Source organism: Haliotis rubra, unplaced genomic scaffold, assembly GCF_003918875.1.
Source record: "Haliotis rubra isolate DU_JTF1 unplaced genomic scaffold, ASM391887v1 Scf13, whole genome shotgun sequence".
In the NCBI taxonomy this organism is placed as follows: Eukaryota; Metazoa; Mollusca; class Gastropoda; order Lepetellida; family Haliotidae; genus Haliotis; species Haliotis rubra.
The window spans coordinates 322,553-394,641 of NW_025765225.1; the positions used below are offsets into that span (position 1 = coordinate 322,553).

The 72,089-nt window shown below is 37.9% G+C and overlaps 1 protein-coding gene and 2 long non-coding RNA genes across 5 annotated transcripts; 2 read left to right on the forward strand and 1 right to left on the reverse strand.

Moving 5' to 3' along the window:
- Window positions 1–4,437: 4,437 nt before the first annotated feature.
- Window positions 4,438–29,502, reverse strand: LOC124267210 (TNF receptor-associated factor 3-like). The gene is made up of 10 exons (XM_046702127.1): window positions 29,236–29,502; window positions 27,567–27,671; window positions 26,250–26,420; window positions 25,676–25,756; window positions 17,319–17,393; window positions 14,841–14,960; window positions 10,959–11,072; window positions 9,928–10,278; window positions 8,087–8,109; window positions 4,438–5,455 (listed from the first exon to the last, which is right to left on the reverse strand). Exons 1-10 carry the CDS (start codon window positions 29,488–29,490, stop codon window positions 4,723–4,725), a joined length of 2,028 nt encoding a protein of 675 aa, XP_046558083.1. The 5' UTR covers window positions 29,491–29,502; the 3' UTR covers window positions 4,438–4,722.
- LOC124267066 lies at window positions 23,169–25,453 on the forward strand. The gene is made up of 2 exons (XR_006895938.1): window positions 23,169–24,154; window positions 25,146–25,453. It is a non-coding gene; the product is annotated as an uncharacterized LOC124267066 (long non-coding RNA).
- A 20,222-nt stretch (window positions 29,503–49,724) lies between the features above and the next one.
- LOC124267069 lies at window positions 49,725–69,465 on the forward strand. 3 transcript variants are annotated; one of them, XR_006895942.1, is made up of 5 exons: window positions 49,725–49,764; window positions 53,552–53,647; window positions 56,100–56,218; window positions 66,793–66,843; window positions 69,133–69,465. It is a non-coding gene; the product is annotated as an uncharacterized LOC124267069 (long non-coding RNA). The 3 variants fall into 3 exon arrangements; XR_006895943.1 differs by lacking the exon at window positions 49,725–49,764 and adding an exon at window positions 51,202–51,260 and having other exon boundaries at window positions 53,552–53,674; XR_006895941.1 differs by lacking the exon at window positions 49,725–49,764 and adding an exon at window positions 51,202–51,260.
- Window positions 69,466–72,089: the final 2,624 nt, after the last annotated feature.

Genomic DNA, 72,089 nt, shown 5'->3' on the forward strand with positions numbered 1-72,089 from the left:
GAGTATGGTTTTATGCTGCTTTTAGCAAGAGTCCGGCAATATCATGGCCGAGAACACCAGAAATGGGCTTCACTCAGTGTGCCCATGTGGGGAATCGAACCCCAGCCTTTAGCGTGACGAGCGGACACTTAAACCACAAGGCTACACCATCACCCCTACATCAAGGTAAAAGTGATTGATTTGCAAGTTGGTTGGAATTAATATGTTTTGTATAGAATCTGACCACAATAACATTTGGTCAATCAATCAATATTTCTTTAAGCTCTTTTGAGAAATGAGATGTTCTGCATTTCCATGTTAGTTCATCAAAATATACCAAATGTATATTACATAGCAGTATAATATATTTGCACAATTCCATTACAGTATATACACAATGCTGAAAATGTGGTGCCAGACTTGTCCTTGAACCAGTTATGAACCATAATAACAAAAATATGTTGCAGTAACACCACTTCCTTGATCATAAGAAATCTCCGCTTGCCATCAAGCAACCAGTTGTCAGGCCATGAGAAATTCTTTCACTGGGTGAATTAAATGAAATCTCAATTGTATCCACTGCATTATCATCTAACTTTCTACATTATAAGCATGTATATATAAATCGCTATCACTGTCAGACAGCGTTGATACCTGAGGTTTGTGAAAAGGTGAGTGCATCCTGTTCAACAAGTACCACTAATCACAAACAAATAGTATGACAACTCTATCTAAGGGGGGAAATATATGGTAAGTCAAAATGGAAATGTTCACACCAAACCTACCATAAATGTTTACTCAGGTCTTGAAAGTTGTAACCCTGATCAAACGACTTTTGAGCCGGTGTCAACGCGTGGTGTACGTGTCAACTGGGGAATTAGCTCATAATTAAGATGAAGTGTGTGTTGATGATACGAGGGAGTTGAGTTCAAACGTCTTTAGTACATGATAAACAAATACACAAGACATGAGCGAGGCGAGCGGTGTACCTGCTCAACCCCAGGGCGTTTCCTACAAGCGGCATTATCCTGCTCGTGGTCGTCCCAACGGACAGTCCAACTACCGAACTCGTACTCCCTTCCCCTGTCTAGATGTGAGCATACTAAGAATATATATACAGTTTTTGACAACAATGGTCAGGCGATGACTCATCAATGGACAGACAGAAAAACAATAGCACTTCCTTGACCAGTTGATGTGATGGCAGACACGGCCAAGGGGGATTACCAATAAAGGTTATAAATGTCTTATATACTACCCATCAAAAGTTTAGACTCACTTAAAGCACTCACTATATGTTATGTATATGTATGTGGTTACATCGAAGATGAATTTCTCCACCAACTTGGGGGAACCAACTGAAAACCTTATGCAGATGAATTGCACAAGGATGATGCTTCAAATTGCGAAAGGCATGAGCAAATGTCGTGCATGTGAACAGATTCGTTTTGGTGTAAAGTTTTGTTAAGAATTCACCAATTTTCACAGATTTTAATCATTTACTGAACTCATGACAATAATCTTTTCAATGTTACGAATATGTTTTACAATACACCAGTTCATAACTAAACAGTACCTTTAAACAGTATGGAATATTTTGCAAAAAGCTAGTTTAGAACAGTGGACAAGTAAGTGGCTACATTTACACTAGTGAGTCTAAACTTTTGATGGGTAGTATACAATAATGAATGGGCTGACAAGTCAATTTACAATGCGGTAGTGATAAGGATGTACAGTAGTGATTAAAAATACAGCTTAGCATCATATATATATTACAATGAAGTCCCACATGTCTTGATTACATAGTTTTGGACTTTTTAAATATTTGGACAATGGCTGTCCTGAATTAGTCTTAATGCTCAAGTGATCCTGTTAGTCCAATTCTAACCTGGATCTTCATGGGTTAATACATCAGTATCAACGATGATAATATATTTGATAATTGCAAAGGAACCCAAGGCTTTGCTTTTTTACGTAACGTCCAGAAAAACATCAGAAAGTACTCTATTTAAAATGACTGGAACAGCCTACAGAGTAGCAAGCTGATGCCTCTTTGGAAATCAGTGATTATATCTTAGTTACCAGTCATTCAAACATTCACACTATAAATTAGATGATGTATGTGCAAAATTCCATTCACCTGAACATTCTTCCAGGTTTTCACATCAAGCCAGTCCTGTCTTTATTTTTTAGTGGATATTTATATAGCACACATATACACGCACAAGTGCATGCTCAAGGCGCTGGTATTTTCCCCTCGATCATTGGATGTCAAGCTCAATGGCACATCTTTATATAAATCTCAACTCCCTGGGGACTATACAACTCCTGCTGCCAGAAGGTGCACCGAGTTATGGCGGCTTTCCCAAACTTACGGGGTACCCATTCACAGCTGGGTTGACTGGGACACATAGTCACAGTACTTTGTCCAAGTTTACTGCATGTTGCTGTACCCGCAACTAGGTGTTTGCACGCATTCATGTGGCCACCATCTGGTCATATACCAATGGATTTGTGGGTTCTTTTAAGTGCACAGAGTTGTGCACTGTTCACTAGGGATTGTGACAACACTGAAAGAGTCTGCACACAAAGTTGACTCGAAAGTTTTTTACACCCGGTCACAGGTGGGCTCGATCCCGCACCTCATGCTCGCTGGATCACTAGCCTGGACGCCTTTAGCCACCTCACCCACCATCTCCTGATTTGTTCAAATGAATGGAACTTTACATCATGGAATTCCTCTGATAACATGATGAAACTTTCTCTCCGAGGCCAAAAAAAATAGGTCCTGTTACATGCTTTTTAAACATAGAGGAGGCGGGTCGACTTTATCTTCTTTTTTTTTACATTTTACTTTTAGTAGCACTAGGTGGGCACCTGAGAATGTCTTAAAGGATACCATCTCATGTTGTGACAATGCCTTGTGATGAAACTTTGAAAGATTTCTACGTCAAATCATTATTTATGTTATTTATATGCAGGTTTTGTCAGTGAGAGCCCATAATGCCAATCCAATGCAATCCATTTTAGCCCTACATATACTGAAAAACATGAAAATATCATACTTGATTTGGACAAAAATGATGAGTTGAATTGCACTCAAGTCATGATTTTTTAATTGGTTAAAAAAAGATGGGGGGGGGAAGAGGAGAGAGAGAGAGAAGAGAAGAGAGAGAGAGAGAGAAATAGGATAGGGTCAGCCGGGTAACCAGAAACAGACATATATTTTTTTGGCCCAATCACTCAATGTATTCAATGGTGCATAATGTTGAATCTATTTTATAAGAGGTATACAAAGTATATTTTTCAAATGCAAACGGTGAGCTTACATTAAAAATACAATTGCCCTTGTCACTATTGCTAATAATGTGTATTCATTGTTTTAGAAGTTTTAGCATTTCATCAAGTCAGATAAAAACAATTTATAGTTACAGATTTAATGTTCTTAGCTTGTAGTTACAGATTCCAGAGTTTGGTACATGTTATTCTGATTGATACTCCTTGAATCAGAAATGTTATACATATTAGTGGTAGGAGGCATATCTGAATCAGACAAACCTATGACTTCTTCTTTGTTGACACAGCCACAATATGTTCACAACTTGAAGGAGTGACAGTAATATTTGAAACCTAAAAAGAGATATGCAGCCTATGAATACATCTTCCATTCTCAAACATTCAAACATGATTAAAATGGTCACTATTAACTGTCTTTCACATGCTTTTTTGACAAGAACCAGACAGGTCAAGTCTCAAAACGTTTGGTATGACAGTTCAGTGTCTGTGCTTATAGATACAGCTTCAGCACAGCTTTCACACACAAGTGATACATTATATTATCACCATAGCACGATACCCGTATTTCAAAATGCCATTTCCAGTCAGTCATTCATTCACACTTTCACACAGCCCATGGTCCCTTTGCATCCGTCCAGCAAAGAAAGTTCCAAGAGGAAAATTACATAACCATAGTTACTTCTTGTTCTTATGTACCAAAATAAGATTAAAATTTTTTCTTTACATAAAATATTACTTACAATGAAATATTTAAATTTTTCATATTACAATGATTTGAGAAAAAGGTACGAAAAATGCATAAATATCAGCAACGAAGTGAATTGCATTTACAGAATACAGCTCTATGCCAGTATTAAATCCTCCTGCTTCTTTCTTTGACGCCTCCTCCCAAAAAATAATACAGTACAAAAAAATTATTCACAAGCCTCTCACCAAAATCAATAAACAATATAGTGGATAATGCCCTTTGAGCGATTGGTATTTTCTCAATACTACCCCGGTAAGTGACACAATATACAATATTTCCTGTTGAGATTAGGTGGAATAAATATTATTATTATTATGATTATGATTATAGGATATTTATATAGCTCACATATCCACGCAACTAGTGCTTGCTCAAGGCGCTGGTATTTTTTTTTATATATATATTATATACATGGGTAGAATGGTTATGTAGATTTGATATATATTTGGATAAGGAATTTCAATGATTAACAAATATATGGGTGGATTTGATTTGGTAGCTCCTGTCTAAATGCCCTTTAGCTTCAGCTACATAATTTTTTAACATTTCTAAACTACAATCATCTTACAGAAAGGTTTCAGTAATTTTGACTCCTACACCTCATGCCTTTTTTTATGACATACATTGAAACACAAACTTTCTGCTCTCTGTTTGGATAATCATCCAGAGGCAATTTCTCTTGAGACATGTTGCTTGTTTCAAACAATACGTAAATTTGCTGTTTCAACTGCAATCTTGATAAAGATTGTGTCATCTTTCAAGTAGTTGTTTGTCGGGTTCTCCAGGACAGAATGGCTGACAAACAGAGGACACCCAGATGCGATGTTCATCTCGGTCTGGGGCTTGCGGAAGCTGCTGCTACTGGGATCAGGGTGGAAATGATCGCTCAGATGACGCCGCTCCACTCCTTGGTCCAGCAAGTAGAGGGTGACCTTCTGCTGGAACGGCCAGGGAAGGAGAGAGTCGTACTCGCCACGCATGATGACAAAGAACAATGACACGTGTGTTGTTTTGCCCATGCCATCGCCGTTCAGGTAGACCCTCGCACACATTTTGTATCCATACTTGCTGGTGTAGAATGGCTGGCTGTAGAGTGACAGGGTTCTCCCACTCACAGCCTCCTGCTTGCGGCGCGTGTAGTCTCGGATCTTCCACAGCAGGACCCCATCATAGCTGGCAGTTTCCAAAATCTGAAATCTCAGATCCATTTCTGCAATTCGCACATCATGGATACCAATTTGTCGGTCATGTGCTGCCAGTTGAGTTGTAAAGGCATCTGTAAAGAAATGACAAACATAAACTTTAAATTCATGGAAATTACAATTCCTACCAGCTTCCCACTTAGATATATCAGATAGAGCATTTTCCTGTAAACAATCATTACTGTTCTTACATGTTGCATATAATAAACACTTCATTTTCATGACAACCCTCAATGATCAACATATAAAATGTCTTTCTTTTTTAACCCCTTAGATCCCCTTATAACTTTATGCAGATGACCAGTTGAGCATTTTGGAATATTTGTTTTGTATCAAACTGAATAAGGAATTGACAGATTCACATTCATTAAATGGCATTGTTAAGTTATGTTTGTAATCTCATAGATTATCGATTCTATTACTAACCAAGATTAGCGTCAGTCAATGTGACCTGCATCTAAGATATTACATCAGTAAATCTCTGTACATCCCATGCATATAATGTAACCCAGAAGTGATTATATATTGCTGTAAGTATTGATATGTTTAGGTATATGAAAGTGAAGAAAACACTGCATCCTGGATGGTATTTAGGTCATTTCATACCTTAATAAAACAAGAGTCATCAGAAGATGACATATCCCCCCGGCCCCCACATCTTTCAAAGAACAAATCATCTGACAGTTACTTAAAGTCCAGCTTGATTTTAGACTAAGTGCAAATCGTTTCCATGGAAATCATGAAAAAAATAAATGACAAAAATCTGCAAATAGCAAAAGGCACCACTTCAAGATCTCACTCACATATCTGCCAAGTTTTGCTGAAAGATATTAAGAAGTTTTCGAGTTGTGCTCCGGAAACGAAACCTACCCCGCCCTTTTGAGACTAAGTCTGAATCGTTTCCATGGAAAACGAGAAAAATAAAAATGACAAAAATCTGCAAATAGCAAAAGGCACCACTTTGGGATCTGCCTCACATATCTGCCAAGTTTTGCTGAAAGGTATTAAGAAGTTTTCGCGTTGTGCTCCGGAAACCAAACCTACCCCTCACTTTTGAGACTAAGTCCGAATTGTTTCCATGGAAACCGGGAAAAATAAAAATGCCAAAAATCTGCAAATAGCAAATGGCACCACTTTAGGATCTGTTTGATATAACTACCAAGTTTTGTTGAAATATATTGAACGGTTCTTGAGTTATGCTCCGGAAACGAAGCCCACCCTTCTTTAAGACTAAGTCAAAAACGTTTCCATGGAAACCGAGAAAAATAAAAATGACAATAATCTGTAAATAGCAAAAGGCACCACCTTAGGTTATGTTTGACATATCTCCCAATTTTGTTTAAAAAATATCGAATGGTCTTTGAGTTATACTCCGGAAACAAAATGATTACGGACGGACGGACGGACAGACGGACAGACGGAGAGGCGACGACTATATCCCACCGCATTACATGCCGGTGGGATAAAAAAGCAGGTCAATACACACCTAATATTCCAAATGTTCATAAAAGATTATGTTTCACTTAATGTCAACAAACCTTCAGTTTTTAATTATATCAAAAGCATTTTTTTTTAAGGAAAAAGCAAATGGCCCACTGGAAACATCAGATATAAAAATGAAAACTTTGACTTGTATATTGGTATGAAAAACATCATTCATGTTGGAGTGGCTGACAAGCCTTTTTTCTTCCTTAAATTTCAAGTTTTTGATGTGGTTAGCCACACAAATATGGCTAAAAACAACTGGAAAAGGCACATATATCAAACTTGATCCTCTGACAAAGTTCATTTCCTAGGTAATGATTGTTAATGAAATGAGGTCCTGGCTTAGTGAAAAAGCTAGCATAGCACAATTAAATGATATCTACTATACCATAACACAGATTTATTAACTTTCTCTGAATGGATGCCATGTCTCTTTCATCAAGGTGTATTATAAATGTATACACAATTTGAAGTTAGAGCTACTCTGTTTTACATTTTGAGGTCCTTTATCGTTGATGTAATGTAATTTAAAAACTGAATGCGTTAGCAACATGTTATATTTGGGATTTCACTTTCCCTGCAAACTACAGATTTTAGTACATTTTTGGATTGAGTCTGATCCAGGATTCGAACCCACATTCTCAGCGTGATGCCTACAAAGTCAGCCATCTAACCCACTGACATGAAACTGGAAGTCTGACAACTTGTAGTCTAGATCATATATTTTGGGTAAACCTCTGACAAACGTGATTGGCACCGCTCCATTTGATGAAGGTACGAATATATCATTTTTAACATGTGGTCAAATGCAACATGCAAATGCAAGTTCAGTTTTTAGTATTTTTCTTATCGAAACCCATCTGGGATTCAAACCCACGCTCAGAGTGAACCACCTAATCACCAGCACAAAAAGTGCAATCAAATATATATATGTGGTGTTATGGCTCAGTGAATTAAGAATGCAAATGAATAACTTAAGTTTCCATTACATTTGGGCAGTAGATACTATTGACAGTTTAGCTTGGTATCAATGTTAACTATCATTTTCAATGTCATTAATGTAATGTCATCAGGCTATTGCCATTTGAAATGCACTGATAAGTTGATCATTACACACTGACTGTAGCATCATTCCCTACCACAAATTTATCTACATCCTTGTTTGATACCTTACAATCGAAGACATAACATTTGTCCTGCTTGGTACTGGGATGAATGAAAAAAATAAATTAAACAAATCAACAAATATTACCCATCCAATCACAAAATCATTTTAATTCTGAAAACATTGCTTGGACACTTGTTTTCAATGTATCTCAGATATATACTGTAAGCCATTAAAAACGCAATTGGTATTTGTTGTCCTGAAACTCACAAAAGTTCTATTGAAGTTTTTGCCTGTGATACAGAGGATGTAGGGATAAAAGGCTGTTATTCGGGCCATTGCGAGTTCGAGTCCCGAAGCATTCCTCTCACATGAACTTTGATACTTAAAACTGAACCTTTGACATTTCTCGTAAACACAACCACATTCATGAAACACGTTGTGCACATGCATTACCTGCACCCAGGCCCTGTAAAAGCACAAGGAATTGTGGAACTCAATCACTTTGAGAAAATGCCACAATTGAAACAAGACGAAAGGAATCAGGTTATCGGTATGGTCAGCCAAGGTGCTTCAGGTGTGATGATTGCTAGGCACTTTAATGTGCATCCATCCACTGTAAGTCGACTCAGACAACGTTTTCAGGCTACCCGAAGTGTTGCTGATCGTCCGCGACCTGGTGCACCACCTGTGATAACAGCTCGACAAAACCGCAATATCCGAGTTTCACACTTGCGAAATCGGTTCCAAACAGCTGATGATGAGGCAAGGAGGACAATTGGGACAAGTCAACGTCACTTCAGCGCCCAAAAGGTGCAAGGACGCCTTGCTGCCTTCAACATCCGGTGTCGTCACCCGTACCATGGTCCAACCTTATTGCATCGCCACAGACTTGCCAGACAGCGATGGGCAGCAAATGGGGCCAATCTTGGCAACAGGACATGGCCAGATGTCATTTTGTCAGATGAATCCAGGTTTAACTTATCCTTTGCAGATGGACGTCCACAGATTTATCGACGTAAAGGAGAAAGACTTGCGCCAAACTGTGTCCTTGAACATGATCGTTTTGGTGGGGGTGGTGTCATGATCAGACCACAGACCATCAGAGGCTGCAGACCATCCAACAGCTGTTCCTGAGAAATGTGCGTCTTTCAATGCCCCAAAGACTGCGAGCATGTCTTGCAGCGCACGGGTGGACACACGATATTGACTGCAAGTGACCCTCCTTTGTTTGATGTCGTTGTTGCGTCACTGATGTTGTTGTTGACTGGACATTTTCAGATGAAATTATTCACAGATGTTCACTTAAAACATATCTGCCAGTTAGGTGTATATCTGTTGAAATTGGTGTGAGTACAGAAAGTATGAATGTCAAATTGCGTTTTTAATGGCTTACAGTATATATGATAAATTATTACTTGTGGTTGGGGTGTCAGTACTTGATGTGACTCGATTGAGTAGTTAGAAAAGGTAGGTCTTTAAAGGCTCCAGGAATCATGGTAACAATGTTGATGGTCCCAAATCAGCGAAGCATGGCATTGCAAAGATCAATGGACAAGAGTCGGCAAAAGTTTTCTGACACAGGTCAACCCATTGCATAAAAATACTCACTTTAGTAATCTGTAACAAGCATTTTCTACAAGGGATCTTGTCGGTTCATATTTGTGATACTGCCATTTGTTTCATTGACTGCCACAGCATTTGGGATACTGTTGGTTGGGTTTTTTGTTTTGTAGTCATTCTGTTTAATTTTGACCTTGTTCATGAATTGTTCACTGCATTACCATATGTTTCCCGGTGTGATAGCTTTCACACCTGTCTTTTTCAAATATTCCAGCAACAGGTTTTTGAGATGATGAAAGCCATATTAATATTGATAACTCCATAACAGTGTGTACAATACCAAACTGGTATTATGCAAAAATGGCAGTACAAATAATTCAAAATCAGGTTCACTATACAGACACTTTTCTTTGGGTGATGGTCTTTATAGAGCTCGCACATAAGGTTAGCTCTGGAGCTGATCACTTCCAATTCATCAATTCAGAGGCACTGTTCAAGTATATCATCATAATAATTGCTTTCTGACCGCTCCTCTATGAGGCAATGACTATTGGCATTCCATGGTATATTTCTGAATGTTTCCACTGAGCAGAACAATGTGCAGCATTGTTGTTTGTTATGTGTGGGTGTTTATTATGTTTGCCCTGGGTATAGAAATCAGCTGTCAAAATCATCAAATTCAAAATCCAATGGCCATTACCAGCCATAGTCGAAAGGCTTCCATATCTTGCTATAGCTGAACCTCCCTCTGCATTCATAACCTGTCCTTGAAGCTCCTCTGTACGTTGTTTCAGTGCCTGTAGGTCTCTACTTTGCTGTTCAATCTGTTCTTTTCTTGGCAGCTCTTCCAACCTTCTCTCAAGAATGATAGTTCTTTCTGTCAAACCAACCATCTTAACCTAAAACCAAATACAAATCTGATGTCATCTCCTTGTCCTAATCTCTGTTTGGCCATTTCTACATCTTCTTGGGTCTGTGCATCTTCTTAACAGTACACAAGTAATGCTGAAGAAATACCAGTAGTTCCCATCAGCTATAATGTATTAATCCACAGCCATTCATGACAAGAAAGGCAGAATATTTTCATGATCACCTCTGCAATTGCTACTAAGCATGTAAAGCACCTGTGACCATCAAACACTATTTATTCACACTACATTTATTACATTCATGCTCTTACTACAAAGACATACATTGTTACATTGTTGATTTGTGCAACATGATCAATTACCCGTACTTTTACTGCAAAGAACATTCTTCCCATTAAACATAAATGAACTTTGTTTTTTGCTTCATTAATTCTTCCCATTTGTCTGTTCTTGCCATACAATATCACCTCCTGAAAAAGTATTGATCCATTTCCCTGTTTTGAAAGCAAGCAGCATCATTTATGAATACAGCATATATTTATCAAACATGTCAACAGTTTTTTGATGGTATTTGTATCAATCTGTCATTCTTCTGAAAAATTAAATCTGTAGGATTAAATCAACAGGAAAGGCAATATAGATAACACTGATAATATCCAAAACTTCATTTAAAGTGTCCACTGAAATCGGATGGCTATTAAAGTACATACCCTCAATTCCTTGAGTGTTTTCTCTAGAGATCCCACTTTCCCTTTCAGTTCCTCATTCTCCTGACTTCTAGCTGTCAGCTCTCCACGGAGGGCATCTCTCTGCTGGGTGATTTCCTGATCAAGTACAACATTATCATGTTGAGAGAAATTGCTGCTCACTTGGACTTGAATAGCAACAATATTCACTTCACATTTTATGCAGTCATTGATAGCTGTGTCAAGAACATAAAACTGTTGCTGTATATATATGACTCTTCTAAATTTAATATATTATTTTGCATGTGTATCCTTTTGAGATACATTTGATCAAATTGGGTAAAAATGTTGGTGTGTGAGTACGTGAATGAGTCCATGCCTTATAATGTCTTGTTCAGCACCTGTTCACTAACTGTCTCCAAACATTATAGTTCAGCGCTTCTTCTGTATCTGTCGTCAGACATTAAAGTCTGTAAAGTCATGTTGAGCACTTGTTCAAAATCTTTTTAGACATTTCAGTCTGTAGTGTCTTGCTCAGCACTTATTCTAAATCTGTCTCCAGACATTCAAGTCTGTAGCATCTTGTAGAACACTTGTTCTGGATCCGTCTCCAGACATTCAAGTCTGTAGCATCTTGTAGAACACTTGTTCTAAATCTGTCTCCAGACATTTCAGTCTGTAGTGTCTTGCTCAGCACTTATTCTGCTCTACTCCCATTTGTGAGAACTCCCAGTTGTGAGACAGTGGAGTAGGTAATTAGCAAAGAAAACACACCTTACTCCCCTATCTGATAGAATGGATTAACCCCAGCTAATTAGGGATTAACTATTTAACTGAATCTTGTGGAGGTAACTTAATGAAAGTAATTAACCTACTCAGGTAAATGGCTTTAAAAAAATAAACGCTTTGTGTAGGTAACTTCGTGATCATTTGAAAGAGAAAGTAATTCACCTATTCAGATTTACGTGTTTGAAAAATCTAGCAATAACTGTTGTAACTATAATTAATCCAAATGTATTTATTAAAATTTGACTGCTCTTTCCGATCACCATTATGGCAGGCCTTCAACAAGTAGAATATATCACCAGTTCACGAGGCAGTATTCAGGTGCTCTTTCAGGGTTACCTGTAGAAGGGTGACTATATAACGGGGAGAGTATCCCTGCCTGTATTACAAGAACAAGCAGCGCCAGACTTGTACCTATTGGAGATGTACAAAAACAACGTGCAACGGCAAATGCACTAAAGTCGGCGACTTTGTTTTGAATGTGACCGATCATGACCATCCTCCAGAAGATGTCCACTGCCTCCGAAAATAGAGAAGGCAGAGAAGACCAAGCTGTGCCAACTCGCCCTGGGAGGCCCTCGATCGAGGGAACGCGTGTATAGGGAAATAGACAATCGCCTACATAGACTCAAAGATCAACTCGCCGATGGAACGAAAAATCACATGCAGTATCTTGATGCAGTCGGCAAACAACTGGAAATATGAAAAGTGTCAAGATCTCCAAATATGGACCCATGTACAAAAGTGTTTTATAATGACACGCAAACATCATAACAGTTAATCAAATGTGTTAATCATCAAAATGTGTGAATCATAAATCATAATGAAATATTTAATGAACTATTTCTTCTGTGTAAATAAAATGATTAACTTTTTCAGTATTTCAGTATCTAACTTGTTCTTTATTGAAAACAATAAATGCTCTTCAACGAACAATGTCTTCTGTGTTAATTAACTCATTAATGGACTATCCTGCGGGTACTCTTCAGCAGCAGGGCTGTTCCCACTTTCATCGTAGGAATGGGGAAGCACAACCTGTGTGCACTGAACCATAAATAATGTGTCTCACAACTGGAAGTTCTCACAAATGGGAGAACACCCTTATTCTGAATCTGTCTCCAGACATTAAAGTCTGTAGTGTCTTGCTCAGCACTTGTTCTAAATCTGTCTCCAGACATTCAAGTCTGTAGCATCTTGTAGAACACTTGTTCTAAATCTGTCTACAGACATTCAAGTCAGTAGCATCTTGTAGAACACTTGTTCTAAATCTGTCTCCAGACATTCAAGTCTGTAGCATCTTGTAGAACACTTGTTCTAAATCTGTCTCCAGACATTCAAGTCTGTAGCATCTTGTAGAACACTTGTTCTGAATCGGTCTCCAGACATTCAAGTCTGTAGCATCTTGTAGAACACTTGTTCTAAATCGGTCTCCAGACATTCAAGTCTGTAGCATCTTGTAGAACACTTGTTCTAAATCGGTCTCCAGACATTCAAGTCTGTAGCATCTTGTAGAACACTTGTTCTAAATCTGTCTCCAGACATTCAAGTCTGTAGCATCTTGTAGAACACTTGTTCTAAATCGGTCTCCAGACATTCAAGTCTCAAGTAGCATCTTGTAGCATCTTGTCAAGTCTGTAACACTTGTAGAACACTTGTTCTCAATCTGTCTCCAGACATTCAAGTCTGTAGCATCTTGTAGAACACTTGTTCTAAATCTGTCTCCAGACATTCAAGTCTGTAGCATCTTGTAGAACACTTGTTCTAAATCGGTCTCCAGACATTCAAGTCTGTAGCATCTTGTAGAACACTTGTTCTAAATCGGGTTAGCATCTTGTAGAACTCCAGACATTCAAGTCTGTAGCATCTTGTAGAACACTTGTTCTAAATCTGTCTCCAGACATTCAAGTCTGTAGCATCTTGTAGAACACTTGTTCTAAATCGGTCTCCAGACATTCAAGTCTGTAGCATCTTGTAGAACACTTGTTCTCAATCGGTCTCCAGACATTCAAGTCTGTAGCATCTTGTAGAACACTTGTTCTAAATCGGTCTCCAGACATTCAAGTCTGTAGCATCTTGTAGAACACTTGTTCTGAATCGGTCTCCAGACATTCAAGTCTGTAGCATCTTGTAGAACACTTGTTCTAAATCTGTCTCCAGACATTCAAGTCTGTAGCATCTTGTAGAACACTTGTTCTAAATCTGTCTCCAGACATTAAAGTCTGTAGTGTCTTGATGAGCACGTTCTGAATCTGTCTCAAAACATTAAAGCACGTTCTGAATCTGTCTCCAGATATGAAGTCTGCAATGTCTTGATGAGCACACATTATTACTGATCTGCAGACACTGACAGCAATAGTGTCCTGTTGAGCACACATAATTGGCTATAACTAGGCACGGAAGAACTCTGCGACTTTAGCCTCTTGTCCAAAGGCACCTTCAAAATATGAGAACAATAAACTTACTGGTTCAATACATGCCAAACAAATAGCTTCATCTTTTTGCCCCGTACATCCTATTTCGATAATTTACAGCCCCAATTCTTCTTCGGAAAATAAGGATCTAATGATTAAATGTTTTGTTGAGATGTGACACACTGGTGGGTTGCCAGTGTTCTACTGAGGTAACAGCCTCATCAGATTCTTGAAATAACTTGTTGATTGGTGCATAATATTAACACTTACTGAAAAGCAAAGTCATGTTGATGGCTATGTCTTTTATGGGACTCAATGACTGTTGCAAACATATTTTATTATATTCATCCCCCCAATTCAAATACTGATTGTGAACGGCCTGTTTTTCTCTGTTTTATATCTCTGACTTTCTCAGCAGCTTTATAGTATCACTGGATTGTGTTTGTTCTGTGATTTCCACCAATTGTAACAACTTGAACTTATGCAAATGAACATTGCAATCAAATTACATCATAAATTTGATTCATTCTAATTATTTGGTCTATAGTTCAAGTTTACATGTTTTATTTACTGGAAGCACATACCGGTAGCAAATGTATTTCACTAGTTTTTCTGATGGTAATAACCATCCTCAAAACCTATTTACACTCATTTCTAATTTTCAAATTTAATCAGATACATGGTGTTTACACATATACAATTTGTTTACCTGTAACTGTGATCGAATTTCAAAACTCTGCAGCTCCATACTGCCTGTGTACATAGTAACTAGCTCAAGGTGTTCATTTACACTCTTCTTGATGTGCTCTTCAATATCAGCTTCTGTTCCCTGTGATAAACAAAACAGTGACACTGCACTGTAGATCATCTGGATATTTACCAAATGAAAACTACTTAGAAACATTTGCAATGATCATTGTTGTTCAAAAATACTGAGGACAAAGATATAACAAGATAAAAGAAGTAAAAGGACTCAAATGTTTCAAAAGCCTGCAATAAACTGTAGACCATTGTAACAGTTCAGTTTACTTTACACAAAATAGAAGCCAGGTAAGTTAAAACACATAAAATGATTATAGATGAAGCTGACTGACGCAACATACGTGGATGTGGATCCAAAGGATTTAAATTTGCTCATTCCAAACTGTAGAAGCATTATGTATGCAAAATCTCAAAATGATATACATGTATATTATTAAGAGACATATTTCAAAATAATTACCTTCAATGATCTAATTTTGGGCAAACAAACACATTTCTTTCTGCTGTTCATGATTGGTTAACATGCAACAACATAAGTTCAAATGGCTCTAAAGCGAGTTGAAATTAGTTAATTCTTATAACAAGAGGTACCAGTATTAGTAAAAGACATATGTTCATGATCCTGTGCAATCGAGACATGGAGTCTGGCTACTTCTGTCCCACTTCTGCAGTATTGCCATTAAGTTTAATGAAGGCAATATAACATGGTTCAGTATTCTAAAAATCACAAATCATCTAAAGTACTGTTGATAATAGAAAAAAAACTGTTTATAGGCTGTTACTCTGTATCCCTAAAATTTACACAATTGCAAACAGCAAATGTCCAAATAACCGACATCGGCCTAACTGGGCATTTAGTGCAATGCATAATAGGATATCCAGAAAAGCATGTTTACTTGTAAAATTGGGCAAAATAATAGATCAGACTATAGATGGCAATTAGGTCGCTCAGCCAGGTATGACGAGGGACTGTCAACTCACCTGGCATGAAATGCATGTGCTGCCAACAGGCACAAGGGGTCATCTCAAATATATTTATGCTTTATCATGTGTGTTGAATATGTCTCATCTATTGATTAACATCTAACGTGTCTTTCTTTCATAAAGTTTATATTGAGATATGTAAGAGAGTATGATACCCATAGAAAAGCTTAAATCAGCCATCGTATTAATTGTCTTAAAATATATAGGTGGCATGACCACCCAAAGATTAACAGGACTGGATATTATTTGTAAATTCTCCTAAAGGATTATCTTATCTGAGCTGATATGTATATCCCCCAGCCCAACCCTAACCACCGTCTGTGACACCCATCCTGGTTTTGCTTTGAGACGACCCCTCTCACTTGTTTGTTTTTTCGTGATGGTGAGACTCAGTGATAGCTACATCCTTACTAGTTTTGGTATTAAATCATTATATTTTATGTCAGCTATCGTTTGTAATGAAGCGAAGTCTAATTTCAAAATGGGCATTTAAAAAGTGTCCTTTGTAATGCAATATCATCGCACACTAATTTGTATAAAGACACGGTCCAAATAAGTCGCTTTGGACTTTAAAAAAGAGCATTGCTCATTTCTGCACTAATCTCTCCTTAATAAAGTCCTTTTTTCATATTTCCTACCTCCCTACCACTCAGACTGTAGTTACGCCGAACTTAGTTCAACAGATATTTCACACTTTCTCATATTAATCACATAAATTGTTAAAAAAGTTTTTCTATTTCCGACAGTACTTTAGAAGCAAAAGGTCACCCCAAGATTTATCTGTACAGCAAGTTTTATAAGGAATTATGTTCGTTTTGGAGTTCTGGGCCTCCTTTCACAAAGCACTAAGGTGATCGTAAGTCACTAACGTAACCTTAGTATGATAGTTAAGGTTAACCTTAGTAAGGTTGCTTCATGAAAGGAGCACCAGATCAGATTGAAAGTGATGGAAGTGCTTGCTGTAAAAGTCCAACTAGTCTTCATGAAAACATAAATCATCAAAGGGCATAGATTCACCATTAGACTGATCTGTATAGCAAGTTTCATCCAAAACATTTCAGTGGTTTAAATGTTCTGCACTCTGGAAACAGGAAATAGATGGCAGACAGAGAGACACACATTCTGACCTTTATAATCCACTCTGTGTTTCCTAACAGGAGATAATTAGCATAGCTTCCTGGAGCTCAAGATTCTTACCAGGAATCCCCCAAAGGTAAATGTTTATTGGAAATCTTGCTGCATCTTAAAAGTTTCACAATAATACATTCACCAGTCTTGCATTGCATGTAAACCCATTCAACCAAACACTAATCTTTCACAAAGGTTAAGGAAATACTTTATCATGATTTCTACACATTTGTTTTCCTTTATATATGGTCAAAGTGGACTATTCTTTTTCTGATTATCTCATAACAGCAGGAATCACAACAGCAAAACTCACCACAAACGTACAGCCTGCAGACTTGAAACGACATTCATGGGGCTTTTGGGGGCATGATTTGCTGTGTTCATTCAACTAAAACAAAAACAATTGTCTTCAGAAACTGAAAAAGATACCATTTGGGCAGCTGAAAGGTCCTTAGGAAGTAATGATGCAAATTAGTTTTCAAATACTCCCTCCAAGAATCCACACTGCTTCTGCCAACAATGCTGGAGTGCCTTGAGCCCACTGGTGTAGAAGGTTTCCTAATGATGGTGTAAATACTCCAAAATTGACATAGGCATAATGCTTGTCAGACAGTACTTTCTTCAAGTTTTGAAATTTCACAGTGTGAAGTCTAGGGAATACATGTATAGATGAGGTGAAATTGGGTTTTACATCGTGCTTGAGAATATTTCGCTCATATGACGACGTGCATGCGTGTGTATGTGTATGTGCGGCTGCTTGTACTAGCCCAACATGTATAGATGATGTTCAGTTAGTTCAGGGCCACAGCCATGGCATCAACATACTTTGGCACAACTGCTTTGTCCTGGTGGAACAACATAATTTGCATGAGTGTTCCACAAGGTTTTGGCCTTGTAATTTTGGTAGGTAATGTTTTTACCTTTTGAGAGATAGTCCATCAACCATAGTCGTATTGAAACATTTCATAGTAGTGGCAGTTGGAAGGTCATCCTGATAAGATTCTCTTTTCACCTTTGGAACTTCACAGTGGCAATAGTAGCAGGAGCACTATCCTCTCCATGTACAGATGGATAGCTATTTGCCATTTTAGTTTGAGATACTAAATGACAGAGCTAGAGCCGGCCAATTTGGGGCAATTTTATCATTAGAAAATGCCTAATCACTTTGATGCCTTCAGAAATAAACTGCCTGTAAGCAATGGCAATTATGTCCATCATACACACATCCTATATAGTAAGGGTAAGATATCATCAGGACCCCCTTTATGTCTTAAAATGGGAAATGATTTGGGAAAAAAACATCAATCATGGTAGAAAGTTTGATTCATGTTATGCATAACCACAACTTGGTTTATCAATTAATTAGTTGACCCAAAAATGAAATGACTATAAAAATATCTGAAACACAATATTGGCTTTAAGACAATTCTGAAAATATTATTGAGAACATCACTGACTGTGCAAACTCAACTGAACACCTAATAAACTTTATTTTCTTATTGGATACTTCATTTTCATATTCATTTTTAAAAAGAAATGTTTTTACTTGAATTGGGTTATTATTTATCAAAGTGAGATATGCAAAGTGGAATATGACCAATATATCCAGGACAATAGTCAACACCAATGTACAGTAAAGACAGTAATGTGGTCAGTGGTCGTTATCATGATATATTCACACTGGTCAAAACATGTCAAAGAATTTATTTTGTTAAAGTTTCACTAAGCATAATAAATACTTCAGTTGCTGGCTTGTTATTGTATCGGCTAGCCCATATTTGTATTTGATACCCAATATTCGTGATGTGTAACCTAACTAGCAGCCCAAGCCAGAATGTATTTCTTACCATCTTCCACAAGCAGATGCTTCATGTCAAGTCAGATATTGTACAGTTAGCAATTACAAAAACTAAAGCTATGACAAGCATATTGGCATAGAGACTGTAGTGTTTTAACAGACTTGTACTTAAACAAAATCTCTTATTCTGAAACAGAAACAAAGGTTCGAATGAAACCAAATTCAAGTACAATCTGAAAATATGGAGAATAAAAGTCGTATCATTTTTTTAAAGGTAACCTGCGTGGAGATCTGCCTGTTGAGCTGCGTCTGTAAGGCGATCTGCGCGGAGACCTGCGTGGAGGTGAGCGTCTCTTGGTTCGTGAATGCCTCGGTGAAGCCCTTGACGATCTGGAGATGCTGATGACGTCCTTGAGGCTGTGTCCGAAGGCTGTTCATCTGAGCTGTCATCTGAAGATGAGCGTGCCGTCCTGCGCAGATCTGCTCCTGGTTCTGGGTGTCGCTTCGCTGGACGGCCTCTCCGAAGTATCGTCAGTGTTGGGTCCTTCGTGCAGGTCCAGGTCGTCTCTGCGGGTGATGACTTGAGCATGAGAGCCCTGTGGCTCTCCATCATGCGATGCTCTTCTTTCGGGAAGAGCTTCTCCATCATCTCCATATCTGCTGAGAGAACTGCTGCATGAAGGCCACGGGTTGAAGGTCTGCGATGATAGTAGAGCTGCCCTCTCTGTGTTGATAGCGCGCTTTGGTCCAGGGATCGCTCATCTGCCGCCCTCGGACTGCGTGCTGTATCTCTGGGATGATCAGCAGCGGCTCATCATGAAGTCATCTCTCTTCCATCGGGATGATGTCGGCCGAAAGGTCCCTGTAGTCTGCGCAGAAGTCCCCGTAGAGCTGCTAGACGTCTTAGGGGTATGAGGCTTCATTCTGCGTAGAGGATGGCTTCTTCTTCTTCGTCTGCATGGAGGGGTTGTCCGATGTAGAAGACCTTTTCTTCGAAGTAATGGCGGACAACATCCCACGCCCATCCTCCGAGGACACCTCCGGCAGGTCACTGGATGGAAGTAAGTCGTCTGACAGCAGTAGACAGCTCGTGAAGAACTCAGCCGGTTTATCCATGACTTGTAAAGTCGCCTGGATTGTCACCAGTACGCCTAAGTACAGAGAAATTTTATTTATTAATTTGAATTTCTGTTAAATGCTGATAAAGATTACATCGATAGCTGGAAGTACATGTTGTTGTGCAGCTAGGGCACAGTCAATGCGGGTCTGCAGCAGCGAACCTAAACCTACAACGAAAACAGGTTTTCATGAAATGTAAACAACTGAACAATCACGTACAAAAAACGTGAATAAACAGTGAAAATACGAATAAATTTCAAACCATATTGTTGAAGGATACTCCCTAAACCCCTATAAAGGTAATTTATAGGGTAATAACTAAATAATCAAAGGACATAGTGCCATATTGGAGACACAGGTGCTCTCCCAACCGTCCACTAGGGCGAAGAAGGAGAGAGTGAAGCATGGGAGTACGGTGGCGCCGCTTTCCCGCCAAAACGGCCAGACAGATAACTCTTGGTGAGTAGTGTTTTTACGTCTGTTTTTTATTGAAGGGAGCTTCAATAGGAGATACAAGTGTTCCACTAACATTCGCAAGAGGAAGGAGAAAAGCAATAATACATGAGTCAGGATAAGGAAAAATTTCAGCCAATCAAACATACACAACTGATGAACAAAAAGCCATAGATAAATCTGTATTGACATTATCATCTTTGCTTTCAAAAAAGGGATTGACAAAGAATGCATGTTTCTAACTGCAGGCAACAAATAAGTTGAATTATGTCTTGAGTAAACTAACAAAATGCGCACATAAAACAAACTTTGCCACTGGTATCCGATCTAACAGGATGCAGATATTTGGTGTTTGAAACTGTTATCCAGTGGTCAGGATGTTGCTTGACCTTGCTTGTAAATAAATGCATTTATTCTGAAATAAGAACAGAAAGACCTGATGTGCCTTACATACCGTTTAGCACAGAGAAATACTATTAGAACTGTGACTGATAACATAGCTGTTATCTATTGCTAGCTTTCCATGGGGCTTGATGACAGCATTTGGAGAATAAAAACACACATGGAAAGTTTTTCACATTTTAAAGTATTTTCACGAAGAAAGTGATACAATATGTATGAATATCTCAATGTCAAGACAATCAAAATGAAACACATTGAATGGACTGTGAAAAAATGTGATGATGTGATAGAAGTACTTAACTGTCTGCAAGGAACTTTGAGCAGAAGGGTGACTGGTTTCATACAACCAAGGCATATTCATATTGCAATATAGGCACTGGACTCTGACCTAAAGAATCTGACAACCGGTATTTTGTAATTCATCCATAAGCAATACATTCACATTTTCTCCTCAATTTGCCACTAGGTGAGGTGAGGTGAAATTTGATTTTACATCGTGCTTAAGAATATCTCGCTCATATGACGACATGCATGCGTGTGTATGTGTATGTGCGGCTGCTTGTACTAGCCCAGACTTAAGCTGGTTTTGTAGTGCTAGCCCACAGAGATACCATGCCGCAGTGAAGCATGAATACCCCACTCAGACACATTATACTGACTCCGAGCTGACCAGTCCTTGTTGTACCCATTAATGCTGAGCGCCAGGCAGGGACCTACAAGTACCATATTTTATAGCTAAAATACATGGAATTATCATGAAACGGCCCTCCCATTATCAGAAACTTGCGGGCCGCTGCAAATGATATTGGACCACTCAACCTTAACAACGGGCCACTATCAATTCTGTTGTCAAGTGACATCATAGTGGGTGCGTGGGCTTACGGTTCATTTGACATTGGCTTTGGACTGGCAGATATTCTGGGGCAAACAAGTCAAAGCAACCCGAATTCCCGCTTCAAATACAGTAATATTGGCTTTCTTGCTGGTGCTAACCTTAACAATTGCACTATTAACGTTGTTGTTTGATCAAACCCGAACACTGACATAGTTTGACATGTTGCAGGCTATGGTCTTGTCAAAGGCCATGGTCGAATATCGTCACTTTCTGTTGTGACGTCACTTGAATTGTTCGATGACGTAATTGCATTCGGGCAGTCAACCCCGTCAGAAGTTGGTTTTGAGTAAACTTTCAGTCAAATACCTTTGTTGTTTCCTTTTTCTTTTCAACACAAATTCCATGTATTTTAGCAATAATAACGGTAATGCTATTTTTGAGGGCATTATCATTTGCAGAAGCCCTCGGTCTTTTTAAACTGCCCTCCTTCGTCGGGCAGTTAATGGAAGACCTCGGTCTTCTGATAATTATCTCAAAAATAGCATTACCCTTATATTAACGTCTTTTGGTATGACGCAGATCGAACCCACGACCTTCCGCTCTCCAGGCGGACGCTCTAACCACTACACCACGGAGGCGGTCCCAATTTAACACTAATGAAAAATAAACAAGAAGTAAGTTTCGCTATGCAGTGCTAGCTCTGTTGCTATGGTTTGACAACTGAATCAGGCACAACCTAAAGGTGTGACGTCACACTCAGGAAATATTTTCCGCCAATGCACTGTCCCTTGAAGCGTAATGAAATCCACTCAAAATCAGCTATAATTACAGTAATGTATTTGGATAGTTGCATCCCAGCAGTTTTGCTATAGAAAACAAGAAATTAAAACAGCAGCATTTTCTACAGTAATGTGTATATGAATATGAAAGGAGAGAAATCTCAAGCCTAAGTAGGTAATATATGATATTGCACTCTTATTTTGGTTTTCAAAAGCTGTATGGATGGAAGTAGTGACCTGGTCAATTGTTCTTCAGAAATATCAGCTGTTCAATTAAAGGAAAACCTTGTCATCAAGTAATATCTGGAAATAATCATTTTTAATCAATTTCCAAGTTAATTATGAAAATGTTTCATTATCTGCATTTGGATATTATATGCACCAATGTGTAAAATTCACTATTAGAAAAATCAATTTTCTTTCCTGTGCTTTCTCTTTTACAGTTGAAAACTTTTAACTTTTTTCAGTAATTTCCTTTTTTGCCTTACCTCTGTAACATTATTTTTTGTTATCATTTATTATTTTATTTTTTCAATAAAAGATTTTCTGGAACTTTCAGTATTACCAAACAAATAGTTCATATGTAAAACAGGTAACAAATACAACCAGTGGAATAGGGGAGGTAATTCAACTGTTAAATAATCTTGTGGTGGTGAGCTGAGGTCATGAAATTAACTTTATTTCAGTCTCACTTGTGAAACAAGGACAACAAGGTAAAAGACTCTACTACTACTACTGCTGCTGCTGCTGCTGCTGCTGATGATGATGATGATGATGATGATGAGTTCTCCAGTCAGCCTACAGGAAAGGCCATAGTACTGAGTTTGCCCTTGTTCGCATTGAGAATGATCTCCTTCGGGCAGTTGACAAGGATGGTGCAGCAGTGTTGGTACTCCTGGATTTAAGAGCTGCTTTTGACACCATTGATCAGGGAAGACTCCTTGATACCCTTGAGCAGAGATTTGGTGTTAATGGCGATGCACTATTCTGGCTGAAATCCTATCTGATAGGTCGATACCAATGTGTCGATGTGGGCGGTATTAGATCTGAGATGACAGAAAATACTTCAGTCACATTTGCATACATTACAATCCATCAGCATTATCTGGCTGCCGTCCTTTTGTTCCATTACAGTGCACTGTATAAGTCTGTGCCAGCTGCAAACAAATAAAAAACACTGTTAAAAGTTATCTGTATTACATGTTTTCTGCATCATCCTGCACAGATCGTCACACCTTAAAGATCACAATCCAAAGACGTATTATCTTTGGGAGATGACGTCCATTTGGCAGCGTCAACCCACAAACTATCTCTATTTGCTGATCTATGGTAACAAACATATGTTTGTATATCTGAAAAGTGCAAAACATTATGCAAAATCAGTTATACTCGCACAAAGATTTGGGGCCAACACATGACTAGTATCAAACACAAGTTTAAAGTAGGAACAGTTGTCAAACAAAGGTGATTCAAGTACAACAAATCAGATCATGCAGACATTTAATTTTAATCTTACTTATTTTTGCTACAAGAGCGCAATGTTCTTCAGAAAAAGCACTTCCTGTCATCAAAAAGGAAAGAACTCAATCTGCTGTATGTAATAATCATAAGCATGAAATACAACATATAAATTTCAAAATTACCTCATCTCTTGATGTTTTTTGTTTGTTTGTAGAAATCCAGACTGCATCAAATCTGGGTAGCCATTTCAACAGTAAAAGCAGTACAGACAAAATCCTTGACAGTCAGTTTCCATAGACATGGTAATTGTTCAAAATATTCTCATATTCTTTGCTCTATTAAACAGGTATAAGATGTCTTGCAAATAGTAAATTCAAAGAATATTCGGCAGTTAGTAAGTCCTGTTAACAGCTGTAGCTATCCTTTGAACCTGCAAAATATACTGAGCACTGCAACATCAATTAGTCATTTCTTTTGGTTCACCTGGACTGTGAAACAACTCAAAGTTAACATCATTATATTTCAGCCTGGAAACAAACCTGTTCAGACTCAGTTTCAATTCACATTGCTGTCCAGTTAATTTGAAAATCTTCAGAAATGAAATGCTCACTCAGTGACATTGAATTTTGTAACTTGAACTTGGAAAGTGTTTTATCCACCACATCAGTATGTACTCCAAGTGGCTGCCAACCACCCTCGTACTTGAATGAGTTCATTGATGGGAAAACATCTTGTTTATGAAAATCCAACTTTGAATGGTGAAAAACTCCCAAATTATTTCTGTGAATAATACTGCATACGTTCCAAAATGTGAAACAAATGTATCAGCTGCAATCCAAAAAATGTGGTCAGTTGGTTTGAAAATTACCATACAAAACCACCATAAAACCGCTTTTCACTTCATCTGTTGAGGAAAGGACATAACCCTTTGACACACTACTGATGATAACCCCCTTGGTACAAAACATGTTCTTAAAATTGTATTCTAATTAGTATGGTGGCCACATACGCCTGTAAACCAAGTCACAAAAAGAAGAAGTCTGAATTTGAACTTGAAACCAAAAGAGGTATTCATTAGTTACGTATGTAGATCATGATTGGGATTCTTTCAAACTTCAGTTGTGCTCCTTTTTTAACTAACAAACATTCTCCCCTTCATAAAAAGTGTGTTTGAGTGTCTGAACCATTTCCGGATTGTTTATATGATGGTAATCAGCAGATCCATGAATTCTCACTTATCACTTCCCCATATAACTTGCTGGAGATTGATGTTCCAGTGTTTTGCTTTTTCAGCACATGATGGATATCATGAAGTATCATGCTACACTTTAGAGAAGCAATATTGACAAAATCCTTGACGGTCAGTTTCCATATACCGTACATACAAATAATACAAAATATTTGTACATTCTCAGTTATATGGAAGTTTAATTTATTGTAAAACAATAGTATTGTATATTATTATGTCAATGACTTATTACTGCCTCTAAATGTACTGCCACTCTAACATGTAAAGTCATTGTATTACTTCACAGTAATCATTGGGTAATTGGAATATATTTGTAAACATAATTAATTTTATAATACAATTGTTTATCTTACTACAAGTCTTTGTTGTTTGTTGGTTTCCCACTAACTTCTTTCCTGTATAGATATCTGGGTTTAAATACTATCTTAATGTGGAAATTGACATGTAACAATATTAAAGAAGTTCAGTTGATGTTTGCACAAATTACAAAGTAATTAAGCAATTATTGTAACAACAAAAATGAACCTTTGATATTATCAGCATATGCAATGAAACTCTTCAAACATTGACTCACATCTTTTCTAGCCATAGGTTGTGCTCCACATTTAAATGGACAATGGATAATAGTCTCTGGGCAGTCCTCCTCGTGGTGTTTCTGTAAAAGAAAACATGTAAGAATGCATTCCTACATTCCCAAGGAAAGTTTTAAGCTATTACAATGATTCCATCTTTTCTGGCTATACCTAAAATCTTTAATATCATACAAGGACAAAATACCATATGAAACAAGATTATGTTTTATTACATTAGAACACTGAATTAGGAAACACATGATTAAACACAACAAAATATGTCACATAATTAAAATGTTTATGATCTGATTCCAGTACAATGAATATATTTGAGTCCTGTTATGGTCTAAGATGTCCTCTTTAAGTTTTGTGTTCATCCCTTTAACCAGTTCAGAGAATAACAAAGCATATGTTCGTGGGGATAATATGTTTATTACATAGATTGATGTTTCGGCGTAGAAAATTTGCTTTGTTATTGACTCAATAACTTCTAGAATGTCAATCAATCAATCAGTTCAGAGAAGTAAAACGTGCACACCCAATGACTACCAAGACAGACAGAGCAAATTTGCTTACCTTATCATCTTTGACAGGATACTGTGTCTTACAATGTCTGCAAGTGATCTGACGAAACTGACATGCCGACTGAACATGCCGATCCATATCTTTAGAAGGAATAACTTCCTTACACCCATACTGCTTGTTTGGACATTCAAGTCCTTGGTATGGGCACTTTGACATGTGGCTCTGTGGATAAAACCAGTGTATATGTTAAAGATATAATCAAGAAATCTGTATCACTCATTAAGCATCCTGGATGACAAGAGGTTCTGTAGCATGCATTGTTTTAAAAAAAAATTAAGATAAAAGTTCAAACTAGAAAAAATGTTTGCAAGCACCTGGAAAAACCAAAAGCTGACCATCATTATTTAGAGAAGTCCAATGTGAGATGAATAGACCTTCATTTTGGAAAAATATTACATAAAAAAATATATCAAAATTTCAGTGCTTCTAATGTGATCATCCAACTGCCAAAACCCTCCGTCTATCATTTTATGTCAATTTTACTATTATCAGGTTTTGATGATAAAAGAAAATCATCCAACAAATCAAAATTGAAACTTCCTGGTAGACAATTATTGGGTTTTTCAGTTTCATGAAGAACGGAGAGAGGCAGTCATGCAGTCATGAACACAAAGAGCATGAGGTGCTAAAAAAACTTGTTTAAATTTATCGTGACAGATTTGGTTCACACCAGTATCACAGGCACAACATTTGTTTGTGTGGGTTGCCATAACTGAATGCACTCCCTCAGCTTTATTTTTAATCACAGAATTTGGCTGATGCACTGTGTACAAGTGAAACTGGACTATCCTCATGATGACAACACACTACCTCATTATGTTAGGTCTTGATACCTACTTACAGGAGGACACCACTGGCCAAAAAGTACTGATCCTTAAAAGGAATTTACTAAAATGCTTAACATGAATTTTCATAAAGATTCATAAAATACACCTCAGGATTCGGAAACTGAATAGATGGTTAATGATTTGAATGAAATAGGGTGCAACCTTTTGCAAATGGAGCTCCTTTTTTCTCTAACTGAGAACAATGTTACAATGACATTGATGGATATGGATAAAAAACACTCTTTTCATGGCACACTAAAATTCCAAAGACCACACCAAAACATCTTCACAAGTGCACAGACACACTCGAAAACAAATACTGGTACATTAAGATCCCAGTTAATCATTTTAATGATATTGTTTGGACAGAAAGCTTTAAAAACACTGAAAATTTTCTTTCAGAAGAAATTATTGTAAATAGTTTCTATTAGCTATATGAACCTCATTCATGTGCTGATACTATATCATCAATCAAACCTACTTCCAAGTCTCTCCAAGGTACAGTCACCGTACAGCCCTGTGCACGATTCTGACAGTAGACTGGGACTTGACGAATTTCACGTCTTGCACTTGCATCTCGAAAGAGCTGAAAGAGGATGCCCCATAAATGGCTAAATCAGTATTATGTCACAAATAGAATTAGCTTAAATCAACAGATTACCATTAGAATTATATGATGATATCTGACATAATAATACCCTTTATTATAAGGTGAATTGGGATCAGAAAGAAAATCACATACAGAAAGTTCTATCCTTTTACAATCTCTCATCAGGAATGACCACACTTGCACCGACTTTGTTCAACTTATAAAGTTATGGATGCCAATGGGGAGTCTCTGTGACTTACCGGTACATCATTTTTCTTGCTCTGATCGTATTGTTTGTCATTCCTGGTTCAATTAACAATTCGCCTTGTCCATACAAAGTTATTTACATGTTGCTTGGATAAAGCATGACTATGCTGCGTTCAACAATGTTGACAAAACTCATTAAACTATTCAAACACCATCAGTTATGGGCTTCAAACAATTCAAAATATGTAAGTAACAACATTTATGTTTGCATGAAAAGATCATATTAAGTACGGTTTTATGCTACTTTTAGCATTATTATGGCAATATTATGGAGGGGAAAACCAGGAAGTGAGAGTAACGTATTGTAATACAGTAATGTGTTCATTAATGGACAGTGACTTGCTAACTTACTAAATCTTTTAACTTGTAGGTCGCTATGTATAACTACACAAAGATTAGACCAAAAGTATCAGGTAACATTTATCTTTCAAAGTGTTGAAACCGTTAAAAAAAAGTGAAATCCATTTCAGAACCGTAAAGTGTAAGATGAATGGTATCTGACAGGTGCAAGTGCAGTAATCTGTTTCTTACCCACCTCAAAAATACACTGTGTCAGCATCGAATTGACAAATATTTTGATGCTTCTCATAATCACAGTGGTACATTCATATAAATAACACAACAGTCATCAGGTCTACTGCTTACTACTCATGCCTCATGTGACGCTCCAAATATATACATTTCCATCATACCTGTATGATTATGAAGGCGAAGATGGAAACAAAAACCAATAAAGATAAAAAACGATAATACCAAGAAGGATGTATGTATGCGCTAAAACCATAAAGTTTCAAAACAAAGTGTCACAACATGTACTACAGATATGTACGCCAGGTATAAGAAAAGAGCATAGAGTGACAAATTAGTATTTGAAGCACATGAATTCACTTGGAACCAACTGAGTTAGCCAGAGGTTTCAAACGAAATATTCCCATGCTTCAAATACTCAATAACTCCTGGAAAGTGGCCAACACATGATGTTTATCGACATTGTAGACACAATTTCAAGGAATCAAATACCATTCAATCATACAGAGCTACAGATAACTTTTTGGGTCATTGAGTTATGTACTTGCTTGTGTTCATCTCAATTTATAATTGGGTATCCTAATTTTCCTTTGAGTAAACAAATAAATTGTACTCACCCCACTCAAACTCAATAGGTATTTTGCTGTTTTCCATTAATTTTTATAATATAATAAAATTCAAATGTTGGTGTTTGTTATTTTGGGGAGTTTCATACCCTGTTGTAACAAGTTAATAGTATAGTACTGTAGTATCTCAGTGTGGGTACCTGTTTCTTGTAAATTGGTTCGCATGGTTCTTCAGGATCTGATGCTGGGCACTGGGCTGGTTCTCCTTTTGCAAAAATACTTAAACTACATTCTTCACACATGCGATGACCACAGGAGGTCTGAACAGCATTTTTTAGCACCTCTAAACATACTGGGCATTTAAAACGCTCCTCGAGATGAACAAAGTTGGGAATCAGATGAAGAGAATCAGAACTTAGGGACGACAGAGGACTTCCGCTATTTTTTTTAGCCATCTCAAACCAGTGGGAACCTGAAAAATATAATGGTTTAAAAGAAGTTACTCAATCACAACATTGTCAATATTGTATGGGCTAAGTATGAACACAACAGAAGTTTTACTAAGGGATTCGTCATAAGGTGTTAAGAATATACAATAAAGAATACATTGGATGGCGGGATGGTTTACCGTGCAGTTACTACAAGTCTTTATATTTTAACACTTTGGGTATTTTTAACAATATAGTTTTGGATATATGTTTTCCGATGACTTTAGAAGAAAGGGCAGAGACATATGTAATGAAATTCTTCGCCAATGTTGTAGAGGGTACATATTCAGAACCGCGATGGGGTCCAGCAGTCAAGACATACAGACTGTAACTAAGTGTAAGTGTAAGTCAACCCTAGTTCATATGAATAAACTCGTTTTCCAGCCAAGGCCTACATCGAGTTGTCGAGCACACCTTGGTATAGTGCAAAGTCGTCTAGTTATATATGCTGGACTAAGTCAACCCCATCGCGGCTCTCAATATTAATACACGTTGGAAATATTGGAGTAGTTGACTGATATTTATTGTTTCGATGGCTCCTTTTTTTGCTCATAACTATGGCTAGAAGCATTAAAGTCATTCATTCCGGGTCGGTCCCGAGCTGGGCCTATGTACAGTTCGGGAAATAACACGTTACCTCTACCAACACGCACCCAAAATCACAAGCAACGCCACGACATGTTTTGGACATGCGCACGGAAAATCCAGTACTATATTTAGTAACACACACTCTCTGTCTCCCACCTCTCTTCCCACAAGGAGGAACAGACCCCGAGGGGTGTAAATGTTCCTGCGTTGAGTGTGCTACGCAGCCCGCCAGGGTGGCACCAACAGTCAATTGTCTAAATATTTTTCGGTTTCTTTTTCCATTAAAGCGAATGTACATTCAGTACAAAAGGGTGGGCACACACACATACACACTGGATCCGCCTATGCTCAGCGTATCGATATTCCAGCTACATATCGGCTGTATCCAGCTGTAAATAATCGAATCTGGACCAAACGATCCAGTGATCCTGCGCAATGATGACTTAGCATGACATCGTTGTCGTATTAGGAACCGATGGGAATGTATACTTACCATTAGGGCTGCGCAATATAACCGGTTTAGACATGAAAACGATACGTATTGCGATACGCGGACATTTTTATTTTTAATCATGAATAAAAGTTGTTATTAAAGCTTAATCAAGCATAGTGATTTTGCTGTGTATTTGCTCTATAAATCAAGCATTACCTCGATTATAAGTAGTTTTTTGTTTAAAAATACTTCATGCAATATATTGCAATACATATCGCAATACATGCTTTCGCATACCAGTATATCGCAATATGAAAATTCTCTGCAATACCCACCCTACTTACCATCCTATTGCTGTGTTTTCAAATTGTCCTGTCATTCTATAATTAGAGCCACATACGAATCACGTGATTCGCGTACCGTATTTTCAATGTTGCAAGCGAATATATTCGGGATCCAGGGCCCTGTTTCACATGGCTAGCGCAACGTTACGGTCAATATTACAGTATAGTTCGTTACATAGATACGCTATTCCTTTTTTTAGATTTTGCATGGACATGCATATAACAATGGAACAACACTCAAGGCACAAACAAAGTCTCCCACTGGCTACTCTTCAGAACAGGCCCTCGTCTTTCGTCTTTGCGAGGATTAAAGATTTTAAAAAAGCTTCTTTTTAAAAACAGACAGACAGACAGATTATTTATTAAAGTCTCACCCCTGTTATACATATATACAAACTAATTAAACACATATATACATAAGGGCCATTCCATACGGAATTATGAGAGACTAAAATTCTTAAAAACTTGCATGTACATGTATTATGTGTGACAATAATTAAAAGTTATATAATACGGATTTTCTCCTTTTTAAAATAACATATCAGGTTTTGGCAGCTATAAAACAGATATCACAAGTATTTAAAAGACTAAAACGTTCATCACTATAAACCGGACAATTAATTAAAACATGAACTTTGTCTTCAACACAGTGTTTACAATGAAAACATTTTAAATGACCCCCGACTCGAAAGGCTTCACAGTACAATACAACAGCAGAAAATAATGATGTATTGTATTGCGAAATGTGACGGAGGCTTATCAATGCGAGATAAGAGTCCCTTACGTAACCCCCCACCACCCCTTCTAATTTTTAACTATAGACTAAAGTGTTTGCTCATCACAAAATAGGCGGGGGGTACGTAAGGAACTCTTTCCCAATGCGTGTATCTAATAGTTGTGTTTATTTTCGTCATATGATGAAGTTGTATGGATTTCTACGTTCGGTTTGTAGTGTTATAAATACACACATTTTAAAGTTTTGTTTTGCTAACCCCATTTCTTGTCACTGCAATAGTGATATTTTAAACAGATCAGAGAAGACGGAGGCTTATCAATGCGTGTCCGACAAAAGACAGTTCCTACGGCAGTGTTTACCGGCGTTATAACGAGGCTTGAGAAGAAATACCGTGACAACGAAAGGATTTCATATTGGCGTATGAACACGACTACTTCAAACAAGAACGATAACCCTACATACGGTAATTCCAATAATAATATATTACAGAAGCTGACGTTTGTATTGCTACACTACTACTGCTACTAAAAATAATAGCTGAAAACATTCTCACGTAAGTATTCCCAGATGGTCATCTGTTATTTCCAATTTTATATATCTGAATACAGGCTTGTTTGTTTTTTGGGTTTTTTGGTTTTATTACGATAGGCAAATAATACAATATTCATACAGCTGGATATTACGAACATACATATATTCAAGATTCTAAATAATTAACCGTTAAGTTTAATGGTTGTATGAATGAAGTACAAAGAAAAAAGATATAGGAATATGGTAAAGTAAGAGAGAGGAGGGAGTAACAATTGATCCAACATTGGTTTGGTTGCCACAATCTATATTTGTAGGGGGGTCCATTTTTCAGCAAATTTGGCATTGTCTCCTGAACTGAATTTTCCTATGTTGTGATTATGTTTTGCTTAAAGATGGGAATAGTTTTATGGTAATGACAATTTTTAATATAACGCATGGTTATTATAAAAAGGTGGTTTTCAAGGATCTTTGGATTGCCAAGAAGATTATTCATATTTAGGTCTAATATTAAATAGGTTCTACTTTCATAACAAAATTTGAACTCATTTATCAAAACTTGAACTTTTCGACAGGAAAAATTAAGTGTTCTAGTGTTTCACTTTCTGATTGGCAAAATGTACAAAGGTTATCCCCTATCAATCCTGTTTTGAAAAGAAATTATTTTGATGGTTTCATGATACGATGGATGAGTTTATTTTGGAAATTCCGTGTTTTTCTGTCCTCCACACAATTCTTATTCTATTGAAACACTGGGAAAAGTAACTTTCTCATATGAGTGCATCCAACTCTGAGTTCCATTTAGAAGAGGGGCGGTGGGGTAGCCTAATGGTTAAATCGTCCGCTAGTCACGCTAAAGACCCGGGTTCGATTCCCCACATGGTCCATTTCTGGTGTCCCCCGTCGTGATATTGCTGGAATAATGCTAAAGGTGGCGTAAAACTATTCACACTCACTCCATTTAGAAGTAAGATCTTGAAAAGTACAAATACCATCATCATCACGAATCAGTTTATCAATAAATTTACAATCTTGTGATGAGATAAAGTCCCTGCGAATCTAACAGTTGATGTATGTATGTTATTAAATCATTATAGGGAACGAAACTCATGAAAGGGAGACTTCTGAATACGTCAATCTCCAAAAGTTTGCAACTATTATAAATAGTTAAAAGATCTTTCCAAAAATCATTCTTTAAAATGTCTTTAATTAACTTTTTTATTTGATGTTTTGGGAATTCGGGATATCGATATTTCCTAGGTTTACCATCGAACATCTTGACAAGTGTTGCCATAAGCCATCTTTTTGTGTCAGGCATTTAATCCATTTAAAAACTATTCAATTAAATTTCCGTTAAATTTCTCGTGATGTTTTTTGTGGTTATTTTATATATTTTCAATAAATTAGTAAATTTAACAATATTGTTTTCGGTGAAATAAAAAACATATCTGTCAATACAAGCAAAAGAAGTGCCCAGTTTGCTAATCTTAATGTTTCATATGTGTGACATATATTTTCAATAAACCAATTCTGTCAGCATTTATGATTATTTGAATAAAGTAGAACTACCTTATTGGCATAACATTTTGAAGTTCTGAACAATGGAATTTTATTTAATTTGTCTTTGCTCGCAGACCAACCTGTATATAGTCCACTTTGAGTGTGTGGTGGATGGGTCATGGCTGGAGAGAGAAGCTGACACCCACGTCCTTTTGCTTAGTGCTATATATCAGTGATCAGCTGTTTATAAACTGTCTTAGGGCGAAACATTATTATCGCTGGATGAAGGGAATTAACTCTGAGCATGTTTCCGGCATTAGGAGTTAAGCGCTTTAGTTTCGTATTTGCTGTTTTGGCTCCACTTGTGCCAACACGGTAAGTTTGAAATTACCGAACGAAGTAATGAGATATTGTAAAAGTTCACATATCGGGAAGTATTTTGTAGCATCATTATTTCCATCCACATATATTGTTGAACCTAGTGCTTACAGTGGCAATAATGTCATTCCAAAATGTGGGCCCACTTCAGCGCCTGTTATAGGAGCCGAAAAAAATTGTGCCCACATTTTAGTAACTTGCTTTTTTATCGGCATAGTGTAAAGTATGGAATGGATTTTGGAATGGAATTTGGAGTGACACAAATTTGCTATTTATAAACAAGTCTCCGCTCTAATATGCTACGACAGTTTATAAACAGCTGATCACTGATATATAGCACTAAGCAAAAGGACGTGGGTGTCAGCTTCTCTCTCCAGCCATGACCCATCCACCACACACTCAAAGGCACATGACTCTGGGGGAATAAGTGTTTAGTTCAAATACTATTTTCTAGGTTATGTAGATAATAAGAACAAGATGTATCGAAGAAAGGCCGATGGCATGTGCTGTCTACGTATCTAGACTTGCTTATTATGGGGATAGAATTACAAATATATATCCCTGCAATAATTATTCTGTACATCTTTGAAGCAAGGCTAACGTCACGCCTGTGGGAGACGGTGATTTCGTAGACAAAACCAGTTCGTAGACGCGGTGAATTCGTAACCAAAACCGGTTCGTAGACGGTGATTTCGTAGACGTGTATAAATAATTGAATATATAGTATATATTAAGTTTGATTTTTACCTAGATGTTACTTAGAATGTTTATAACGAAGTTGTTATGCTTTGTTTTCAGTGATACGAAACTAAGGGCAGCTAAAGACTCAAGGAAATTGTGAATGAATATTTTCCCGTATGCTTTGTTTTCAGTGATACGAAACTAAGGGCAGCTGAGGACACAAGAAAATGTGATTGAAGAGTGAACGAATATTTTCCCGTATCTTGTCTAGAATTTCCCGACAGTTTTCATTGTTGTGGGAGGATTAACAGGTTTCACTGAGTTGTTGTGAATGTTAATTAGGAAGTGGTGAGTTGTTTTGATTGCGAAGTACTCTGTGTGGGAGATGTAAGTGTTTTCTTAAGAAGTGTTTTCTGCTACTTCTCTGCTGGTCTGCGTAGTTAAACGTTGAATGACGATACTTACCTAATACATATCTTTTAATTTTACACAACTGAATTTAATATTAGCGGCCTATGATTTGTCGGAATATGTGACAAGGACCACTGTGAAGCATATTTTGTTATTTTATTATTTAAGGATATTTTCACCGCCGATCATACTTACCCGATATATTTTATTTATTTTACAAAATGCAAACACTTTTCGTCGATTTTCTTCATCATTGAGGATGAACTTTTCCCATTTTAATAACGTCTACGAATTCACCTCTCAATCCGTCTACGAATCGGCATACTGTAAAATATGGAGTGGAGTCTTGGAGTGGAGCCTTGGAGTGGAGTCTTGGAGTGGAGTCTGGAGTATGGAGTATAAGTGCACTTGTCACTTCTGTAAACACTGATTACTGTCTAGAATATGCCTTTAATGGTTTTTCCTAGTTGTTGTTTATACCTCCAGAATCACCGGTTTCAAAAGTAAATATCTTATCTTACTCATCTTAGAGATTAGTCTTTCTTTTTTACAGCTCTCTAAGAAATGTTTGTTAAAGCTTGTCAGTTTACTCCAAACTTATTAATAAATCGTCACAAATTTGAACTCTGTGCAATTATACTTTCATTTGTAGACAGCAACGTAATCGAGATTGTAAACATGTTTACATGGCAATCCTCAGCAGCATTCCTTTAGCTCTGTGACATTCTGAGGGCAGATCGTATCAGTGATGTGTTTCCTCTAATCCGTCACATTCCAGTGGACTGCCCAAGTGGATTTTCCAAGCCATAGAGAGCTGATGAAACTCACTAACAATCAGCTTGCAAAATATTCTGCTACATTTATTTTTGCTTTTTGTTTGTAAGTTCAAGGATGTAGAGAGATGGCTATTTCTGAACAGGCAAAACAATGATGACTTATGAACAGTTACTTTTGCCATCACTGACAACAAATCCCGTTCTTGAATAATATAGTGCTATGTATCTTATGTAATCAATTTCTTTGTTAAGTAAGAAATAAATAATCCATGCAGTAATAACTGTTATATTCCCTGATGATTAGTATGTCTTAGCATAGACCTAATGTATGTACCTTTTCCCTTACTACCTCTACACAAATTTAAATTTACATGTGAACATGTTATATATGTCGTTGTTTGGCTAATAAATAATGCCATTATTAATATTTTGTTTACAGGTTGTAAATAATTTACATGCTTCTCCATCCATCCATCCATTCATCCATCTATTCATATACATTTTTCTTCTTGATGGCAGCATGGTACTGTTACAGAATGACATTTCTGGAGTTGACAGGGCTAATTGATACGTGTATACAAAATGCCTCCTGTCTTCTGATAAAACTGATAACACCCTATAGCTACCCTTATGATCAAAACAAAACAAACTTGGTCACCTAAATATTTACATTAAGACTCCATTCTGAGACTCCACTCCAAGACCCCACTCCAAGACTCCACTCCATGTTTTACAGTATGCCCTACGAATCCACCGGATTTCCAGGTCTACGAACCGGTTTTGGTTACGAATTCACCTACAGCCACGCCTGTATGGTGGCAGGCACCTGTGATGTGGCAGGATTAGAAACGGATTATTTAACACAAAAGTCTCATGATATATTTATGAAGCACAACAGAACACCATGTGAAGGAAAATAACATATATATTAGAACTAATTTTGACATTAATCTTGTTTATTATAATAAAAAGCAATCTATAATGTCTATATTATCACAAATGCTACATAGTCTCAGTAACTGTCACTTAAAATCACAATTACTTGATTATATACAAAATAAGAACAAGTTGTTCACTCAACTATTGTGTCCCATAGACACAGATGCAGATGACTATATTTACCAAGGTACTACTATATCGACTTACACAGCTAGTAGATAATATTCCAGTCATCTCATTGAATGCAAATTATTAGCAGTGGTAAATGGAAAATAAAATGATTAAGGGACTGTGAGACACCTCTGTCTGCCACTAGCCTTATCTTACATCCGGAGGGTGGGTGGGGGGTGAGTGGGGGTGTTGCAAAAAATTGGGAGCAGGAGGGAAAGCGACACCCGAACTGTTTACAAACTGTCAATTTAATTTATGTCTGAAGGTAGGCACAACACTTAGTTTGTTTAGTGTAGGATGAGTATATTCCATTTATTCCCATTCCAAATTCCATTTCCATCATTCCAATCCAAACTCCATTCCAAAATCCATTCCTTACTTTACACTATGCCTTTTTTATCATGGTATTCTGTAATGCCCTTTTGTTTTTATAATATAACGGAAATAATGTCATTCCAAAATGTGGGCCCACTTCAGCACCTGTTATAGGAGCCGAAAATAAGTGGGCCCACATTTAGAAACTTGCTTTTTCATCATGGTATTCTGTAAATGCCTTTTTGTTTTTATAATATAACACAAACTGCATGAAATTCAACTAAAACAACTTTAATTTCCCCTCAATGAACAAGAATGTATTTGCACTTGTTGAATTCCTTAGACACATCATCAGGTTGATTTTATTGAGTGTGCCCATATGCAGGCTTATCACTTAAATCATGCTGAGGGAAATGAAACTATAATGAATATAATGAAACAAGAACAACAGTTAATTAAAACTCATTACTGTGATGGAAATAATTTTACATCAGAGACCTGGAAGTATTTACCAACAAGTATATACTGTTTCTGTAAAGTTATGAACACCAAGCAGAAAAACTAGTAAAAGCGGTGGTATTTCCTAACAGAGCTACAGATAACTTTTTGGGTCATTGGGTGATGTACTCGCTTGTGTTCCTCTCAATTGGGTATCCTAATTTTCCTTTGAGTAACCAAATAAATTGTACCCATCTCACTCACACTCAAATGGGTATTTTGCCATTTCCAATTAATTGCAACAATATAATAAAGTTTAAATGTTAGTTTATGTGTTTGTTATTTCTGTTTGATATTTGAGGTTTGGTGAATGTTAAAAACAACTAAAACATGATACACTCTGCATTCAGTTTAATACAAACTTCAAATATTAGATATGCATGAATATACACCCAATTATTTAACTGTCAAAGATGGAGGTTTATGTCTCAAATATTGGTGTAACACTGTTAGCTTCTCCCAAGGACCCAACACTTGGTGAATCAACTTTCCTCACTTTGACAGTTCTAGCTTTATAGTCAGCTTCAAGGCGGGATTTTCTTCGCCTTTTCTGTCTCAACCAAATATGCACAGCAGGGGTACAATCATAGACATCAAACTTGGGACCAAGCATCTTGATCTTCAGCAAGGTGTCGAGCTTTTGTGATGAAATAGAAGATCTGTACTTTGACTTCAGACGATTTTGGGCACTAAAGGACCGCTCACATTCCACACTTGTTATTGTCATACACAACCCTATTTTTGCCAATAGGCAACAGTTGGGCAACAAAGATGAGTGAACATTTATCACTCTTCTGCACACTTGACTGAATTCACACGTAGAATAAGCCCCTTTCATCATCAATCTTAGACGAGGCCACTCATCCATCAGTTGTGCTCTATTCAGTAGAGGTTCCACATTCTGTACATTCTCCTCATACCCTTGCTGCATGTCCCCCTCAACAACTTTCACAGTCTTCTCAGTTCCATAAAACTCAGCCAAATGAGCCAAAGCATCATCAGATCTTGACTTATCTGCATTAGCCATGCAGGGTTCAAATACTTGAGAGAAGTCATTGAGGATTTGTCGGTCCTCTTGCCGAAATCTGGATCTTATGTTTTTGCAAACATCCTTAAGATACTCTTGCCACAGCCGTTTGAACTCATCATCCATGGTACATCTGTATGTAACCTTTTCTTCACAATAGAAAACATCCCCATCCTTCTTGGTAATTTTCTTCTTGATATCTACCAGTGCTTGTCCATCAGTTTCTTCCAATAAGTGCAATTTCTCCAGTGTAGAATCAATCAATGGCTCAAATTCACTCAACAGCAGGTTTTTCTTTTGCAGCTCACAGCTCAAAAGCGCAAGTTCTGTATGGACATCTAACATGAATGCCAGTCATGATGACCTTGTAGTCACTGAAATACTTGAACAGTCCTTTTGCAGAGGCACACTTTTCTTCTGCAAACTTGGAGAGAGTTGCCAACACTGATGAGTAGCATTCAAAAACAGCCTCTACTGCAGACTTCAAACCTAGCCATCTGATTGAGTGTGCTTCTTTGATTGAGAGTTCAGGTTCATCTAAAAGATTCTGTATCTCTTTCAGTATTGTTGTCCTATTGCTTGAACCCTTTATGAAAAAATACAGTTAAATTTCTCTCTGAATTTAAGTAGGTAATCCATCTTCTTGATAGCATCTACACATGCTAAATTCAGTCTATGGGCAACACAGTGAGTTTGTACACAAAATGGGGAATATTTGGCTTGCTTCTGTTTCCCGACTCCAGTGTGCTTCCCCATCATAACGGCAGCACCATCGGTAGCTAGTGAAGTGCAATTACTCAACTTAAGTCCCAGTTTCTCGAACTCCGACACAACACCCCTAACAACTGTGTGGGCACATCCATCATCTAGGTGTGTGTTACACAAAAATATTGTGACTGCTTCCCCATGCTTTATGTATCTCACACACACAGACAGTCTCTTGTCAACTGTAATGTCTGTGCTTTCATCAAGCATGACAGCAAACACAGGGGATGCTTTAATGTCATCTACTACATGTGTTGTCAACACTTTTGAAATACACTGCTGGATTTCAGTAACTGTGTCCCAGCTCAAATTTTTGTATTTAACATCAAGTCCATTCAGTCTCTGTAAATCTAACAAATCATTTGTTTTCACTGACGGCGATTCAGAATAGGCAGCATAGTATACTGTATTAAACAATATCCTGTCATCTTTAGAAACAGAAGCGAAGTTTTTATCACCATCATCATATTCAAGTTCATTTCTGTCCTCAGAGGCGTTCTTTTTACTGGCTTGTTTATGTTCGATGCTATCTTTGTGACGAGTAATGCTTGACATCTGAATGTTACAAGTTCCTTCACACGACCACACAGTTGACAACTTTAAACATGCTTGATACTTGCGGCATATGTTACAAGCCATAAACTTCTGGCCTTCTTTGTCGGAAAACTGAAGCCATGGAATTTGCTTTTCCATTCGGCCACGGTCTTCTTTGATACTGTATCCCCGCTGTGTCGTCTTTTCCTACCAGGTCCCTCGCAGTGCACATTTTCAATCAGACTGTTTATAATACTACTCACTGCTTGTTTGGATTCCTTATCTTGCATGTACATAAATAAAGTATTTGTTTGAGGTTTTGGAATTGACGATTTCCTGCCCCGTTGTCTGTACGCCATATTTCAACAAAACAGTCACATGGTAATGTACTCCTAACAGCGCAGTGAAATCAGTAAATATAGGTGTATAGGCATCGCTCTCGCGTAACAGACACTGCCTAAGAGTATGTGCGGAGGGAGTATAAAGGGAGGTAACAACATTCGCTCAGCTAGCGAAACCATGCAAGGATAGTCGACATAGGTTTTCAGACTATTACAGGAACTATTCGCCGGTACGCAAGCTAAGATTTGACATTGCGTGTGTACGCATGTAAGAGCAAAGCTATTGAGTATTTACAAAAAATGAAGCGTACTTGTGCGCAACAGACTTACTAGGAATTGGGTTTTTACATAAATATTTGCGTAATTTACGCAGATACGCAGCTTATCTGTACCTCTGTTAATTTAGCGTTGACAGAATTTCTAAATGCAGATAAAGTAAATAGACACATTTCTAACAACCCTGGATGCGCTTGTGGATACCACAATGAAGATACTGTTCATTATCTTTTTACATGTAAGTTATACACTGCTATTAGAAATAATACCTACTTCTATGTAAATGGCCACAATCTCCAAACTGTTATACGGAATACCTCCGGCAAGCAACAATGTCAATAAGAACATAATAGAGTCCCTGCATCAATACATCTTTAAGTCTAAACGATTTGACAAATTATACTAACAATTATGTGCAATCAATTAATGAAGTGTAGCTGCAAGCTCAATGTTTATAAGCACTATACAACGCACATACTGTATATGATTTAATTTGTCGGGGTTTTTGTATCCAGTTCTTGTGTATTTTGTTTAAATGATATATGTACTGGTGAGGTATTGATATAAGCAGAGTTCTGCTTGTATACCAAACCAGATTCTCTAGGACATTTAAGGCCCACCTGGAATTCGATCCCACGGTCACAGACCGCCAGCAATCGACAAATATAGAGGTTCGACAACTGGTAGTCTAAACCACGTACTTTGTGTAGCTTTCGGCCTTGTAGGCCGTGCCACTATACGCATAACACCGAGAGGAAGATCAGAATTTTTGTGGAGGTGCGCAACACAAAGATTAAAATATATCGAGGAACAACTTTGCATGAAATTGTAGCACCAATAAAGTTTTACCCCATGAGTTGGTAAGTTAACAAATAAATATATAGCGTTCTTGTGGCCCCCGGCCTCATTTACCTCAAAATATACTCATAAGTAGTTTCATGTCTTACAACAGTCAGGAGATGGTTATTTCATAGTTTTACGTTGATATTATATCAATTTGAGCGGGACAACAAATATCAGTTGTTCGAAACAAGCCGATGAATGTAAGGAGTCACGGAACTTTGTTACTGTTGGTTAATGAGCATTCTTTGAGACTATTTTACTATTAACTATTTATTCCATATGTTTTGATATCAATAGTTCATTTACTGATTTCACAAACCATTCATTATGGATATCACTCAATCGAATTTGTGGAATGAATGTGTATGTAATGATGTTTCTGTTCCGAAAAGATACTTATCAACGTACGGCAACCAACGGTCAAAAGCAATCTGGGCAAAAACATGTATTTATTGCAGAACAAGTTTCCTTGGCGGATTTCAGTTGGAAACACGTGAGAGCTACTGTTAAATATTCAGACTATGTGAGGTGTTCATGGGATATAATCTGATCAGTTTTCAACAACCAACACAAACCTGACTTTCATTTAACGGAAAATATGGAATAAATAGTAAAGAGGCGTCTCGTTTATACCTGCATAAACGTGTCTCACTACCCCACAGTCCCTGAACCACAATGTTTTCCCTACTGCCTCCCTACAATCAGAGACCATATAATATTATATCTATTATATGGTCTCTGCTACTATGCTAAAGCCATAAATGAAGCAAGTCTGGATTTCCTCAGGTTCTGAATTTTCCATCTGACTGGGTCTGCTTTTCAATTTAAATGGTTTATTTGTTACTCTCAAAATTATATATATATTCAGAGACTAAGCGTTAGCCTAGTGTCTTTCAACCGGATGTGCGTTAGCTCGTTTGGGAACACGTGGAAATCTATATGAACACGTGTTTTTCCCGTAGACAAAGCTACACTAAATATTGGGCTTTCCCTACGTAAAGGCATGGTTACATGTCTATCATAAGTCACATAAGGTTTTAACAAGTTAAGTAAATGATAACAAATCATACCTTCAACGAACAATCTAAGAATCTAAATATTTTACCAGTTGACGCTGTGCAGTTGACCCACTTTGCTTGTACTGAATTCGGCCACTGAACAGGAACGCGGGGGTTGGTGGGGTTGGGGGGTGCCCTTAAACCTACAAACCCATAAGTTTTCACATGCAATACAGCAATTAATACTCCCTTGTTGTAACCCGTGTTAGGTGGTATAAACCTACACATGTTATTTGTCATCATTCACTTGATGGTCAGTTAATGAATTTATAACAGGTATAATTAGTGGTAACACACTTAGATTACCCGACAAAGGTTCCCATTTGGCATTTCTTGTGTCTGGAGTAAATATTCAACATTATAAACATCGATCAAAGGATTAACCGATAACACGCTGATTGATTAATTACTTTTATCTTACACAGCGGAATTGTCAAAAGGTAGTGTTTATGTATGTAGATTTACTAATCTATACTGAATACACTCTGCCGTGTCGGTGTCTGCGTAAAAACAACGTCCTTCTTCCAAAGCATTAACCGGCAATACATTGATTGATTGCCCATTATTGGCTAACTAAATTACTGTTTTTAAAGAAAGGCGGACATTATGCAATTAGTTGCCAGGTGTGCTATCTTGGGTGACCAATGAGACTATACACCAATACCTGAAAAGATTTATCACTTTTTCGTATATTAAACTGTTAAAAGACACATCATTTGGAACAGTTTTGTGGATATTGATGGATACATTCCTCAAACAAGGTAATGGCCTGATATTGTTCCTATAACTTTAATCTGTTTTAATTTTAATATTTGCATTTTGTTTTTTATTCATTTGTCGTAGCATTCAACAGAATCATTGTTTTCGCCGTGAAGTGTAATGAGACATACACTAGGGTGTGTGTGCGAATTATGATTCACATTGGCAAACTATAAAATGTCTAGATATTACAGTTCTGTTATAAATTCACTATAAGTATCAGCAGATCGTCTGCTTTTTGTTTAGTTTCAAAATGCATACAAGTATGATAATAAACTAATTAGGATTATAAGCCAAATATAAAGACGCACATTGACTAGTATCTACATACTGGTGAGTGGACATTAACCATGTGAATCTAGTAAGAAATTTATCGCGCAGTATTGTGACTTCGACCCCCACCTCGCTTCCGTGGAAGAAATCGTTATGTTATAAGTTGTGTCATGCAAAATCCGTTTGGTTATGATTCCAATACATATTTAACTACGAGTAGAAAGTAGTTTTGATTTTCTAACTTGATGAAAACAAACTATAATCTCATTAATTCTAACAGACTTTACGATTTCAAAAATGGCGGCGCCCTATCGGGAACATCCGCCAGTCTGAGGATAAATGCTATTTAGGTTTGTTTTCACCGAGTTACAAAATCAAAACTACTTTCTACTGGTAGTAAAATATGTATTTTATTGATGGCCAATAGGATTTTGCATGACATAGCGTATAACATAACAATTTCTCTCCTGGCAGCGAGGTGGGTGTCAATATAATACTACTTACAATATTATTGTTACTTCGACCACAACCTCACTTCCGAGGAAGAAATCGTTATGTTACAAGTTGTGTCATGGAAAATCTTTATGGTCATCAATCATATACATATTTTACTACAACTAGTAAGTAGTTTTGATTCTTTAACTTCCGTGAAGTGATCGTTTCTGGCTTCCACAACGGTCGCTTCACACTCACAAACATAACCCATTTAGCACGAACTGCGGGGTCCTGTGGAAATCTGTGCATGGTGACACCATCGCCCGACCCCTAGGAGCAATAGACCGATCCAGTCTCGGCCGATAAGCCCCGCCCACTTCGTTTTTGACGTTAGGGGGGACAACCACTGGCAAATCACAATGGCGTCCCCGCCGGCGAAACGTTACGTGATTGCGAACGTAGTTGATGAATTCTGCTTGTGATACTTTGGTATCCGTCGTTTGTGAATGTTATTTAAAGAGGCAAGTTATACGTATATGATTTTTAATATATTTTAGCTGGCAGATTACAACTGGCGAGTGAAAATGAGTTACATGCCCGCTGAAAAAGCGTCTCGACTAGCTGCTGAGACTGTAGGAAGCGTAATTTCTTTCGACTCAATTAATCTATCTGGCAATTCACCTCCGTCACAGATATTAGCAGGGAAAGGATAACTGAATTTTGTTGTTTGGGTTTATAATTTTTTATAAACTCGTGAACACAACCACATGGTCATGTTGCACATCGTTTCGGTATCTATAAATAGATTATCAACACTGCGCGTGGCGCCTTTACTTATCCGTTTGCGTTGTTCAAATTTAGTTTAATAATCTGAAAACATGGGTTTCTATCTTTTAATGAATTAAGAGAATGGTAAATAAAAAGCAGAAAATATTTCCCGTCTACTACTTCATGCACCTTATTTGTCTGTACAATTAATGTTAACAAATCAATCACAGCATAACCTATTTGATCTTATTTGGAAATCTGGAAAAGGTAATTGGGCTTGTAAACAATATGTTTCCATGGACGTATCTGGACATACCCAGAAGCAAATATTCAACAGCTGATCTGCAGCAACTCTCAGTAGAGTTTCTCTCTGTACACCATGATAAAATGACACTGAATATAAGGAAATCATTTTTTTAATCATCATTTCCATTTAATTTTTCTATATGTACTTTGTTGTGTAATTCTAATTTACATACAAACTTCCACAATACTGGACTTCATGAACTGCTAGCGTTTATGTACAGGTATGTCACAGCACCAGAACACAAAGAAGATCCAAGATACAGTCTGCACCTGTACACTAGCTGACCCATCTTCCAGAAATAGGAAACATGTGATGTAAAATTTTGGAACAGAGAATCCACAGTTATTCGAACAATTAACTAGCATTGAAATAGAATGTTACACAAAATACAAATGTAGATCTATTGTTTTTTCATCAGAGATGTTTAACTGCTAACTACTAGTGTAAATAAGATGCAAAGAATATATCCTATGTTCAAAGCCTTCTGTCAATACAATTATTGCTTCTTAATTAAACAATGATAATCTTTGTTTTATTAGATCTGAGACCATATCCCTAGAGGACATAACACTGATTTTGATCTATTTCCTTTTCTGAGATACTTACTGGTGTCATAAAAATTATAGTAAAGTTGATTCAAAATTTGGTAAAAGTCATAACAAAGGTTTAGGAAAACAGACATGAAAATGTCCTGAAGCGTTCACCTCCTACAAACCTGTGTGCAATTTAATATGAAGCTCATTTTGCAAATAACCATCAACAAACCTTGAACAATTTGTCCAAATCCACCATCTTAATAAACACTAGCTTTGGCTCAGTCTTCAAATAGTAGTAACCTCCTAAAAACTTATGATTAATCAGAAGAATTACATCAAATATGGGTTTAATATATGTTTCAATCTTTATTCCATTACATGAAAAGTCACCTGAGATTTTGAAAGTTATTCTGTTCCAGGACTAGATAATGCCTGTCCAGGGTTTGACCAAAATGTAGCCTTTGCTTTTTCAAATATTCTGGATGTTGAAATAACTTTAATGAGTTATGATACTAGCAATCACTTTCAGAATTATCTTATTAGTAAATGTAGTATTTAAAAACCATCTAAAAAGCAGGAGCCAAGAAACTAAGTTAATACCAAGTGATTGTCCTGCCTTGATATGTATGGTGTTTGTTTGCCTAGTTCTGCCTTAAAATCTAAAAATCTGATATGTCAATCAATTAAATAATTATTTATTATTGATTAGATTATTATTAATGTTATTTCCCTTCCACGTTTACTAAAAAAAGCAAGATTCTGAAAACATGTACCTTGATATCATTTCCAGTGAATTAATCAAAATTACAGTTGTAATATTACTCCTAAAATGTACCATTATATGTGAATAATTTATGTGGTAACAAAACTTCAAATAATGTTCTCATAATTAAGATATACACTTTATTTCACTCTGTCCAATACTCCAGAAAGTCACTATTCTTCTCACATAGTTTTCGTATTCGATCAACCTGGAGGATGGTAATTCAGGTCAAAGTCCCATGCAATTCTTTATAAAAATCTGAAATATTTAAAGCATGGTTTTATAGGCACTCATATGAACTAATTTTGATACTTTGATATTGCATGATAGGCAACTGCTGACACTGACAATATTTCCGTTTGAATAAAAAATATTACTCATCGAATATTTTGCTCTGTTAACAAGATACTGTAGGCCATCAGATTGTGCTTATGAAACTTAAAACATCCTAAAATGTGTGACAAATTTAAGAATATCTAAGAGCGAAGGGGACAATATCCGCCACATTGTTCTTTCATGTAACATGTTTTGCTATTTCGGTTGAACCTAACCGAAATGAAAATTTGTTTACATTGTGTCACGGCTTTCTCGCCTCTCTCTTGAGCTTTGTGGCGTACCAACTCAATGCCTAGTAGTGACTAAAAACGTGAAGCAAAAACAATTTTGTAGTTACAAGAATTGTCCGTGTTTATAACACTTGCAAAGTCTTAAACTGCTATTTGTTGTCATCAATTGGTAATGATTTTGCACATGTGCAAAAGTGTGATCGTCAGGCCTATCGCGTTTCTTGATCCGCCTCCATTTTTGTTGTCTTGACCGTAATGGTTTTGTTAAGGTACACATCAAATCGCAGCAATATGTAATAAATATAGCGAGTGTAAATGGCATAATTTGAAGCACATCGCTTCGGATGCATCGTTTGACCCCGGAAATAAGTCTGACAAATCCACACAACGCGCCCGGCCTGCTGATTGGCCAAAATTGACGCATGCGCCAGTTTTGATTGACAGACTGGATCGGTCTATTGACGACAAAGCAACGATTCGGCATGTCGTCGTTGATGTCGAGAAATCATCAGAATGATGAGCGTGCTACACACTTTCTATACAACCAGGGAGACTATATAAGAGTATCCCTGATACAACTAACTGAAAATCGTTCCTCATATGACGTCACTGCAGTGCTCTGGCGACAGAGTTACGTAACCTGTCTGTGGTTTCGTTGGCGGGCGAGAGGGAAGCAGGCGACTTTTTGGCCACATTTAATCGCTCGGTATTAATTAACCACAAGTTTTTAAAGAATAAATTTGGTGTTCGGCATAACACTAACCACAAATCTTTCATATGTAATCGTTAAAAGAGTAACAAAAAACAAAGTTTATTGGTTCTTTAAAGGGCACAGAAATCATGAATATTCATGGAGGGGGCGGAGCTTATGTCACTACGTCACATGCACGGCACAGTATCTTCCGCGGAACTAGTAGAGGGAGTTGACCAACGCTTCTTCGTCTGTTATTGCCTTATACAATGTGACAGCTACAATATGCATATGAGGTATATAATTAAACATGAAGTATATTCAATATAATGTGCTGTATTGAAGTTTTGCGACGTAACTTCCCACGGTGAAGGAGTTCAAGCGAGAAAGCCTCCTCGAGAACAACCACGGTACCTAGCGTTGCGATGGAAACATTGATATGTCAATATTGTCATTGCTCAGTCCTGACTTTTCATAACTCTCCAACCAAACACAATAACATCTCTTGTCAACCAACTAAATACTTATACAATACATATGTACGTACATATTGCCAGATCTAATTAAACTATCTCCACGTATTTCAATAGCGTCAGCTCTAATAGGGCGTCTAATGAAGGAAGTAAAGGTTACCCAGGCAGGCCAAAGTAATGCTACCTTTCCATGGCTATCAGGGCACTAGAAACTTTGAAAAAAATATTTGAGATTTATATCCCAGGGTAACCTAGCATGGCAACAAATATTTCTGGAATTTGGGTCGTGTATCTGAAGTATCTGAGGAATCCCTTTAAATGGTAAAATTACTAGTTTCTGGTGTGAAGGTGCAGATAAATATATTAAGGATAAAAAAAAGAAACACCATGTCAACACCTCGGCCAGTTTAAATGTCTGGCAAAGTATATCCCTCCAATGATACCATACTGCCAGGGTGTTTTGGCACTTTGGCAAGTCTTAAGAGTTTACTGATTGGCAGTTAAAATCACTTTCAATTATTTTCAACTTAACTTCCCTCTAAAGTAATTATATAAAATCATTTTCATGGCATTTTCAACACCCCTTTGACCCTGATCCCTTTGACCATGTCCAACACCTCTAGACTGAAAATGTCATTCACTCTCTCTCCCATTTCAGCCAAGCTGGGCCGCTTCCTTGGCGCGTCAAGGCGGACAGTCAGTGTGCACCACAGAGGTTCTGCCAGCTGCCCAGCACAGCTTCATCCAGCCCCAGGCACCCCAGGGGACTGGTAGGAAATGAAATGCATGTTGGTTTTGCTCTGCCTTTTTTAAAAAAGGTCCATTGTGCATTTAAGGCTTTTCTGTGCACTTAAGGTGTGCTATAGCTGTCCTTAAGTGCACAGAAAAACCTTAAATGCACAATGATGTCTTGGCCCCTCCCTGCACCCTCTTGGCTGTTTTTGGCAAGTGCAGAGGCCCCTCCTGATCCCTTTGACCATGTACAACCCCCTCTAGACTGAAAATTTCATTCACTCTCTCTCCCATTTCAGCCAAGCTGGGCCGCTTCCTCGGCGCGTCAAGGCGGACGGTCAGTGTGCGCCACAGAGGTTCTGCCAGCTGCCCAGCACAGCTTCATCCAGCCCCAAGCACCCCAGGGGACTGGTAGGAAATGAAATGCATGTTGGTTTTGCTCTGCCTTTTTTAAAAAGGTCCATTGTGCATTTAAGGCTTTTCTGTGCACTTAAGGTGTGCTATAGCTGTCCTAAGTGCACAGAAAAACCTTAAATGCACAATGATGTCTTGGCCCCTCCCTGCACCCTCTTGGCTGTTTTTGGCTGGTGCAGAGGCCCCTCCTGATCCCTTTGACCATGTACAACCCCCTCTAGACTGAAAATTTCATTCACTCTCTCTCCCATTTCAGCCAAGCTGGGCCGCTTCCTCGGCGCGTCAAGGCGGACGGTCAGTGTGCGCCACAGAGGTTCTGCCAGCTGCCCAGCACAGCTTCATCCAGCCCCAAGCACCCCAGGGGACTGGTAGGAAATGAAATGTATGTTGGTTTTGCTCTGCCTTTTTATTTTAAAGCATCGTAGAGAGCCTTCAGTGATGACTAAATCAAATGACAGCAGTGATTGGATGATTTTATGTTGTTCAAATGTGCATTCATCCAGTAATTAAAACTAACCATATTTTTTCAATGTGTAGCTACTTCTTTTTAACCTGATGGCTTCTGCAGAATGTGTGCAGAGATATTTTCAAGTAGATTATATTTTGGTGCGAAACTGGGGTCGGCGCTTTTCACCCTCCTGTATTACTCCTCTAAGTTTTACCATGACCCGGAAGGAAAATAGGAGAATGTAGTGCCTTGTTTAAATGCACTGATTTGTCTGTGCTAATGTATTCAGGGTGACTTGTGACAGCTTAAATGAAAGATCAGACATTTTACTTTATTGCCATTTGTTTTTGTCCTCAATCTGCACATGCTATTGACTCCAACCTTTCATGATTTGACCCTAAGTTCAAGGCTGTTTAGTGTATTTCAGCTCGAAAATTCCAGTGACCGTTGTTGACAGTTGATACAGCAAAATGCTCGATCCAGACTGATATTTTGCTGGGTAAGTGAGAAGTAGTAGGTTGGTCAGCATACCACAGGAGGACAGCCTAGGACTGATATTAATTATGGTGCTCTGGCCATGGCATGTCACTGTAGATAGTAAAGTGGTCTGAGGCTATATGTACTACATGTATTGGATGTTAACAGCCTGGTTGTTTTTAATGTTGCTTTGGAAGTTAATGGGAAAACATTTGATTTTGTGCAACATGTAAAGATGAGTGCACATTTTAGTAATTCATACTTTACATGTATATGCTTTCCTATTTATGTTTCACCATGGATACAAGTTGGCATTGTTATAGAGACTAATTTAAGGGAGTGAAGTTAGGGCTGCTTGAGTTGAATGGATTGTTTTAGTGGCCTTGATTTGAATGTAGCTTTGATTTGTAGTCTAACAGTGACAAGAGCCCACATGGTAATGGTTACCTGGCTTCTAAATTTGTTGAAACCGATGAATTGACAACAAATTAGGATAAAGTCACCACTGACACAATTTGTCTGTGTGTAAAGTCATATGATATGAGTATTGTGAGTATGAAATGTGTTCACTGCTGATGGCACAATATGTCACAAACCCTCTTATTTTAAGTGAACAGTGTTGCATATGATCCATTCTTTCTGTTTCACCCTTTTTGCATATGAATAAACTTTTTTCTCTCATGACTTTCAAACAATTATTTAGTTTCTCAAAAACTGTCTCATGGCTGTTATGGTCTTTATGATTTAACATTTAATATGATCTTGACACTATTTTCAGCTTGGAGAATGACTGATGGTGACTGGGGAGGTGTATCTTTGCACATACAGCAGAATCAGAAGCCTTCACATCCAATGTTGTGTTTCAACAAGTCGGTCTGATGTTGGCAGTGTGTGCACCCTCCTTTCACCTTGATATCCTCTACCACCTTGAACAAGTTGTGGTACTTGAACATGTAGGTACATACAGTACATTTAAGTGCCCCAGTCCAGTGAAGGCTGTATCTCAAATTCCATTACTCTGTCACCCTCATCCATTAGATATATGAATAATAATCACTTTTGGGCAGGGTAACCAATAAACTTCATAAGTTATCTGGATTTTTTTCATTGGCAATTGAAATTGGCAAGTCTAGCATTCTCAAAACAGCAAACTGAAAATTTTTTATTTCATGGAAGTATTTCAAAGTCTTAGCTTGATGAATTGATAGACTCGTGTAATTCGTTTCATGCTGTGGTCTCAAAGAGCTTTCATCTGTTTACATTTCAATTTCTTGGCTTTAACAGGCAGTAGGGTTCTTTGGTCAGTGTTTCACATTGCTAGGCATATTTCAACCCCTTACTTTATACTTTCTGGCAAAATTCATTATTCAGCCTTACATATGTCAGGTCTTTAAAGCTGTTTAGTGTGACCCTGGCCAATTTCTGGACTGAATTCTGTGCTTTCTAACTTTGAACAATGTTTCTGATTCCTCTCCACTTATGTCACCAGCCTACATCAAAGATGCTTACACAATTGACTTTGGGGATAAATTAAAGATCAGACACTGGTGTTAGGCCTCTCATAAATGGTTGATCAAACCTGGACAGTTGTTTGTTTAACAATATGAACAATGCAGGAGTGTGTTTTGAAGCAGTTTTAAACTATCTCAATCACATCAGGTCATGAGTATCAAAACCATATTCTATTAATGTAGCAGACTCTGCTATGATTTGATGATGTCAGCAGAGGAAGGCAAACAACTGACCATTAATGAACAGGAAGTTGCATAGTTACTAGTTTTGAAGTTTAAAGATTTTCTGTCATTCGAAATATGATGTTGCATGAAATTATCCCATGACACTCTTCTTTTGTGACAAATGAATAAACTCCCATGGTATCTGTATGATTATAAAACATTCTTTATTAATGCAGAAACACATTTTGCAAAACATTAATGAAATAGACATAATTTATCTCTTACAGGTCTTTCAGTGTAACAAATTTCTCTGTATCTTGTGCCATATAGACATGTAGGACAGGGAAAAGTATTGAAGCTTCATCCAATTCTTTTTAAATTTTTTTAAGTGACATATTTTTTAAGTGACATGTACATATACAGGGCATGGGGTAGCCCACTGGTTAAAGTGTTCACTTCCCAGGTTCAATTCCCCACATGGATGAAGCCCATTTCTGGTGTCCCCTGCCGTGATATTGCTGGAATATTGCTAAATGCGGCATAAAACTAAATTCACTCACTCACTCACATGTACACATACAGTACATAAATCACAGATTTGCCTAGTGCAGATGTCTCCATTTTTGTCAACATTAAGACCTTTCTGTACGTTTAAGGGCAGCTGCAGAAGGGTCATAAGTGCACATATAAACATCAAATAGGAAGACAAGGCATTATTGACTTAAGTAGTTTAGTGATATTTCATGCAACATGTAAGTGCATGTAAGTATCCATTTCATATTTCATATTTATAATAACCTGAAGATTACAGCAAAATATATGAAAAGGAAACACCAGCTGTTTATCACCTAAATAATGTGATATGTTTTGACAATTATTATGTATATTGAAGAAAGAATTTGAAGGACTTGGATAATATATGTTTCTTTTCCATTTTAAAAGGCTTTATAATTATTATGATTACCATTAATACATCACTGAGATGTACTACCACTTCAACAAGTAATCCATCCTAACAGTACGTACAGAACCTAGCCTTTGTTTCTTAGTTTGAAGATAATTGTTAGTCATGTTAGTGTCTCATTTGCCCTAATTCATAATCAGCCACATATTAAGAATAGGCAGCAGCTGAACTATTTGGGTGTGATTACATCTTGATATGGTATGTTAATACTGGTGTGCATTAATATAGTGTTCAGTGACTGTTTATGTGTTTCATATGTGTTTATTATGTTATTTAATCTATTGTGCAGTGATATGTTCATTGTACCATACTGTCAGTATGTTTACCCAAATAAACTCTAAAGAGTAATCTTAATGCTGATGAGGCAACCACATTAAAATATGTTTTACCTCAGTTTGGTTTGTCTTATTCTTTTCATTTTTTGTGTGGAATAACACTCCAGATAGAATAAAGAGGGTCCTTGTGTGTACCTTTTGAATTGTATACATTTGTTAATAACTTTTGTAAGATGACTCAATAAATTATATAACATTATTAACATTAATCACATAATGTGAGATATGAGGTACAATTGAACCTAATGATGGATTTTGATGCATTTCAGGCACAACCTTCAAGAAATAGAAGCATTGGTGTTATTTCAAATGACATCACGACTGTCATAGATTAAAACTTGAAGGAGGTGACATTCCCCAGAAAAGTAAGACTGTCAAGTTTTATCATTTTTGTAAGAAAATGAAGAAGTTTGATTTACCTTTGAAAGAAATCCACAACCCTGTCCATGGAAAATACAGACTGGAAATTATTGATGGGGACAGGAAAATAGTGATTCCTCAGTCTGGACTTCATAATGTCATATCCACAAATTTACACAGCGTTTTTTGGGTTCAGGATCCGAAATTCCGAAAATATAAGAACATTGATAAACCGGTATTATGCTGAAAAATTCTTAGGAATCCATACAGGAGTTTATTGATAAGCAGGGTGACAGGCAATTGTTATCCCAAATTTCCTAATGAAGCAAATTTGAAACCTGATATAAAAAACACCAGTGGGGCAACATACCATTGACTTTGTGGATCAACTACATAGGATCTACCTTGAGTATGGATGGGGAAATCGAAGAATACCGCAATGTGACCAGGCTTTGAGTTTAAGTGAGCAGTCATCCAATTATTAGTGGTGGTCTGATTAATTGAAATAATCGAAGATTGGTCGCAGTGACTAAATGACCAAGCAATGGAAAATGTTTTCTCATAATCGAACACAAGCAGTTGTGGAACACTTGTTTGCATTAACAATATTTTTTCACAAGGTTGGTTTGTCTGAGTCATTATATTTACATTTCATAAGCACTACAAGCTTGTTCCAAGTCATGATTGAATTTATTTTAAAGACTCCTGGAAATATATGTTCCTCACATACTAGCCATCCTTTAAATATGTGAAATATGAAAATGCATTTTGTGCAATTTACACCAAAACCCAAAGAACTACATGGGGTTTTTTTGTAAATTATTTTGTGCATTAACAAAGGTAACAGGAACATTTGATAAATGATCCTAACCAATTATTTTCGATGATTGATCGGTTGTAATGGACCAATGATAAATTTTAACCAATTCCCAACACTACCAATTATGCATTGAAATGGGAACAATGATTGTCATAAGTCTTAACTCACCATCCCTAATATCAGGGAAGAGTAGGAGATAAATAACAAATAATATATATGGGATCTGAAATATGATATGTAATCTATAAAGGTTATGTCCATGATTAAAGTCACAGATGTAAAGGCATCTTCCTGATGCTTGATATGAAGGAAATTATTGTTGGTGTAAGTTGGAACATATCAACGTTAGGGCAGAGCCACAAACACAGAACAGACGTATTGGACTTGCAGGTTCCCACTCACTGGTCAGGCAATATAAGCTCAGCTTTCTGTGAACCGTTGGTACCACCACAAACTGGTAGTAATTCATGAACACTATATGCCATAGTCACAATCAGACAATTGACCCCACTTTTGTTAGGATTATAGAGATATTTTGCTAGTTTCATTTGCACATGCATGGCTGAAGATGTATTTGTTATTTTTCCATTGAGTGAATCAATGTATTTGACAGTTCACATCTTTCTGTCATGACACCTTAACAGGTATGCTCCTTTTTGGCAATGTTATATACTGTAGTTAGACTTTTCTGTTTTGATGTTACATTTTAACCTCAATTGTCAAATAAGGCATTTTTAAGTTAAATCTCAACATCTGTGTCTATTTTGTGCATCCCTTCATGGTTACTCAGAAAACATCAACACATGGATGCAGTTATTATCCCCCGCAACGCGTTTTGCGGGGGGTATTAAAATGGACTCCGTCCGTGCATGTGTCCGTCCGTCCGTCTATCCATCCGTGCACATTTGTCCTCTCCGGAGCAGAACTCTAAAACCGTTCAATATTTCTTCACCAAACTTGGCACATAGATAGATCTGGTGGTGTACTGGTGCCTTTTGGTAGTTTTGGAATTCTGAATAAAATATTTTTGGCGTTTCCATGGCAACAAGTTTTGACTTAGCCTGAAATTGGTGGTAGTACATTTTTCCGGAGTGGAACTCTAAAACCGTTCACTATTTCTTTACCAAACTTGGCACATAGATTGGTCTGGTGGTGTACTGGTGCCTTTTGGTAGTTTTGGAATTCTGAATAAAATATTTTTGGCATTTCCATGGCAACATGTTCGACTTAGCCTGGAATTGGTGGTTGTGCTCTTTTCCGGAGCTGAACTCTAAAACCGTTCACTATTTCTTCACCAAACTTGGCACATAGATAGATCTGGTGGTGTACTGGTGCCTTTTGGTAGTTTTGGAATTCTGAAATAACTATTTGGGGCATTTCCATGGCAACAAGTTTGACATAGACTGAAATTGGTGATAGTGCCATTTTCTGGAGCAGAGCTTTAAAAAGCTTTCAATACTCTCCTTCCACTTTTCTATATACACACCTAAATATTTGACATAATCATAACTCGCAGACATAATCATGAAGAGTATTTTGCCATTGCGGGGGATATTGATGACTTTGTCTTCTTGTTATTTATATTATGGCATTAAAAACAAATGTTTGTGTGTATAAATAACTTCATATGTTTACAGGTTGTTCACCATACCATCCCATGTTTGGTTGCCCCCCAGTCCAGATCAACAGTTTATTGAGGAAAAGCTTGGAATTCAGTTGATGCCTATTCTTGCTGTGAAGAGGAGCAATCTGAACTGTATGCAGGGGCACTGTTGACTTTTTAGATTTAGCATTTAGTTAGGCAAGTGGGCACATCTGTTATCCCATGTCATACAACAGTGCTGTATCTATATAGGTGAAAATAGATCCCCAGGAAAAAATCCCTATGTTGAGTCAGGTGACCAGGAGGTAGTCAGTCTTGGTAAACTAGTTTATGGTACAGCTGGAGTAGTCTGGGATGTTAATTATAATGCAGAGTCAATTAAAAAGAAAGGTGCAGCATCATACAAACATTAAAGGACTGATGAATGCTACATTATTATGATTATTATTATTATGAATTTATTATTTCAGTCTTTGCTGTCAAATGCAAAACTCAGTCACTGAAAACTACCAGGGTACCATTTCTAATTCATGGCATTACAAGGTATTGAAAGCTTTAAGAGTAGGGAGTGAGTGAAAGATTTCGGTGTAGTCATTATAAGGTAACTTGTGCTCATATGCTTTAGGATTGGTGTCAGCCCGATCTGTCGACAAATGAAAAATAGTATGTTCCTAACCGTCGACAAAACAAAAAACCCGGAGTGTCGACAACGCGTGGTCAACATACCGTGACGGTGTTAATTAATGAAAGAGAATGTTTGCTTAGTGGTTTGCAAGTGGCTATGGTGGCTACAGCTATGCTCGTATCATGAGTAAATGAATTAAGTTGATTAAAGAGAATGTCGTTTTAACAATTTGCAAGAGAATTAAGGTTGCAAAAACAAACTGTTGTTTTACGTTATGTGAGTGGAAGGATTACCATTACCAACTTGGAATCATTTTGAAAATGATGGACACAGAACTAACAATAATTTGAAAGGTTGGCACAACAAAATCAACAAGTATGCCATGAAGACAGATCCGAATGTATTTGAGGTTGTGCGAATGCTACAAAAAGAACAATCAGCTACTGAAGTTAAAATTCAGCAGATCCAAGTACAGCAGAGAGATCCCGTCCGTAGACGTCGCTACCGAATCATCGATGCTGGGATTCGATCCGTGAAGGCCGACCTTCTTGCCGACATACTTACTGATTTGGATTACACAGACCATGTGTCAGAGTTGCTTCATCTTGGCTGAACATTCAGATTACTTTAGTGCAGATATAAAGGATTTTTGGCAAGAAGAAATAACTGGACTCATCTTTTATATATTTATTACTTATACACCTGCAGAAATCACTTATTTATATAAAACACACACACAAATATATTGTGGGAGCTTTATGAAATAAATATACAAATATGTTATATTGTGTGACATATGATACATGCCTGTTGTTATATTGACTGAATAAATATATTGTCTACTATATATATCACACTGTTTTAATTGGTTTGTTAAATTCGAGAACACTTGGAGTGAAGTCACTCATGTAGAACATCACCTCCCTTTTCCCGGACTGTCGACAAGTAATCTGGACGGATTATTTCTTGTTGTCGACAGTCCGGGCATAAACCTTAGGATTAATGGTATGTTCTCTTATGTTTACACTTCTGGTGATTTTATGCACCATTGAAAGGGAAAAGGATGTAGATTTCTGTGCCCTCTTGTTACTCTTTGCACAAAAGCTATGATTGAAAATCAGTTTGACAAAGTGTATTCATATTGTATCTTAACATTTCCATGTTTTTTTATGTATGTTCTTATTTGTACCCATAGTCAAAGGTATACAGTAACAACAAACACAGAAAAGGTGTAAAGATGTAATTATAATTTGTTGCTGAATATTGGGATGAGTGAATTCCATTTAAGACTTAAGACTGAATTTATCAATTTCATTGTTTCCCTTGAAAATAAAATTTTGAACAGAAAATATCTCTTTTGATGCCATTTTATATTTAATTAATTTTGGAATTGATTTTTTATATTTACATAAATTGATATGTTTTCTGGCAGAGATAATGATTTGATTTAGTAATACATCATTATGTAATGTACCAAACCAAATCAAATATTTTGTAATGTTTATTTTTCATGGTAAATAGTTATTGATTGATTCCGAGATCATTCCAGAATTTTATGCTTTCACAACAGTCCTAATAAGCACAACAAATGCTCTCAGAAACATCATTGCAAACTAACGGTAGACAAATCATTGTCAGTCAGGTTCATTTTCAATAATTATATTTTAGTATAAATAAATATTTGCAGAAATGTGTATTGAAAATGAAGAAGTTTAACATCTTTCAATACATGTCAATAGAAGTTGAAAATTTTGTGCCAATCAAATTCACAATCATTGAATATCATTTCCCATTTAGTACAAATCTCAAGTTTGTCATTTTTAGAAATACACTTGTCATTAAGTAATCTTGAACCCTTTGAGAGCTTTAATATATATTTTAAACTTATCCTATCTCACGGTATGCACCATCTCTCTCTTCTACGACCATGTGTGGAAACGTGCTGTCAGCTAAGTTGAGTCAAATCTAACTGGCCTCTGACCCGCCCTGACCTCTGCCTTCACCCCAACATCAATGCCTGTCAATCATCCATCAAAGCGTGCGGCTCGCCTAAACGATCACATGACCACCTCTACTTGTCATTCTCTTTCTTGTCGCCACTCTGTGTGGACGTGTGTTGTGGTTAAGAGAGTTTTTTGTTTGTGTTTTCTACTATGGGGAAAGCAAATCGTCACGCTTCAAAGAAACGCAAACATTGTGATAGATGCAATAGTAACTATTCGGCAGCGGACCCTCATAACTCTTGCGTGGATTGCCATGAACGATGCGATTGGTCTAAACGTTGTAGTTTATGTGCTAACATGGACGACGATGCATTCTCAGATTATCGTCGGGTAGCTAGCAGGCGCAAGGCAGATAGAGATCGGAGGAATCCATCGGAAGGTCCATCGGAGCCGAAGTGTTCTAAATTAGATCGCCGAATAAAATCTGCAATACGTTCTAAATCCATATCTTCTAAAGAAGATTTTCTGGACGAGTCATCGGACTCTTATCTGAACGAGAATGTGCTTCAACTGTTCTGACCCCATTCGTCTAGTCCTATTACTTTGGAAGATTCGTCACCTCCATGTATTGTTGTTTTGTCTACATCTGACATACAACCATGGCCATCCTTGTTGGTAAATGTGACTCAACGCCCTAATGGGTCGGAGGTGGCGACTACTCATACTATTACATCACAAGTGACGGTTACAGGCAGTGCGGCGCTTTCAACCAGAGCGGCGCTTACCTCGGGAGTGACGCTCTCATTAGGACAGTTATATACGGGCAGAGAGCCGCTTGTCACGGATCCCACGTGGCTACTCAGAGCGCCGCTCTCTTCCAGTGTGGCGCTTTGGATGGATTTGGCGCTTACTACCAGTTTGGCGCTTCCTCCCGGTGCGACGCTTACCCCTGGTATTCCCGGTTCGGCGCTTCCTCCTGGTTCGGCGCTTAACCCTTGTTTTCCCGGTTCGGCGCTTCCTCCTGGTTTGGCGCTTAACCCTGGTATTCCTGGTTCGGTGTTTACTCCGGGTTCGGTGCTTCATGGTTTTGCGTTTCCTCCCAGTGGTCCTGGTTTGACGCTTGCATCTGGTTCGACGCTTCTTTATGGTGCCCCCAGTTCGGCGCTTCCTCCCAGGATTCCCGGTTTGGCACTCACTAATGTTTGTCTTGGCTTGGCGCTTGCTCATGGTATTCACGGTTCGGCACCCCTTCCTAGGACTCCCGGTGTTCAGCGTTCGACGCTTTCTCCTGGTTCGGCGTTTACTCCCGGTGTTTCCGGTTCGACGCTCCCTACTAGTTCGACGCTTCATCATGCTGCTTTTAATTCAGCGCTTGCTCACGGACATCCTGGTTTGGCGCTTACTCATAGTGTTATTGGATCAACGCTCACTCCTGGGATTCCTGGTGCGACTTTCACTCATGGGCAACCTGGCTCAACGCTTACTGGTGCGGTACGGTCTCAAGCTACTGGAGTGGTTCATGGTTCAAAGCTTCCTCAGGTTTCAGCGTTTACCACACAAGTGCCATCATCTCATGTGGGCATGACTCAATCAGCTGCATGTTCATCCTCGCTGCTCGACATACCTCATCTTCCCTCTGGGGCTGCTACAATTTCATCAGTTCCTTCTGCTACAGTTTCGACGGCGAGATCTGTTTTGCCGGTTTCCTGGAATCCGGTGTCTGAGGGGGCAACGTCTCAACCTATGGACTTTGATGCCTTTGTGTTGGCGGTAGCATCAGCTATACAGCATCAGGAGCCAGTGTCATCTCCTGTTACAGCGTAGTACTTCGAAGGATGACATTTTATCCAGTTTTGATATGAAGACTGGAGACTTTGGTTCTATCTTCATATCTCCTCCCCAACCGCGAAGGATGCATCACTGAGCTGACTGGCGCCCCTGGATGAGGCTTTTGCTAATTTGAGGAAGATTAAAGATAGTTTTGCTGCGCCTCGCTTCAACTTGGCATCGGCTCATGTACATGGATTGTCATCTATGATTGCCTCTGCTCCAGTAGATGATGATATCATGCTGTTGGGGACGAAACAGAGAGCTTATTCGCCCTTTCTGGTCAAAGACCGTTAACTGATACATTTAGATGCGTCCATAAGGAAGATTATGGCTCCATTGAACTTAATGTAGACAACTACTGAAGCGGTGGCCATGTCTGTCGCACATGCTACAACCCATCAGCAAGCATACATCCGAGCGGCTATGGTGTTATTGCAGGAACAATTCCAAACCATCCTAGATCTCTTGGCTCATTTCTTCTCCTATGTCACGGCTATGAGGCAAAGAGGACTGTTACAATTATCATCCTGGGAGGACAGATTCAGAACGGACCTGTTTCGCCCACCCTGGTGAAGAACTGCCACTGCTCCACGATCAACTTCCACTACCGACCAGCCCACCTCACAGAGATGTGATAGGCAATGACTTGTTGACATTGAAAGGCTACTGGGAACTTCCACCTTCAGTCGTACCCATTCAGATTTCCCCAGTAGGAGGCCAACTTGGGACCTATGCTCCCAATTGGACAATTTTGGGAGACCCTTACGTCCTGTCCATGTTAACCAAGGGATTCCAGTTACCAGTCATCGGGAAACCTCCGCTCACAATACTTCCGGATTGCAGAACGTATCCCGCACAACAATCGGCTGTTCTGTGATCAACGATAGACACTTTACTCAAGAAACTTGCGATCGAATCCCTGGGTCCGGCCCCGACCAATCCAGGGTTCTATTCTCCAATCTTTCTGGTGCCCAAGAAGGATTCGGACAAACTGAGATTAATCTTCAACATGAAGACTTTCAACGAGAAATTTCTGCAGCCCCCGCCTAATTTTCGCATGATATTGGTGGCACTCCTCAAGACAATTATCAAGCCGGGAGACTACATGGTCAGTTTGGATCTTCAGGATGCCTACCTCCACATCCCGATATTCCCGGCGCATCGCAAATTCCTTCGGTTCATCTTCGAGGACATCCACTATCAATGGCGTGTTCTCCCGTTTGGAATTTCTTCAGCCCCGTGGCTGTTTACACGGGTAACGAAACCTATCACCAGTTTTCTTCATTGCAAGAGGATAGTGTTCGAAGCCTACATCGACGACTGCATTCAGGCACAGAACCATCATGCCCTTCTGCTTCGTCACATGCAGTTTGCGATACAGCTTCTTCGCCAATTAGGATGGTTAATCAATCTGCAGAAATCGGAACTAGTCCCAACGCGCCAACTTCAATTCATCGGAGCTGTTTTCGACACACAGGTCAACAGACTGTTTGTCCCGAGGGATCGTTTCTGCAAGATACAGCGGTTGGTCTCCATAGCTCTAGCGCAAGCCAGGACGCTCCGTCAATGGCAGGAACTTCTAGGCCTCTTGACGTCGGCTCAGGCGTTGACCCTGAGGGGTCAGCTACAACTTCGTCCGTTACAGCTATTTCTAGCACCTTACATCAGAGTGGGGAATCCCGGTGCTTTGATCAGTCTACCTCTGGAGCTTCGTCCTTATCTACAGTGGTGGATGATAGAATTGAATGTCTGCAACGGAGTCTGTTTAGAGCCGTTTGTTCCATCTCACCACCTGTATGTGGATGCGTCGCAACACGGGGTGGGGAGCTCACCTTCTCAATCTACAAGTGGCAGGGCTGTGGTCTTCCGAAGATCGCGCTTCTCTGGAGTTCAGGGCAGTGATTCTAGCAATCAGTCACTGGCAGGATGTTCTACAATCAACCTCTCTCATGGTCAGATCGGACAACGCAGCAGTGGTGTGGCATATCAACAGAATGGGGTCAACAGGGTCTCCACGGCTTCTACGGTGGACACAAAGATTCTTCAACCTGGTGGATTCTCTCAAAATCTTGGTGCGGGCCAACCACATTCCCGAGTCGACCGAGTCGTCCCTCTCCAACGGAATGGAAATTACATCCCCAGGTGTTTCAGACTCTTTGCCTTCCAATGACGTTTCCAACAGTAGATCTCTTCGCCACGAGGTTCAATCATCAGCTACCTCGGTTTGTGTCACCACTACCGGACCTTCTAGCTTGGGACCTGGATACTCTGGCCATTCCGTGGGAAGATCTGAACGCTTACGCGTTTCCGCCAGTGGCCCTTCTTCCTCGCATTCTGGTGAAATTGCATACAACTCGAAGGATAACTCTGCTTTTGGTCGCGCCCTACTGGCCGGCCAGAAGTTGGTTAGTAAATCTTCAAGACTTAGCTGAACCAGATCCCCGTGCCGCTCCCCAATCGACCCGATCTATTGGTTCATCCACACTCCGATCAACTCCATTGGTCTCTGCTGACGCTCCATCTGCACGCCTGGCGCATCTACATCAATCATTAACGGCTAAGGGTTATTCTTTACGTGTTGCCACTGCCATCACTACAGCTCATCGTTCTTCTACCAGGTCACTCTACGATGACAAGTGGAAAAGTTTTGAAGCTTATTGCAGGAAGAAGGGCATCTTGTCTCCTACTACGGCATCCCCCAGATGATGGTGGCAGAATATCTTCAACATCTCCGGACCTCCAGGAAACTTAAAGGATCAACTTTATCTACCTATCTGGCTGCTCTTAACACAGTTATTGCTACAGCCTCGGGTGTGAAGATTTCCACTGTTCCTGAACTCCAGTCTCTCCTAAAGTCTTTCAAATTGGCTGATCAATCCCAGAAGTTCCGGCCTCCAGCTTGGGATCTCTCTGTTGTACTTGCTCATCTCAGTTCGGCTGAATATGAACCTTTGAAGGATAAAGACTTTGAACATATCTCCTTCAAGACCTTCTTTCTCTTGGCCTTGGCTACAGCGGCCCGTATCTCTGAGTTGCATGCTCTGGATGTGTCTCAAGTACGATTTGAAAAGACTAGACATGCGAAAGTTTTCCTTGGTCTGCGGTGGGATTTCCTGGCCAAGAATCAGTTACCAGGACAGCTGGATCTTTACGATCCCACCATTGTCTACCATCTTGGGACCAGAAGACACAGAAGATCTTTCCTTATGCCCAGTTTGAGCATTGAGGATTTATCTAGCTGCCTCGCAGGATCGTCGAAGACTACGTAAGAGACTGTTCATCCCTATATCTACTGCCTCGACTTCGGAAGTCTCCCGTACTACCTTGGCTTTTTGGATGAGAACTACGATCCTGCGTGCCTATACCTTTGCTGACCTACCTCCGCCAGCAGCGGCCAAGCCTCATGAGACCCGAGCTCTTGCATCAACCATGGCTCTTCACAGGAACTGTTCCCTTCAGTCCATCATGGAGGGCTGTTTTTGGAGATCAGATACTGTGTTCTCCTCACACTACCTACGGGACCTGTCACTGACAGATGTGGAAGGACTACATCAATTCGGCCCCTTGGTTCTGGCACAGCAACTGTCTTCGGCCCGCGCTCACAGATAAAGCAATCCTTCTTCGGTCGGCTCTGCTCTGTACATAATAAAACATATCGATGTTATCCATATCTTGGTACTTTTTGACCTGGGTCTAGACCCTTCTCACCTAGAGAACTAGGACGTGTTGGTACTGTCACACCATGGCGAGAAGACTATGAGGCAAGTCCTGTACTACATGTAGAGATGGTCGACATTCCGCTTACTGACCTCTGCTCTTTGAGCAATCACGTCAGTGAAGTGTTGATCCCGATTACCTGTATGGTTTTCAAAGCGTTCTGCTCCTAAGTCCTTTCTCACCTTTGGTAAGTTAGGGAGATTGGTACTGAACGTTAAACTAGTTGAGCAACCGGGCTATTCCTTCTTTCACCGCCTTCCAGCGTGTGTCTGTGGGGGATAGTTTCGAAGCAGGGACTGTCCAGATTAAGGTCCTCGACTTTAATTCACTGGGGTCACCTGATAAATCGCGGGGCGGCTGAGCCTACTTGCCAAACTGCGTCCTTTTGCTTGTCAAAAGTTGGGGCTGAAAACCACATTAACTCGGGAGCGCCCACTCCTTAGAGTTTTTGTGCTGTGTAAGCCAAGGGGTTACCTGAAAAAAAAACAAAAAAAACAACAACAAAAACATCTCAAGTTTGGAGTTTGCATATTGGGAGTTGGTGCTTTCTCCTTGCCTCCTTGAGTTATGCGTTTTCCCGGTGGTAGTAGTAACCGGGTAATCTGCGACCCGCCTACCAACCGTGGGATTATGCATACCGTGAGATAGGATAAGTTTAACAATTTGAAAATTTTATAATAAATTGTATATTTATATACTTGTCCTATCTCACGCGTTAGGACCCACCCGACCTGCCCCAAATCACAGATTACTGGAAGCTCCAAGACGAGAATGACAAATAGAGGTGGTCATGTGATCATTTAGGCGAACCGCACGCTTTGATGGATGATTGACAGGCATTGTTGTCGGGGTGAAAGCAGAGGTCAGGGTGGGTCAGAGGCCAGTTAGATTTGACTCAGCTTAGCTGACAGCACGTTTCCACACATGGTCGTAGAAGAGAGAGATGGTGCATACCGTGAGATAGGATAAGTATATAAATATACAATCTATTATAAGAATTTCAATTCATTGGTACACATTGATGTATGAATTGTAGGAAGGAATGATAACTGTATTTTTAATAACATTTTTCCAAATATCAGGTCAGATTTGAAGTAGATAGTTATAGTCTAATAGTGTCCCTCTTATTATGTATTGTATCTTTAACTTATCAAAAGGCATAAATCCATGCTCATCACATACATCTTTTACTGTCAATAAACCCTTATCCGCCCAGTGTCTAATATAAGTGTTTTTATGATTATGATTGAGCCATAATGGTTGTGCAAGAATGTTATCAGTATTGTCAGAATCAGCATTAACCTTTTTTGCAATAATTGTTCCATGCTTTTAAACATCTTTCCAATAAGGGTTTTCAATGGAAGAGAAATGCTCCATACTTGAAGATATCATTATAAGGTATATTAAAAGGATTATTGTCGGATAATTTTTTGCAGTAATTATTGTCTAAGAGTGGATAATTTTAGAACTTCAATAAATGTTTTTATATCAACCATACCCAGTCCCCCTTCAGCCTTTCTTTTTATTTTATCATTATTACCATTCCAAATGAATTTGAAAAATATCTTTTCAAGAAACTTGCTAAAGCCATCTGGAGGATTAGGCAATGAGCTTAAAATATGTACTACTTTTGAGAGGGCTAATGTTTTTATGACAGTAACCTTTCTTATCAATGTTCCCAAGGTTATATGATCAAGCTGGATTGTGTCAAATAGTTGTTTTATTTAAAGAATGTGTTACTGCCATCGATTTCAAATAGGAATATAACTAACACACAAACAAACACACACACACACACACACACACACCAAAACAAAAAAAACAACCACAAAATTATGACAGGGTCATAGGTAAATTTCTAATAACAGAAAATTGCACTCGACTGATTTTTATGTCACTGGATGAACATTGGTTGATGGTAACTTAGTGGTAAATAAAATCATAACTGTTTAAACAAGTTCATGGTCAGCACAGGTATGGATAGTATATAGTGCCTAAATGCAAGAGGTAATTCGTTTAGAGTGTGTGATGAAGCATTTGTTGATATTTAGCAATTTCTAGAGCCAACAAAGAAACAATACATTTTTAACCATTTACAATGATCCACTCTTATATGAACCCATGAAGATACGGGTTAGAGTTGATCTTCAGTAACCCATGCTTGTCGTAAGAGGCGACTAACAGGATCAGGTGGTCAGGTTTGCTGACTTGGTTGACACGTCATCTTATCCCAATTGGGTAGATCGATGCTCATGCTGTTGATCATTGGGTTGTCTTGTACAGACTCGATTATTCAGAGACCGCTGCCATATAGCTGGAATAGTGCTGAGTGTGGCGTAAAACTAAACTCACCTACTCACTCTTATATGTACCCTGAAATGAAAACATTGCTGATGCCTGGATTTGTACCAAAGTAGGCAAAATATCATATTTTTTCACATGTATTGTCTTAACAGACTCATTGCCAGATGCAAAAGAAGGAGAAACCCATGACAAAAAGGTTATTACAATTTGAGAAACTTTTAAGAAATACAAATGTATTATAATGGTAAGCATTGCTTTATGCTAAAGGAACATGTTTGCACTTGGTGATAAATAATTTTATTTTTTAGGAAGGGGAGAACAGACTCCAAACAAGAGTAGATGTGATGACACCAAGAAAGGTATTAGCTGATGGGTATAGTATATGGGACTAATAAACTCAAGATGAATCATAATTTGGTATGCAAATGCTAAGTATGAGGTTGTGTCAGTTTCTCATTTGGCTTCAGATATGGCATTTTCTCCGTCATTCATTTTTCTGAAATGGTTTATTGTGTCAGTTGATAAATGCTACATTTGTACATACATTGAAGAATATTTGTGATACTCATGAAGATGTGTATGTGGGGGATACTAGAAGGTACAAACTGTAAAAAGAACTGGAGCTATAGGCCTCATTTTGTGATCTTGAAATTTTGAACAAGAAGGGCAGCTAACTGCATATCTATTGCACTCAAAATGAGATCAGTCTTGAAACATTTGTAAAAGAAACATGAATGTTTTGTTTTGTAACAGTGTAATGATGCAACATGTTACATCTTGGTGCAGAATAGAAACAGTGGATATGTAATGTCTGTTTAAGGGAACGTTCATTATTTATGGCTTTTGTTACATTGTTTTTATATTTATTTTATTTTATTTTTATTTATGTATTTATGTATGTGTGTGTGTGTGTGTGTGTGCGTGTGCGATGCGTGTAAGGTGCGTGCATGTATTTATTCATTTTACTTATTTATTTATACCCTGTGCATTAATTAAGCACCACCCTATTTTGAAAATAAGATGTGATGCTTCAGAAAAGTTAGGGTAATGTAATGTCCATTTAAGGAACGTTCATTATTTATGGCTTTTGTTACATTTTTATTTATTTATTTATTTATTTATTTTATTTTTTTTTTATTTTTTTTTTATTTTTTTAATTTTATTTTATTTTTATTTTTTTTATTTTATTATATTTTATTTTATTTTATTCTTTTCTATTCTTTATGAAAGAATATGTTGATTAAAATGTGATTGGACTGAAATTTTACCCAAAATAATTATTCCTCTCCTGCTCAAACTACACAATTGAATTACGTTTTGACTAAGAATAACAATTCTGTTATATACCAAGATGACATTTACACATCAAGTAAGCTTTAATTACGCATAATCAGGAAGAACCCGAATGTCAAAGATTCAGACATTTTTCCAACAATTCAGATTGCTAATTGACAAAACTGAAAAAGGCCATATTAATAAGATTTTGGAATAAATGTTTTATGATTTTGAGTTTATTGTATTGAATAAACACTTCCCCTTGCCGGATACTGATAATTACAGCTAAAATCTGTTTGTTTTGTTTGTAAAGCAACTTTTAATGCATTTTAAAATTTGCCTTTTTTTAGTTTGACTGTAACTTTTTCCTAAATCTGAGTTTACAAACTTTCATCCATTCACAATAAATAACAAATGTATAGGCCACACAACAATCAATTATTACTTTCACTTTTCAAAACACCTGTTTTTAATATAGGCAATTATCCTAATCAAAATTCAATGATGTTTTCGTTTTTGAAATGTTAAATGCTTGCTCTATCAAATCATAAAGGTTATTTTTTGGAAAGAGTTGAGAATTTTATTTCAGACAAAATTAATTGGTAGAAATAGAGGGTGGTGCTTGTTTTATGCACAGATGTTTATTTATTTATTTATTTATTTATTTATTTATTTATTTATTTATTTATTTATTTATTTTGATTGATTGATTGATTGATTGATTGATTGATTGATTGATTGATTGATTTCACTCTTTTGATGGGTGGGGGTGGTGATGATTTTAAGGGGAGGGGTCACCCGTTTTCTTCTGGGAGGTAGGGGTAGTCGTGAATTTTGTACACATGTACCCGGGCGGGGCAGCAATTTTGTACATAATTATATTTAAATTATAAATATACAAATTAATCTGGAGGGGAGGGGGGGCATAATTGTATTTGTACTTGGGAGGGAGGTCACTTCCTTTGTACATAAATTTTAAGTTACTCAGATTGTACATGCTTCTCCATAAAAATCATCAAACTCCTCTCCCTTGTGATTTTTGTTGGACTTAAGTTTGTACTGCCAAAAGGAAATTAGCTTGCTAATGCTATTATTATCTCATTGAAACTGACTGTTGCTATTTTTTAACAAGCATGAAACATTAACTGAGTTAATGTATCTCGGTTGATGTATAACACAGTTGCCCAACTATGACCAAATATTGTGATGCAGGTACATGATATACATGTATGGTAGTTCACCTTGTCCAAGCATTCGTTCACAATGGTACAAGAATCTTATCAAAACGTCACACTTATAAAATAAAAAAGAATTTGTTATCCATAGAGATTGTTCAATACAAATAAAAACACTTCTATCTTTTTGTAATTCAGAGCAGCCACATATTACCTCGAGAGGTTAACCGGAATGCAAATCAACAGAATATGATGCTGACCAAGTACCAGGAAGAGGTGTCCCCATCACTGTAGATGACAAGTGATGACAGTTATCTTGATGGACTACAGGAATGATTCAAGTGCATTCATTATGCAGTTTACTGATTTGTTTGATGTATTTTGATAATTGTTCTGACATTCTGATGTCAGCTGAGTAACACCTCCATAATAGAGACAAATTAAGGAACTTCTGTTTTGAAGCAGTAAAATAGTCTCAGCAAGAATTTTTATTTATTTTGCCAGCAGAACAGAAGTTTCCATTAATTTTCCCACACAAACATTTTGTGCTTTTCTGTTACCCATTTGTGCTTATTGTCCTGCTGAACAATTAGACCACCTTTTCAGTGACATTTTTTTTACACTGCATGACAATGTGATTTATAAGTATGATTTGATATAGTTTGATGGTTTGATATTAGTATATGTGGCATGTAGTAAACAATGGAATAGTAAAGTTATGCCATATTTCTTGTATTTCATGATACTGGCTGTTATATTACTTTTGTGATAGTTAGTACTTAATTAAGGCTGCACATACTGGCAACTAAGTCTCTGCATGTCTGCCATGGAAGGCATGTAAAACTGTTGCCCTTTGCCAGAACGAAGAAAGATTTATATGTGTAATTCATGATATGTGAATGATGTCTGACATGTGATGTTACATCTAAATATTTAATGTGTATGCTGTTAGTCTTAGAAAAAAGAAAATTACCCCATCTTGAAATATTCAGCTTTGTCAGTTTTTGTTGCTCCAGATTTCGCCATATTTTGTTTCTGGAGGACATTTTGTGAAATGTAGTTACCTATCATGAGTTCATACCAAATCATTTGATAAAGGTAATAATTTATAAACAAGATGTGCAGCCCAGTGAAACAGTGTTGTTTCCGTAATGACTACAACACAAAAAGATTAATGAGATTATTCTTCATTAGTCCTGGGGAATTGTTTTGGTAAAATGTTCATGTCACAAGACAACACAGGTTCTAAGAAGGAATTCACACATGCATAATTAAACATGACATGTGCCTTCTTCTTTCAAATGGATACCCTGTTCTTTGAAGGTTTTGGTCATGATCATTAAAGTTGATGTCAGTGTTCATGTGGCTGTAAAACATGTTTCACTTATTATTACTCATATATGATGCAAGGTATTCCTTATTTTCATGTCTGGTTATAATTACTGCCATGTTTAATGTTAGTGCTATGTCAACATCGAAGGTGACATTTGAGGTGATTGAGAGTGAGTATGGTTTTACACCACTTTTAGCAATATTCCAGCAATATCACGACAGGGGACACCAGAAATGGGCTGTACCCATGTGGGGAATCAAAACAGGGTGTTCGGGGTGATGAGCGAACATTATAGGCGCGAACATTTTAACCACTAGCTATAGGCTAACACACACACACACACACACACACACACACACACACACACACACACACACACACACACCACACCCCTCCCCCAAGATGATTGTGAAATGTGACTGTAATACTTGTATTTATATCATAGACTTGGTTATTGTTGGATTTTAATCGGTTGTATGGTTTTAAATTATTCCTGTAACACTTGAAAATACTTTAAGGAATGGGGTGTAGGGGATGCTTCTGTTTATGAAAATATTTTCAAATAGCTACCTTGGTTTGTTTACTAGTTTATATTTTCACAAATATGATGGGTGTAATGTTCAATGCCATATACATGTAACCTCCACTTATTTACACATTTAATGTTGGTGAGCCAATGGCATTACTTCAATTGTTTGTAAGAGTCTTTTCAACAGACATAAAGATATGTGTGTGAACCAACTTAATGAGTTTGGTACTACATATACACATGTAATTACATTTCATGGTATTCTTCTAGCCTATCCCATTTCAAGACAGGCTGCTCTGTATTTTAGTAATAAAACATCTTTAACAAAACTCATTTCCTTTTGTAATTTTATGGGGAAATCGGACAATGGTCAGTTTTTATCTGGTCAGCTGATGCTCTACAACATTTCTGAATACACAAACAACTAACACCAGGATTTGATGGATGTCTATACTTGGACAGAAAATGTCCACTGTGACATGTTCACCTTGCACATGCTTGTCTATGTTCAGCTGCATAAACTTATGTGACGCCACAGGCATTGATTTGACTCCCTACCCCAATGCAAATATATACAGTTGATGCCCTTGATTGGGATGTGACTGGTATGATACTGATAGAGGCATCATAACCAACTACCTCTCATTTCACACTATTTCAAAGATGTCCCAAATGTTTAAACTTCTGATATCTTAAGAATCACAGAACACATTTGCATCTTTTACCTTTAGTAAACTGTGCTAAAGGTGTCCAGTATACATTGCTTCTCATGCATACTGTATAAGCACACCTATATTTCAAGTTTAGACCAGACTAATTCTATTTCTTGTTTTACGTATCCTCTGGTTGTATTTTTTCAAGAATACAAAAAAAGAAATAAAAGTGAATTTTCCTCTCAAAAAAATAAAACCTAATGTTTTTATTGGTCAAAAATGTAAACTTACAAGAAATTCTTCTGAGGACAAATATATGTAAAACAAAAAATACATTGCCCTGGCCTCATTGATAAAGAACATGGCACATCACCCAAGAATTGATTACCAAACACCAAATTCAGTTCCAACGGGGAAGACCTGCAGACAACCCTCCACCCTGCTAAAAGACTGAGTATGGTTTTACACCACTTTTAGCAATATTCCAATATTATGGCGGAAGACACCAGAAATGGACTTGAAACATTGTACCGATGTGGGGAATCGAACCGGGCCTTCGGCATGATGAGAGAACACTTTAACCACTAGGCTACCCCCACCCAACCTAAAAGAGTAGAATTCAAACTCTCTCAAATTTTCT

Coding starts and splice junctions, on each gene's coding strand:
- LOC124267210 (XM_046702127.1), bottom strand. CDS start 29,490: ATGGCTAAAAAAAATAGCGGAAGTCCTCTGTCGTCCCTAAGTTCTGAT. Junction 14,961..17,318: donor CTGCAGGCTGTACGTTTGTG/GTGAGTTTTGCT, acceptor TGTTTATCACAG/GGAACAGAAGCTGATATTGA. Junction 10,279..10,958: donor AAACACTCAAGGAATTGAGG/GTATGTACTTTA, acceptor ATTTGGTTTTAG/GTTAAGATGGTTGGTTTGAC.